We start from the raw sequence: 67,193 nt of genomic DNA on the forward strand, positions 1-67,193 counted from the left end.
CTCTCTCTCTCTCTCTCTCTCTCTCTCTCTCTCTCTCTCTCTCTCTCTCTCTCTCCTCTCAGCAAAACGTAACCAAGTAGCCACCTCCCGGCCTTCAAAGACTTCCAGCCAGTACTCAGGCCCCCAACAATACCAGGGGCGCCTGGACAGTTCCTGCCTCTAAGATGGGGTGGGTGAGCTGGGTGAAGTATGCCCCTGTGGTTCAGGGAAAGAGAAAGGCCGCTCCCCCCACTTTTGCACCGCTCCGCGGGTTCCGCCCGGGTCTTCCCGGGCAGCGTTCCCTCTCCACGTCCCGATTCTCCAGACGCATCACCCCTCGGAGTCCGCCGCTTCGGGTCCAGCTCAGCCCTCCCCGGGGTGATACTGCTCAACAATGGAGAAGCGGACAGGGGTCGCCGGGCGCACCCCGCTCTCCCGCCGCACCCACGCCCCGGTGCTCACCCTGTTCCAGGTCCTGCTGGTCGTACCAGGGCTCCTCTTCCTCTGTGGAGAAGTCCTCCATCCCGGCGGCTCTCCGCATGGCCCCGCGGGCGGCGGGCGGCAGGCGGGCGCTGCGGCGGCGCGGCTCAGGGCCGGGGCGCGGGGCCCGGGACAATGCGGCGGAGGCGGGCCGGGCCTCCCGCGTCGCGGACTCCGGCTGCAGCGCCCTGGCCCGCGCCGCGCCCCCTCGCCATCGGCCGCCGACCCGTCGCCCACGCGGGCCTGGCGCACCGCGGCGATCCGGCCGGGCCGGGGTCCTGCGGAGCCGGGGACACCGGACGGCGGAGGCACAAAGGGTGGAGGGGCGGAGACGGCGGGCGGGACGGCGGCAAGGACGGTCGGAGTCCGCCGGCACGTCTGGGGCGCTAGGAGTGCGCGGGGGCCGCGGCGGGCGCCCCCTGCCCGGCTCCGGCCCGCGCTGCCCCCTGCCCGCCCGGCGACACCCGGAGCCGCCGCTGCATCTTGGCGGGGTCCGCCCCACGCTTCCCTAGCCGCCAGCTCTGAGAGGTGGGGCCGGCCGCCGCTGGCCAATCAGGAGACTATGCAGATATAGAGGCGGGGCCGAGGGCGGGATCTCCCCGGTGCCCTGGTGGGGCCGTTGCTGGTTCAACCTCCCCCTCTCCCCAACGCCCGACCCCTTCGGTTTACCGCTCACTGAAATGATTTTATTTTGCTTACCTGCTGTTATCTCTCTCTCCCTTTAGATCTCCTGAAAGCACAGATCGTGCCTCTCTTGTTAGTTCACAGCTGGCTTCTCAGTGCCTAGAACAGGCTGGCCCGTTAGGACCTTCCATGGACACTCTTTGAATGAATATTTATTTACATTACCCTTGAGAAGTTGTGTGTTTAAATATCTGTGGCTGGACACCTCAGTCCAGGAGTGGCGAAGTTTGAGGGTGTGTTACCTGCATTCTGGACCTTTCCCTTTAAGGTCTTGTTTCCCTCCCCTTCCCTCTCTTTCCATATGCTATATTCAGTTACAACAGCTAAAACCATACACAATTTCACCTTCTAAGCATTCTTTCCTTAAAGAAGTTATCAGACTCAAACATTCATGAGCATTCATGTAACTGATTGTTATTAGGACTGTTGAGGCATCCTGAGTATATCCAACTCTGAATATATGTGGCAAATATATCCAACAAAGGACTTCTATCCAGAATATAGAAAGAATACCTGCAAATCCACAGGAAAGACAGCCCAGTAGAAAAGTAGGTAAAAGACTTGACCAGGCACTTTACAAATGACCAAATGACCCAACAAACATGTGACAAAGTGTTCAACTTCTTAGAAACATCAACCCTTGTAGGGAAAGAGAAGGAAACAGGGTTTGCATAGGGAGGAATTGGGTTGAGATGTGACCGTAACAAAAGCCTCCCCTGACTCTGGACAGCTCTGAATCCGGAGAGACCTTCCAAAGCTATTCCAAGCGGAAATGGGGAGAGGGACCCATGTCCACAAGGATCTCAAGGTCCTTAACTCAATCACATCTGCAAAGTTCCCTTTGCTATGCAAGGTAACATTTATAAGTTCTGGGGATTAGGATGCGAACATCATTAGGGATCATTCCATTTATATAAAGTTCAAAACTGGCAAAAACGAATCTGACCAGGATAGTATTTAGCTTTCAAGAGTCATGTGGGGAACTCTGAGGGGCTGGGAATGTTTTATTTCCTGATCTGGGTGCTGGTTACACAGGTGTGTTCATTTGTGACAATCTTTGACTTGTACACTTAGTTTTTTTTTTTAAGTGGGCTCCATGCCCAATGTGGGCCTTGAACTCATGACCCTGAGATCAAGAGTCACATGCTCTACTAACTGAGCCAAACAGGCACTCCAGCCTGTATACTTAGGGTGTATACATTTCTTTGAATATAGGTTATACTTCAATAACAGTTTACTTAAGAAGAAAAAGAAATCTATGGCTGAGACATAGGCAGTCTCTGCCCTTGTGCATCCTTCATTCTAGTGGGGACAAATAAGTTATTACAACCTGCAATGTGTGCTATGAAGGAAATTAACAGGGTTCTGGAAGCAAGTTTGGGGCAAGGTTTAGATTCAGTGTTCAGGAAAGACCTTCCTCAGAAGGTGACCTCTAAGTTCATAGCTAAAGGATGAGATAGTGCCAGCCATGCCAAGCTCTAGGGGGAGAATGTTCCAGGCAGAGGAAACAGCAAGGGCAAAACCCTTAAGGCAAAAAGAACTTGACATATATTAGGAACTGACAGAAGGCTGGTATAACTGAATGGAGTGGATAAAGGAGAGATGAAATCAGAGTTAGGGCCATGGGAAGGAATTGGGATATTTTTTCCCCCCAGCTGGACAAAGAGAATGAATAGAAGGCTTCTCATTTTCAGTTGTAAAATATCACTGGCAATTTTGGAGCATGGATTGGAGGGGAGGGAGCAAGAGTGGAAGCAAGACCAGTTTGGAGGCTTTTGCGATCGTCTGGAAGGGAAGCAATGGTGGGATGCGCAAGGCTGGTGCCAGTGGACTCGGAGCAAGACGAGAAACATTCTGGGTGTAGAATGACAATGTGCAGATGAGCCGACTGAAGAATCAGAGTGATGTTTTAGACTTCTGGCTCCAGTAACCAGGTGATGGTGATGCCATTTATTGAGCTGGGGATAGAAATGAGTCTAAGGGACTAGCAGGTTGCAGGATTGGGGGTGAGGTGGGGAGGAGTAAGTTCCAAAGGGATCTGGTGAGCGCTTCAAACTCACCAAGTCCTCCTCCCATTTGTTCATTTCTTCATTCTGCAGCTCTGTGGGTGAGCTGCCCCGAGGGAGTTTAGGAAGTCCCAAGAAGAGAGCAGGGGCCAAGGGCTGAGGGCCAGGGCCTGGGGAGGGCTGCCTCAATTTCCCTAGCCTGGACAGTGAGGATGCTAGTTAGAGTAATTAAAGGCAGCCCCCATCTGAAGATTCACCTCCAACCCCTGGAGCTAAGGATGCTTTCAGTGATGACTTAGATGACCCCCATGTTTGCAAACATCCAGATCCTGTGTCACCTCCCAGCCTTTGGCCTTTACCTACTGGCCAGGTCCTCAGCATGGCTCTCCTCTCCTGTAGCCACCCTCCTCCCGCCCCAGCCCCAGAAGCATCATCTGGCAGGGACAAATGTCACAAAGGCTGGATTCTCATTGCCATCCCAGCAATAGGCACGCTGATTGAGGCTGGATTCTCCTGGATCTCATGAGGCTGGTATGGCCCAAAGCTGGGAAACCAGCTCTGCCAGGTGGGTGGGGCTTCCTTATCTCCCTCTGCAGGGGACAGAGAGTGGAGGTCCAGGTGACCTGCAGAGCTGTGGCTGGCTGAGGAATGGGAGGTGCATGCTGTGTACCAAGCCTGTGCCAGGCCTTTTGCCTGAGTTGGTGCATAGGAACCCCAGGCTCCTTGCCCACTGGGATCACTCCCTGTGCCTTCAGGCCAGACTTAACAGTTTTTAGACTATTCCAAGAGAAGGAAAATCAGATCTGTTTTTTTTAAGTTTATTTATAAAGTTTATTTATTTTATAAAGTTTATTTATTTAAGTAATCTTTACACCCAAGGTGGGACTCGAACTCAGGGCCTGGAGATCAAGAGTGGCATGCTCCTCCGACTGAGCCAGCCAGGCGCCCCAAATCTACTTTTGAGGAAGGAAACTCCTCAGCCTCTCTGAGCTAGCAGCCAGCAAGCTCTGGGGCTCATTTCAGGCCCTTCCCTCTAAGGAGGTAGAGGGCCTCCGCAGGGGTCAGAAGTGTAAACTATCTGACCTTGGTTCGCCCCCAGCCTGATACCTCATAGTGTGTCAGGCAGACCTACTGGGCGGTGTTCCCTGTTGGGATGGCCAGAGCCCTCGGTGGACCCGATGTCCCCCAAGCCTTGGGCATTATGATTCCCCTGGGGTTGGCTTCACACTCCAGCAACCAGGAGCGCTTCCCCAGCTCCCTGGAAATGCAAGCCCAGCTCCTGAATGTGGGACCAGAGCACAGAGAGGGAATCCCGGGGGGAGCTGGGAACCGGGACCGGCGATGCAACGCCCTCCCGCCAGCGCTGCTTGGGCGCAGGGCGGGGCCGGACACCCGGACACCACGATGGAGTCGCCACTGCCACCCACCCGCCCAGCCCGGCCCACCGGAAATGACGGCGCTTGCGCAGGCAGCGCTGACGTTGGAGGGTCCCGGCCGCTCCCAGTCACCCGAGTCGCCCTGGGGGAGGGGCAGGGTGCCCAGCCCGCGCCTCGGGGCCCTCGGGGTACGTATCGCCCCCGCACGCTGCACATCTTGGGTGGAGGTCAGGGGATCAGGCGATATCAGGACCCCTTCCTCGGGTGCCCCCACCCTTGCAGGCCGCGCTGCCCTCCCTGTCCCCAGACCCGTCGTTCCAGCGCTGGGCGCACATTGCACTGAATGATCTCGCCCCATCTGTCCCCCCTCCACCAGTCTGAAGTCAATGCCAGGCGGGATAAGGCGCGAGTGAGGTCATCGGGTGCCCATCCCCTCTCCCCCCTCCCCCCCCCCACCCCGTCCCCTATATACCATCTGAGTGTGTCCCAGACCACTGTCTGCTCTGAGAGGAGAATTATTTTAGATTCTCACCGTCCTTGTGGTCAAGAAGTGCTTCCGTATGCCTACCTCAAATCCCTGCAGTTTAAAACCTCCAGGCCTGCCATCGGTGGAGTGACCTTTAGGGTGCTAAGGCTGAGTGTCCTCCTGTGGCCTCCCCCTTTACTCCTTTAAGACCTCCCCATGGGGCTACTGAGAGGATTCAGGAAGCGGACACAGGCCAAGTGCTTAGAACAGTGCCTGGGCCATGCGAGTCTTGTTCAGTGTTTGCCTTTCAGATTCTTAAAATTCAGATTTTAAGAGTTATTTATTTGACACACAGAGAGAGAGGGAGAAGCAGGCTCCCCACAAAGCAGGGAGCCTGATGCGGGACTCAATCCCAGGGCACTGAGATCACCACCTGAGCCGAAAGCAGATGCCTAACCGACTGAGCCACCCAGGTACCCCGTCTTTCCCATTATTATTATTTAAGATTTTATTTATTTATTTGACAGAGAGAGACACAGCAAGAGAGGAAACACAAGCAGGGGGAGTGGGAGAAGGAGAAACAGGCTCCCTGCTGAGCAGGTAGCTCTATCCCAGGACCCTGGGATCAGGACCTGAGCTGAAGGTGGACGCTTATCGACTGAACCACCCAGGCGCCCCTCCCATTATTCTTATTACAACTTTTTTACCTGGAGGGTCCATTCCTTGCCTATCACGATCTCTCTTCTGACAGGGCTCCTGAGGTGGGTTGGGGAGACCTGTCCAGGGAACTTACCTCTTCCTGGGGCATCCAGGGGGCAGGTGAGGCCTGCAGTTCAAGGCCGGAGCCAGGGGCCTCGGAGACTATGGAGGAGTTCCAAGCACATTTGCTCACTGCCGGCTGCCTGAACTCCCAGTATCACAGCTTGCAGCCCCACTGTATGGGATCCATCTGCCTCTGGGCAGATTGAGAGCTTGTGGAGGGCAGGAACTCTGGGTGGCCCATAGCAGGTGCCTGAGTAAGGGACAAGTGGGTGCTCGAAACGAGTGGTTTCCTTCTCTCTGTCCACTTGCCCCACCTCAAAGCCTCCTAAAAGAACTACAAAGTGAATCTGAGAAAGAGTTTGTGAAAATGTGTGGCTCCTATTGGCTGAAGTGAACTACCAAAGTGGGTCCACCTTCTGTGACCCAGGAGTTACTTGTATTCATTCACCCAGTAAAGAATTGCTGTGTGTCAGGCCAGTGCTGGGCGCCGGACAGACCCAGTCCCTGCTCGCTTGAAGCTTATATTTCGGTAGGAGAGACGGACATAAACCAAATAAAGAGGCAAAAAGATTTGAAATGATGGTTAAAGTTCTAGTCCACACACCTTCCACTAAAATAACAACAGCTGGGGTTGGGAAATCTCCCAGGGAAAGGGATGTTTGAGATAAGACCCCAAGGATGAGAAAGGGGCAGCCACATGGAGAGTGGGAGGACGGATGTCCCAGGTAGGAGGAACATCTTGCACAGAAAGAGCTCGGAGGGTTGGAGGAAATGAAGGAAGACCTCCGCGTGGTGTGGGTGGAACTGGGGGGCTCAGGGGGGGGGGGGGGGGGGGGATGCCCAGCACCTGCAGGGCCTTGGAGGTCAGGGCAGGGCCCAGCGAAAGTTGTTTCTAACAAAGGGCTCTGAGGTGTTTTCAGTGGGGGATCGTTGTGAGCTGCATTTTATAATGACTTGGGTGTTCCACAGATTAGCGGGGGCAGGATGGAGGCTCCTGTAGGGGGAAGGCGATGGGGGCCCTGGCAAAAGTGGGGGCAGAGGAGATGAGGGAGGTGGAAAATATTTGTGTCTGGGAATGACATCATCAGGTCTTGGTGATGGATTGGATGTGGGGGTGACAAGAGGAGAGGCACCGAAGGGCACATTGGGTTCCGGGCTTGAGCACCTGGGAGGTGCCATTTCCTGAGATGAGAAGACAGGCAAAGGTCAGGAGAGAGAAGGATCGGGTTTGGGGGGATGAAGCGTGGGGGACAGAACCACCCATGGTGGGGCAGTTTTATTGATTTATTATTTTTTTTAAAGATTTTTTTTATTTTTGGGGGCGCCTGGGTGGCTCAGTTGGTTGAGTGACTGCCTTCGGCTCAGGTCATGGTCCTGGAGTCCCGGGATCGAGCCCGGCGTCAGGCTCCCTCCTGTCCGCGGGGAGTCTGCTTCTCCCTCTGACCCTCCCCCGTCTCATGCTCCCTCTCTCTATCTCATTCTCTCTCTCAAATAAATAAATAAAATCTTTAAAAAAAAGATTTTTTTATTTTTAAGTAATCTCCTCACCCAACGTGGGACCCAAACTTACAACCCCAAGATCAAGAGTCACACCTCTACCGACTGAGCCATCCAGGAGCCCCAGTGTCGCAGTTTTAAACATGGCGCCGACTCCTTTGACACTTCTTCCAGTGGGGAGGTGGGTGTAGGTTCCCTCTCCTTGAACCTGGTGGGCTTGTGATTGCTTTGACTAATAGAGTATGGTGGAAGTGACTTTAAATGTTATTCCCAGGCTCAGTACTAAATGGTCATGCAGCTTCCTCCTCTTTCTTCCTGGACACTCTCTTTTTGTATGCACCCTCAGGGACACTCCATCTCAGAGCTGTGAGAGACCCAAGCTGCATGTAGAAGTTGCATGTTGGGGCTACCATCTTCACCCCCAGCTGAGTCCAGCCTTTGAGTCCTCCCAGCCCAGGCATCAGATACATGAGTAAAGAAGCCTCCAGATGATTCCAGGTCCCAGATGTTCTGAGCGAACCCTCCCCTACCCCTTCTAGTCTTCTCAGCTGAGGCTGCAGACATTGTGGAGCAGACGCAAGCCACCTCAGCTGGGTCCTATCTGAATTACTGACCACAGAATTTACAATAAAATGGTTATTGTTGTATATCATGTTTGGTGGGAGGTTGTCCCACCTGGAACACACATCAAATTGACAAGCAAGTTCCACAATTCCACCTGGAGACATCACCTACGTTCTTCCTCTCCATCCCACCTGTGACTGCCTGGCTCAACCCTGGTCATCTCTCACCCCTGCCACCCCCCCACCTCAGCTGGATTCCCAGTGTTGGGTTCACTTTATCTTTCCTGCAGCAGCTGGAGTGACTTTGCCAAGACATAATGACATCCGACGACATTATTCCCCTGCTTCAGATGCTCCTCATTGCTCATAGAGGGAGATAAAAAGCTCTTTAACAGGATGTATGCAGCCCTTTATGGTCCGGTCCTGGCCCGCCTCTCCTGCTTTATCTCTTGTCTCTCTACATTTCAGCCCAAGCTGGTCTTTCTGTTCTCCGGGCAAACCAGGCTCTCTGCGCTCCCGGGCCTTACTTCTGCGTGTTCCTCGTACCTGTCTGTGGTTCCTATGGGATAGGGGTATGGGACATGTTCCGTGTGCCTACATGTTCCGTGTGCCTATTCAGCTCTTTTTCCATCGTCTCTGTCTGCTCCATGCCCGGACGCCGAAGCTTTTGTGCGCAGCAACAATGGGCTCCCTTGCCCTTTTGCTTTCTGAGAGTCTACTGATGGGAAACACCAGTGGGCAATTGGGGTTCAGGAGAACAGTGAAGGTGGGGTATCCATCCCATGGGTCCCTCCCTTCCAGACCCTGTGAGGTCACTGCTCCTTTCGGCCCTCTCTTACAACTGGGCTCTCTTCCTCTGGATTCTGGTAACCATTCCTCCATTCCTTCCCTGCCAGGGCCCTGGACAGACTCCACTCTTGACCCCAAGGCACTCTCTCTTGCCTGTATGTTTGCTCTCTCTTGGCAGTAGGAACTTGCCTTTGTAGCCTAGGCCCTAGCACCTTGCAAGGTATGTGGCCCTTAGCAGGTGCTGAGTTAATGTTTCTTGTATAATTGATGGTTGAACTCAGAAATAAGGGGCTCTAGGAACCACAGACAGGGACTGTTCCTTTACACTGGGCATAAAAGGAGGACATACCATAGTTTCCACATAGGAAATCATAGCTAAGAACCTACTAGGGAATCTCCAAATTAATAAGGATAATTAATTTCTTTAAACGTTCAAAAGCTCTGTTTTACTACTATTTTTCCTATATAAATCAGTCTTTTTCCTCAAAAATTTTAACTATATAAGTTTTCAAGCACACACACAAAAGTAGGAGCACACAGTACAATGAATCTCCACATGCTCAACACAGATTTGACAATGACCAAGATTCTGTCACATCTGCCTCATCTTGCTTGTGTTCTTTGTCTTGTTTTCTTTGTTATAGTATTTTATTTTTTATTTTTTTAAGATTATTTATTTACTTATTTATTTATTTGATAGAGAGAGACACAGCAAGAGAAGGAACACAAGCAGGGGGAGTGGGAGAGGGAGAAGCAGGCTTGCTGAGGAGCAGGGAGCCCGAAGCACCCGATGTAGGGCTCAATCCCAGGACCCTGGGATCATGACCTGAGCTGAAGGCAGACACTTAACCAACTGAGCCACCCAGGCTCCCCTTTGCTGCAGTATTTTAGAGCAAAGTCCAGTCATTAGGCCATCTTCCCTGTATACACTTCAGTAAGCACTAAACAATAACCAGCAGCATTTAAAAAACAATCGTTGGGATTAGGGAGGATGTTAAGTTTCACTTGGAGACAATAAACAGGTGGTGGGGATAAACGGGTATTTTTCCATTTCCTAGATGTATTAGCAGTCACATTCCTTAAGACGATATTAATATTTTTCCCATCCTATGGGGGCAAGAGTGCCCAGGGACCTTGTAAGATTTCCTGGAGATGGACGCTAAGATTTCCTGAGGAGCATAATGCCCAGTGAATGGGAGAAGACCTTCTGAGGTTGGATGAAGATAAATGGACTCATTTAAATCCATCCCATGAAAGCTGATGGGAAGAGCAAGGTCCATGGATGACCAGTAATATCTCGGTGCCACTTGGAGTTCCTGGTTGCAAATCCCTGAAATGGCTCTGAGTGCTGCGCAGGCCAAAGGGCTCACAATTACTCTCTCGAAATGACCAGTTAGCACCTGCTCTTGGTTTTTGTCCTTTTAAAGGCAAAATTATTGAGGTATAGTTTGCATACCATAAAATTCACCCCTCTTAGGTGTATAGTTATATGAATTTCAACAAACATGATATAGTCACGGGGTGCCTGGGTGGCTCAGTCGTTAAGCATCTGCCTTTGGCTCAGGTCATGATCCCAGGGTCCTGGGATCGAGCCCCGCATCGAGCCCTGCATCGAGCCCTGCATCGGGCCCCCTGCTCAGTGGGAGGCCTGCTTCTCCCTCTCCCACTCCCCCTGCTTGTGTTCCCTCTCTCGCTGTGTCTCTCTGTCAAATAGATAAAAATCTTAAAAAAAAACACAAAACAAAACATGATACAGTCATGAAACCACCACCACAATCATAGCAAAGACTGTTTTTATCACCCCAAAAAGTTTCCTCATAACTTTTCATAGTCAGTCTCTCATCCTACCCCCAGCCCAAGGCCATCACTTGTTTTCTGTTCCACTGTTTTGTCTTTTCCAGAATGTCACATAAATGATATAATACAGTACGCTGCCTTCTGTGTCTGGCACTGTGCTTTTGAGATTCATCCACATTGTTGCTGCTTGTATCAGTAGCTTGTTCTTTTTTGTCACTAAATACTAGTCCCATTGTATGGGTGAACCCCAATCTGTTTATTCACTAGATGATGGACATTTGGGTAGTTTCCACACTTTGGTGATTACAAATGAAATTGCCATAAGCATTACATAGGCTTTTTGTATGGTTAGATGCCTTCATTTTTCCTAGATAAATACCATGACTGGGATTATTGAGATATGTGGGAATTGTATATTTAACTTTATAAGAAAATATAAATGCTCCCCATCCTCACCAGTATTTGGTATTGTTGTGTTTTTTTTTTAACCCATTCTAATAGGTATGTAATAATTATCACATTATGGTTTCAATTTGCATTTCCCTGATGACTAAAATTCTGAATTTTTAATGTCTCTCTGGCCTGGACTTAGGTTGGGCGATTTGTAGAGGGGACTGGATTTTATTATTATTTTTTAATGCCAAATAAAGACATTATTCGTTTTCTTGGAGCGATTAGAAAAGCCATGAAGCCTGCCCAGGATTTCATCCAGGGCAGGGAAAACCCACCTCTGGAGTAAGGACAGAACTATCCTGTGTAGTCTACTCCTTCAGTGACAGGGCAACATCCCTGCCCCCCTGTTCCCTGTCTCCATGCCTGTCCTACCCTGCCTTCCTACCACCCTTTCACTGGAGAGATGGTGCATCCCTCACTTTTCACCTGTGGATTTCCTATTTAAGCTAAATGCCACTTTCTTTTGAAGTGTCTAGGATTGCCAGAAGCTTCCAGACATAGTATGCAAGATGATATCGTGAAAGTGCAGCGGCTTTTGGAGCCAGAGTTGGATTTGCCTTTTTGGTTTTGTTCTTTAGTAGTTGTGTGACTCTGGGCAAGTAACGTAACTGCCTTGAACTTCCGTTTCCCCTGCTGTAAAATGGGATAGTACTTACCTCAGAGGTAGATTTTTGTTGGGCTAGAGATATTGTCCTCATATCATCATCATTAACATTAATTTCCTTCTATAAAGACTTACTCAGCTGAAACACGGTTAATTCTTTCCTTGTTTCTTTCCCAAACTAATGGCTCATCAAGGGCAGGCCTTGTGACTTAAGACCCCTAGGTCCCTGTCCTTGACACAGTGTTAGTAAATACCAGTCCTGCAACACATTTGTTGAAATAGTTGGACTTAAACGGATTTTCAGGGAAGGTAGTTGGCCAGAAAGGAGTTGTGGGACCCAGAGGGACCTCCCACTCTCATCGGACCACAGGGAGCTGCTTTCCTGGAGCCTGGGGCTTGTGGCTGGAAAAAAACAGCGGGGCTGTCTGGTGATGTGGGTTTGACAGGTCAATAAAAGGCAACCAAGAAAGCAGATGCTCAGGGGGAAAAAAAAAGGAACCGGGAGGACAGGGATTGACAAGGAAGAAACTCTGAGGGAGAGGGCTGGCTGAGAAAGTGTGGGCCCAGAGTGGCGTGGGGACCAATGGTGGGGATGGGGGCGGGGAACGGGAGGCTGGGAGGGTTGCGGGCCCTGGGGGCTGAGTGGAAATGGGAGAGATGTAACGGGGACAGCACTCCGACGCAGAAGAGAGGGCGCGGAGGCACGGGGTTGGGCTGAGAAGGACGCCTGGCTTGCTGCCGTAGCGGATCCCAGGGGCAGACTCCCAGCGCCTGGAGTGGGCGGTGCCGGGCGCGGCAGGTGCGGGGGCGGAGCCACGTGAGGGCGGAGCCCAGCGGGGGCGGGGCCGACGCCTGGCCGGCAGGCGGGGTCCGCGGCTCCTCTTCTGCGAGAGCAGCGGGGGCCGCGGAGCTGGAGCTGGATCCCGAGCCGGGGCCGGGGCGGGAGTCGGGGCCGGAGCCCGGCCAGAGCGGGCTCAAGCGCTATGGGGTCGGCCGACTCTAAGCTGAATTTCCGAAAGGCGGTGATCCAGCTCACCACCAAGACGCAGGTGCGACTGGGGCCCCGGCCTCCCCACCCACCTGCCGGGCTGGGGGCTGGGCAGAGCCGGCGGCGGGGCGGGGGGGCTGCGCGAACTTGGCTCGTGAGGAGATGGGGGACCGACTGGCCTGCAAGGTGACGCTGAAGCCAGGGCCGGAGCGGGACCCGTTGTCCTGTATCCCAGGGCTTCATCCCCTAACCCTAGCCCCTCACCCCCAGCCTCCCCTCCCGGGAATATCCCTCTACCCGCAGCCGCTGCTGCCACCTTAGGCTGACGTGTGCCTACTCCCTGAGCCAGCATCGCCGCTGTCCGCCACCTGTCCCGCCGCCTCCCCCCCCCCCCCCCCCCCCGCTCCAGCCCCTCCAGCCCCGCATCTTCAGCTTCACCCCCACTCCCGCCCCCACCCACCCATCCGCCTCCTTGCTCCCCTCCCTGCCCCTCGGTGCCCGCGATTCCTGGACGCACAGACCCGGCTGATTCAATGCAAACAAAGCCGGGCCGGCGCCTACCGGGTCGGGGAAACAGCTGGTGCGCGGTGGCAGCGGCCTCGCTGGGCCCAGGTCGATGCCCACAGCCAGGGAAGGCCCAGGTCTTCCTGAGAACATGCAAAGAGTGGCGAGCAGCGCTGCAGCCTAGCAAAGGGACCTGTTCCCAGGCCCGTGGAGTCGTTTCCCAGCTGGGGACCACCACTCTATGGGGCTCCTCCTCTGAGGCCCGGCAGTGGGGATGGCTGTGTTTTCAGGTACCCTCTGTTCCCTGAGTCAGGGCTGAGAACCCTCCAGGTTGTCTTTGAATGGCTGATGTGGGGCCTGGGGGTGTCTTTCAACCAGTACACTCCCCCTGAGTTTACAAGTGGCACAGAGGCCACCTTCTTGCCCCCAACACACAGGACCCAGCTCCTTCCCTGCCTACCCCTTCTGTCCTTACCCCAGAACCAGGCTGCTCTGGCCATAGAGATGCCCAGCCCTGACTCCCCAGGTCCCCCACTTTCAAGGGAGTCAGGACCTGCTGCCATCTGGGACTTTCCTCTTACCCTTACCCCCAGGGCTCTCTCTTGCTCTTGGCAGTTAGAGTGGGATTGAGGGATCCGTCCTCCCACAGCCAGGTGATCACAGCTCCAGAGGCCAGACCTCTGGTCCTACACTCTCTCGTTCCCACAAGAGAAAGGTCAGGTGCCTGGCAAATGCCCAGGGCCTCTGGAGAGTCTAGTCCCAGCTAAGAGGCATTTGATAGAAACCAGACTTTGCTTCTTGCCACCTCCCTAATGGCTCCTGGTTAGTTCTAGTACTTGGCTTTTTTGGGATGGGGCTTCTAGGTCTGTGGGCAGCAGGTGGGCCAGCCCCTCAATGTGGGGCCACAGGGAGAGGCAGGAGGGAGGCTCCCATGTTTACCTACCTGGGGAAGGAAACACGTTGTTGGAGGAATGAACTATGGGCTGTTGGCTCAGCTGGCAGGGTCCTTTGCCAGGCCAGCAGGACGAGCTCAGTTGGGTCCCAAAGGATCTGGGTGGACTAGATTCCTACCTGCGCTGGCCCTCTCCCCAAAATACGGTGTGTCTCCAGCTTTCCCTGGCTGCAGCCCTGTTATGGAGCTGACTGAGATGGTGCTGTTCCGTTTCCCAGCTGAGGACAGGGAGTTGGCTTGGGTCAACACTGGAACCAGATACCAGGCTGGATCTCCCTCCAGAGACCACAGGGGCCCTATAGTGGGAAGGGACCTGGGCTGGCTGGAGGGAAAGACCCCAAAGCCTCCTGTCCTGTGTAGTGACCTGGCTTGGGCAGCAGAGGAGTGAAGACCAGATCCCAGATGGTCGTTCCAGACCTTGCCACTCAGTGTCTCCAAGGAGATTCAGGCGAACTGTCCACAGGGTGTCCTCCAGTCTCAGACCCTTAGAGGCTCTGCCACGAACACAGATGTTTGTTCTGGGCAGTACACAAGCCGACCCAGAACCTTTTCCTATGGCCTGGGTGTGAGCTGCCGCTGCTGGGCCTTCGCCACTGCGCCTTCCCTGCCTTCCTGCCCTGCATCCTGTTTTCTTCCTGCCCTGGGCTAGGCCTGACCCTGTCCTGAGGCTTAGTAGTTTTGGCTGTGTTACCCGGACCTTTCCTGGGGTGGGTGGGACCCTCTCTTAGATCTGCCTTTTTGGAGACTCTCTGCCATAGGCAGGGGGAGACCTGGTGGGTCCATGTGTACATGTGTGCACATGTATGTGCGTGTGAATGCTGTGGAGACACCGTCCTCCCGAACAGGTCACCCTTAGCAGGCTAGAGCACTTATGGTCCTTTGCTCCCCCTCAACCCCCAGAAAGTTCAGATGTTGCAGCTGGGCTCCCAAGCTGGTGGGGGGTCTGGCCTGAGCAGGTGCTAGCAAAGGTGGGGTAAGAATATCTGTTTTCCCACCAGGGTGGCTCAGTCCCTATGCCCTGGCAGCATGGGCCTTCCCGTCTGCGGCAAAAATACTCTTTTCAAACAAACTGGCTTGGATTTTAGAAGCTTCCTTGGGTTGTGTGGGGCCCAGCTTGGGGAACTGGGACAGGAGTTGAGGCATGTTTCTCCCCTCAGAAGCCCGAGGGGCTCCAGTGACCCCAGCCAACACCTTGGAGCATCAGGCCAGCCTGGTATAGCCAGGTGATGGGCACCAAGCTGAAGCGTCCAGGCCACAGTGGGAGCTGGAGGGCTGGGACTCAGCCTGCTTCTCGGCTGGGCTAGCTGGGGGCCTCCTAATTCTCCTTTTAAGTCTCTCCCCTCGTTTGGAATTCAGTCCCCAGGTGACACTTGCCTGATGAACTAAGCCAGAGGCCGAGTCCACTGGTGCTCAGATGAGTTTCTGCCCCTTTAAGGGGGTAATGGCTACCGGGAAAGGGGGGGAAAGTGTCAGAGACGGGGAACTTTCCGGAGGCGCTCATAGGTTTTCTAGGATGTCCTTCCCCACACCAGCCCTGGCCCCCCACACTGGCGGGTGGTGCCCCTTGACCCCAGGGACTGTCAGAGGGCTGCCTTGGTTGAGGCTAGAAAACCCTAGCCCTAGGCCCCTCCTTTGGCCTTTGTTCTTCTCCCCTAGCAACTTGCTCTACCAGTTCTGGGGCCCGAGCAGGCCCTGGTACCAGGCCTGTCCTGGGGGCCACGGCCACTTGCTGCCCTGTAGCTTGAAGGGGGGGCATTGCTTGCGGAGTGGGCGAGGTTACACCCGGACTTCGGTGACACTTTCAAACCCAGCCCTGAGTTTGTACAGCCCCACTGGTGCTCAGGCATGCCCTGTGACTGGGTTGAAGGGATCTCTAGGACGAATGACAACCTTTCCCTGAACAAATATTGGCTGAGCATCTGCCATCTGCCCCGACTGCAGGGTCAGGGAAGAAGGGCCGGTGGGCTCATGGGACCTCGAGGCAAGTGCATTGAGACCCCTGGAGTCAGGGCCAATGATGAGTGACTGAGGGTGAGGGACAGGGTTCCAAGGTGGGCGCAAACCTGTCGGTCCAGAGCTCTGGGAGAATTCTGGGAAGAAGGGGCTTCAGTGAGCAGAGTTATTATTATTTTTTAAAAGATTTTATTTATTTATTTGACAGAGAGAGAGTGAGAGAGCACAAGCTGGGGGAACGGCAGGCAGAGGGAGAGGGAGAAGTAGGCTTCCCGCTGAGCAAGGAGCCCGATGCGGGGCTCGATGCGGGGCTCGATGCCGGGACCCTGGGATCATGACCTGAGCCGAAGGCAGACGCTTAACCGACTGAGCCACCCAGGCGCCCCAGAACAGAGTTATTTTTAAACGAGATGTATATTTTTTTTTCTGATGGTCAGAGTCAAGCACACTGTATGTGGATTTGTGTGGTAGCGGGGCCTGTATCGACCCTTTCAGGGAAGGGAGGAGGCCAGGATGGTGGAGCAACTGGGGTCTCTTGCAGGAGCTGCTGTTTGGAAGAGTGCCTTGGGCACCCTGGCCTCTCAGCAGGCAACTATTCAAAAGGAAAAAATAGTAAATATGCATGCTTGCAGAAAAACATAAGTAAAAAAGTAACCATCCAGAGAGAGAATCGCTATGAGCGTTCTGTCATTTTCGTCTAGGTTTTTATATAATTTAGCAAAGAGTGTGACAATCCTGTAGTTAGTGTTATATCTTATCTTTTTCACACAGGGTTGTACCATGAGCGTTTTTCATTCATTAATAGTCTTTGGCAACATGGCCCTGGTGGTTGGTTCTATTCTACGAAAGGGCCTTAACTTTTTTTTTTTTTAAAGATTTTATTTATTTATTTGAGAGAGAAAGAGAGAATGAGAGAGAGAAAGCACACGAGAGGGGGGAGGGTCAGAGGGAGAAGCAGACTCCCTGCCGGGCAGGGAGCCCGATGCGGGTCTCGATCCCAGGACTCCAGGATCATGACCTGAGCCGAAGGCAGTCGCTTAACCAGCTGAGCCACCCAGGCACCCAAAAGGGCCTTACCTTTTTGAGTGTTTCCTGTTTGTTGGTTATTTAGGTTCATTCCAACTTCTCGCTATTATCAACGATAACACATCAGCAAACCTCCTTATATGTGCACATCTCTGATCATTTCCTTGGGAAGGATTTCTAGAAGTGGAGCTTACGATTCAGATTGGTTCCCTATGCAACTGCCCACAGGATTCAAAAGGCACAAGTGTGCTTACAGTGTGTGGCCTCCATAGGACTGGTGGGACTTTGGGATCAGAAGGGTGGGCACGCGGGGAAGAGGGCATGCCGAACACTGCATGTGACAGTGTTGTGTTGTAGGGATAGCAAATACAGGTGTGTGCGCGCCCACGGGCAGTGTGTATGTGTGCATACGTGTGCGCACACGTGTGCATGCATGTAGGTATGTTAGGTAAGATCTTGGCTGATGGTCTGGCCCAATCCTGCAGGCAGCAGGGACCCCCAAAGGTCTTTGTAGAGGGAACAGTGGCTTTGGTGCTGTGCCTTGAACATGGGCTGGAGGCGGTGTGCAGGCAGGGTTGAGGACGTAAACTTCGAGGTGGGGCCCTGGCAAGAGTGGCCTGAACAGCGACACTAGCAGTGGGTACTGGGAGGAGCGGGTGCAGACAGAGAGCCGTGGGGGTTGGCTTCTTTTCTTTAGACTTGGCATCTGTTGGGTGTGCAGGAAGAGGGTAGAAGCTGGGGTGAGGTGGGGACAGTGAGGCTGGGCTTAGGTGAAATGAGCACATATCCCCTGTCTTCTTCCTTTGGGGAGGGGCACAGTCTGGGTCTGGCCCCCAGCACTTGACCTAGCAGCATGGTCTGGGGAGGTCCCCAGGTAGGGAGGCCCAACCAGAGGAGGACGGTGAGTTACCCTGTCCCTCGGGGACTGAGTTAGGCTTTGGTTGCCGAACTCAGTGGTTGGCTGACCTCTGACATCTGTGCCAAGTGTCTCCAGCCTGCCTGTACCAGCAGGGGCTCACAATGGCTGAAGGATGTTCTCCCTCTCCCCTCCTCCCATGGGAGGGCCCCTGGGCACCAGCAGAGATGGAATAGGGGGCCATGGCTTCCCTTTTGGGGCTCCTTTGTCTATAGACTGGGCAAACTGTAGGCCTGTTGGCAAGAGATTATATAACAACTCTGGACACACCAAACCGCACCCCCCCCCCCCAGCCTGTGGAAGCCACCGATGATGCCTTTTGGGACCAGTTCTGGGCAGACACGGCCACCTCAGTGCAGGATGTCTTCGCGTTGGTACCAGCAGCAGAGATCCGGGCCGTGCGGGAGGAGTCACCCTCCAATCTGGCCACTCTGTGCTACAAGGTGAGCTTAAGGTGCTCTGCCCCTCGCTGCCACTCCCTGCCGAGCCGTTCCCCACCCTCCCGGGGAGGCTGAAGCTGGCCCAGCCCTGTGGACCCAGAGAGCAGGCCCCCACGACGTCCCCCCTGTCCAGGTCTGGGCAGTCTCGAGGTTGTACCCACGTCTCCCCACTGGCTGGGCTCTGCGGGGAGGGGATCCTGGCAGCCACTTTCTGTGAAGGCGTCCGCACATCAGCTCGTTCAGCTCACCCTGTGTGGTGGGTCCTGTTAATGTCACCGTTTAACAGATGAGGAAACAGGCTCTGACAGGTGGTCACTTAGTGAGGTCTCAGCCAGTGAGCTGTGGGCTGGGCTCTCCGGTGATGCTCTAGGCTGCTCTCTGACCCACTTCCCGTCCCCCCTGGGCTGGATGGCCCTGTCTGCCTCTCCCCCTCTGAAGCCTGGGGTGCCCATCCTGACCCTAAGCGCAAGGCCCCCATGCCCCACCCGTCTAGCGTGCCCCTCTGCCCGTCCCCACAGGCTGTGGAGAAGCTGGTGCAGGGAGCCGAGAGCGGCTGCCATTCGGAGAAGGAGAAGCAGATTGTCCTGAACTGCAGCCGGCTTCTCACCCGCGTGCTGCCCTACATCTTTGAGGACCCTGACTGGAGGGGCTTCTTCTGGTCCACAGTGCCCGGGGCAGGGCGAGCAGGGGTCTGTGGGCCTGGCTGTGGGGCCGGGTGGGAGGTGGGAGGTGATGTGGTGACAGGGAGACAACCCATTCAGGGCCCATCACGTTCCTCCAAATCTCTTGTGGGGTTTGGGAAGTGCAGGGGAAGGGGAATGGGGGTTGCTGCCGAGGCAGGGGGTCATCTCCCACACGGATGTCTGCCCCTTCTGCCGGGCAGACATGGGGGCAGGGCTGCTGGGCACTCTCCCTGCCTGCCCTTTCCCTCCCTGGTTTATCTCTAGGCAACTGGCCGAGGGCAGGACCCCAGGGAGTCCCAGCAGGGCCGAGGCTCTAGAGTTTTCGGGTCCTGGCCTGGCTCCTTCCAGTCGGGGGAGGTTTCTTCCTGGGTCCCAGCCCCACACCTCTTCCTGCCCCCTTCCGCCTTAGGAGGTTCGGGGTGGTTGGGAATCCTCCTTCCTTTTCCTTCGGTCTCTTCCTTCATCCCTCTGCCCATGGGTGCCTGCCTGGGCCCAGATCCAAACCCCTTCCAACCCCCAAGTCCTGGGGCCCCCTCTCCTCGGCCAGCGACCACTGAGGCGGCCTGTGTGCTGTATCCTGAGCAGGGAGAGGGTGATGATGAGAATGCCCGGCCCCTCGCTGAGTCCCTGCTGCTGGCCGTTGCCGACCTCCTCTTCTGTCCAGATTTCACTGTCCAGAGCCACCGAAGGAGCACTGTGGTGAGAGCCCCCCAGTCTCCCACCCCTAGGCAGGGGAGCGCTCTGGTCCTGGGCTGGGGCTGGTTGAAGTTCCCTTGGGCAGGACCCCGCCAGGGGAGGGGCTGCTCTGTAGCTGGGCAGGTCTGGGGAGGGGCCCGTGACCGACCGGCACAGCTGGAGAGGAGCCAGCTGGTGCCTGGCCCTGCCCCCTGTATCCGGGCGTCTGGGCACAAGCACCCATTGTCCTCGCCTGGGCAGTGGATGGGCGTGTGGGGCTTGGACACAGGAAGTCTGGCCTGCTCACTTCCTGTGGGCCCATGGACTCGACCTTTAGTGTTCTCTGCCCCCCCATCCCCAAGCACCACCAGGTGCACCCAATTCCATTCCCCTCCCTCCCTATCTCTCTCTCCTTGCCTCAAGCTGGACTGAGCAAGTAAAAAAAACCAGAGAAGAAAAATTAGCTTTCAAGAGGTTGAGAACATTAATTTCTTCCCTTGTGCATTATCACCTGGGGCATTTTGAGGGTCTGTCTTTAGGAGAATATGAGGGTTTCTGCTCCCAGGGACAACAGTGGGGGGCTTGGGTTGGCCACCCCAAGCCTGACCACTCCCAAACCATGTCCCCAGGACTCGGCGGAGGACGTCCACTCCCTGGACAGCTGTGAATACATCTGGGAGGCTGGCGTGGGCTTTGCTCACTCCCCCCAGCCCAACTACATCCATGACGTGAACCGGTGAGTTTTGCTTAGACCCAGAGCCCACAGTGTAGCTGGACTCCAGGCCTGCCCCCCACTCCCCAGCTCAGAGAGGGAACCGTGCGTGGGGTCTTTCAAGGAGACCCTGTCCACTTGTGACCCCACAGCAGCCTGAGAGGGATAAAATGGGGTCATTTCTTTTCATGGGCTTGAGCTGGGGCGGGGCGGGGCAGGGTGGACATGCCCTCCTAGAGAAGAATGGAGATCTTCAGGTACTGAACCCCCTGCCATAACCCGCCCCCCCAAGGATGGAGCTGTTGAAGCTGCTGCTGACGTGCTTCTCTGAGGCCATGTACCTGCCCCCAGCTCCGGACGGTGGTGGCACCAACCCGTGGGTGCAGTTCTTCTGTTCCACAGAGAACAGGTGAGGGGCCCTTGGCCGGCCTTTCCATTCTCCTCCTTTCCCCGGGCAGCCCCGAGCAGAGGCGGCGACCCAGCCTGGAGTCTTAGTTGAGGGTAGGTGCTTCCCCCTGGTGGCGATGACTTGTAACTTAACAGCCGCACATTTCGCCCGCTCGATCCAATGTCCCACTGGGGGGCCTTGGTGCCTGGGTCCTGGGTCCTCCATCCAGAGCTGTGCTGTCCAGTAGAAATATAATGCCAACCACAATGCTGATGTCAACATAAGTTGAACATTTCTAGTGGTGACGTGAAAAAAGTAAAAAAAAAAACAAAAACGGGTGAAATCAATTTTAATATTTCGTTTAACCCAATATACACCTAATAGTAGTATTTAACATGTATTTGAGATGCAACATTACTGAGATGTTTTACATTCCCTTTTCAGGCAAAGTGTTCAAAATCTGGTTGTGTAGTTTACAGTCACAACACCTCTCAATTCAGACCAGCCACGTTTTAAGCCCTCAGCCACTACAAGTGGCTTGTATGGGGTAGTGCAGTATAGAGAGTGACTGGGGAGAGGGCATAATGAACACCCTGAAGGGTGGGGAAGCCTGGCCCACACGGGGGTGCTCCTGGGCCGTGGGGGTGTCCCATGGGGGGACTGAGGGCGTAAAGCAGCTACGGGAGCTCCAGCTGCGCCCAAGGCTGTGCAAGAAGCACCGGAGAGCGCCCCTGAGGGTCATGGCTCACCTTCTTCCTTCCAGACTCTCATTCCCACATGGCATGCCTTATCCTTCAGGGTTTGCTGGCCTTCTGCCCAACTTTTTTCTTCCTCCCCCAGAAGAGAAGGCAAGCCAGGTGACCCCCTCCGCCCGCCACAGTCCAAAGCTGGCCAGAGACTTTTGTTTTGTTCTCGCCAGCATTATCGGGCAAGTGGCCATGCTTTGCCACTCACGTAACCTCCCTGGGTCTCAGTTTCCTTGCCTGTCAGATGAGGAGCTTGAACCCTGACGTCTTACAGATCTCTGAATGGTGTCAGTCTGTGGCCTGGGAACTGGGTGACCGAGCACGTGCTCTGCTCCCTGAGGGGAAGCCCACTTCCCTGGGGTACTCCAACTCCTGCTTTGAAGCCCCGAGGGAGGGCACCTGCCCCTCAGATCTGAGGGACATGTCGTTAGATTGTGCAGCACCACGAATGGACCCTAATGTAAATTATGGGCTTTGAGGTGGGTCCGTGTAGGTCTGTTGATGATAACACATGAGCCACTCCGCTGTGGGATGTCAGTAGCGGGGGAGGCTGTGCATGGGTGGGGGCGGAGGGGCACGGGGGAATCTCTCTGTTCCTTCCTCGTGGTTTTGCTATGAACCTAAAACTGCACTAAACATAGTCTTAATTTTTTTAATAGGCTTTAGCTGTTGGGGGAAAATCTAAGGGGTGTGGACATGATTTCCCACATAACTGGCCGCCCCACTCTTGGCATAAATTCCTCTGCCCTTGGCCCGGGCCCCGGATGCAGGTCAGGACAAGGAGAGGTCTCTTTCCCTCAGGAAGGGCTGAGCCTGGTTCCGCTCTCTGGCTCCCAGCCTGGGGCTAGCGCTGAAACACTTGTCGAGTGAAGGGGTGGCTCGATGGACCCTGCCATGTGGCCACCTGGGGGGTGGACGGAGGCTGGCCGGGTGGTCTCCACAGCCTTGTTCTTCTTCTACCGCAGACACGCCCTCCCCCTGTTTACCTCCCTCCTCAACACCGTGTGTGCCTATGACCCTGTGGGCTACGGGATCCCCTACAACCACCTGCTCTTCTCCGACTATCGGGAGCCCCTGGTGGAGGAGGCTGCCCAGGTGCTCATTGTCACCTTGGACCATGACAGTGCCACCAGCACCAGCCCCACAGTGGACGGCACCACCACAGGCACTGCCATGGACGACACGGACGTAAGGATGGGAGTGGCGGGGAGGGCAGCTGGCCCTGCCAGGCTCTGGGCACTCTCTTTAGCAGAGCTGGGCAAGGGATACCCAGTGGGCACCTCATGGTGAGCCTGGGGATGTCTGAGGGGGCTCTGCTGCCACGACCTAGGCCCAAGGTAGGGGCAAGGGGTGGAGCCACCTGCTTATCCCAGGCTCCACTCTCGGCAGCCTCCAGGACCCGAGAACCTGTTTGTGAACTACCTGTCCCGCATCCATCGTGAGGAGGTGAGTGGAACACTGTTTTTGCTCCAGTGGATTTTCAATGCCCACCCACCACAATGGTTATGGCCTTGCAGGGGGGTGAGGGGATCGAGATGAGATGGGGTAAAGGGGAGTCCTGACCCCTCCAGGAAGGAACCATGGTCCCCGTGGACTTGGCCACCCCAAGTGAAATAATGATGGCAGGACTTCGAGGGTTTTGAGATGCAGAAAAGGGCTGATGGCCTCACCTGGGTAGGGATAACTGGGCAGTCTTCCAGGAGGAGGTGGCTCTGATATCAGGTTTTGGAGGGGGGAAGGACAGTGGACTTAAAGGCCAGGCAGACCTGAGGTTGTGTGTCTTGTGACCTTGGGGGAGGTTCTTGGGCTCCCAGAGCTCTGACTTCTGCTGCTGTAACGTGGGGACAGTAAGTGCTTCCTCGCCTTCTTGGGAGGATTACTTGTAGCAGGTACTTAGTAAGTGACAGCTCTTTGAGAATAGTAGAGTGCATCTCTGGTGTGACAGGGTGATGGGGAGGGGCAGGGGGATGCCAACCGTCCACACGGAGTCCAGATGGGCAGGGGCCGGTTCAGGGTGTGGGTGTGGGGGGTCGCTAGGAGCAGCCTTGCTCAGGGAGCGGGGAACCTGTGGCTGGGGAAGGGGCAGGGGTTCTCTCCAGACCTGCCCTGGACTCAGCTTCCTGAGGGGCCTGCCTCAGGACAGCTGTTGATGACAGAATCTGGGCCTTTCAGGCTCTAGAGGTGGGACCAGGCTCTGGGGGAGAGAGGAGGCATTTGTGAGGGAGCTGGACTGGACAGATCCCTGCTGTCTCCCACTCAGGACTTCCAGTTCATCCTCAAGGGCATAGCCCGGCTGCTCTCCAACCCCCTGCTCCAGACCTACCTGCCCAACTCCACCAAGAAGATCCAGTTCCACCAGGAGCTGCTGGTCCTCTTCTGGAAGCTCTGTGACTTCAATAAGGTGGGCTGGCCTCAGGCCCAGCCTGGCAGGCAGTGGCGTGCCCTGAGGTGGGGAGCGGCTACTCTGGATAGCCTAGGGATGGGGACAGCATCTGGGGAGACTCCGGGATGGGGAGAGGGTGGGGCAGAGGTGTCTCCGCTCTGACCCTGCCCACCTGTTCATTCCCTCCCTCCAGAAATTCCTCTTCTTCGTGCTCAAGAGCAGTGATGTGCTGGACATCCTGGTCCCCATCCTCTACTTCCTCAATGATGCCCGAGCGGATCATTGTAAGGCTGGGGTGGGCGTAAGATCCTGGGGGCTTCCTTGTAGAGGGGCGGGTCCCCAGGGGCTCAGGCTCAGGTCTCTGACCTCCCAGGAAGGGCTTCTTCCAGTGCTTCTGAGATGGGTCCCTGCCCTGCACTCCTTCCTCCCGTGCCTACCCCGTGTGGTGACTTCTCCCGTACCCCATGCTGCAGCTCGGGTGGGCCTGATGCACATTGGAGTCTTCATCCTGTTGCTTCTGAGCGGGGAGCGGAACTTTGGGGTGCGGCTGAACAAGCCCTACTCGGTGCGCGTGCCCATGGACATCCCGGTCTTCACCGGTACCCACGCAGACCTGCTCATTGTGGTGAGGGGGCTCCCTCATCCAGGACATGGGGGCATGGTGGACGTCCTTTTGGCTGAGTCTGGAGGTGGAGGGGACCCCATGGCCACCCCTCTGCCTCCCGGCACAGGTATTCCACAAGATCATCACCAGCGGTCACCAGCGGCTGCAGCCCCTCTTCGATTGCCTGCTCACCATCGTGGTCAACGGTAGGGGTGCTGGGAGCCCGCCTTCCCCGTGCTCACCACCAGGTGGCGCCAGGCCACAGGCTGATAGGCCGCGCCTCCCTGGTTCAAACCTGCCCAGTCCAATAGCAACATGATGGCAGCCACATATGTACTGGTCAATTTTTGAGGCATATTAAGGAAGGAAGGAAGGAAGAAGGGTAGGAGGGAAGGAAGGAAGGAAGAGAAAGGGAAAGAGGTGACAGTAATTTTATGATACATTTTCTGTAATCCACACTATCCAAAATACCATCATATCAACATATAACCCCCCTTTAAAAATTATTTGGGTATTTTACATTCTTTTTCACACCCAGACTTCAAAATCTTGTGTTTCACACATGCAGCACATCTCAGTTAGAACTAGCTATGTTTCAAGCGTTGGATGGCCACAGGTGGCTCGTGGCTACTGCATTGGACAGCGTGGGTTTGGATGGCATGGTCTCAGGGTGCCAGGAGGTGCCCTACCCTCCAGCGAGGACTGGGGACAGCTGCCTCCGAGGGGAGGGGCTCATGCTGGCTGGCGTGCTGGGCCCAGCAAAGCGGGTGGCCGTGGGCTGAGGCAGGATGACTTCAGCATGGCCATCTTTTGGAGAGGACAGCCCTGGGTGGGAGTGGTTCGGACTCCAGAGTTGGTGGGACAGAGCTCTAGCTGCGCTGTGAGCTCTGGGGCCAGAACCCTGCCTTCCCTTCCTGGTTTCCTTGCTGGGTCCGACTCACACATTTTAACTGAGCACTGGTTAAGTGTAGCTGGCTCTGAGAATGCATTTTTGAGCAGGAAAGCTGCTGTCTCTGCCCCAGCCTGGGCAGGGAGGGAGACGTGAGACAAGGAAGCGCACGGATCCCTTTGAGACTTCAGGCCGTCCACACATGTCTCATCTCGGGTTCCCTCTCTCAGGCTCTGCCAAAAAATAAGTTTCTGACTATGTGTGGAGTATTGTGATCCCAGTTTGATATTCCAGAAAGACTTAAAGATCCGGAGTTTGTCTCCCTGCCCAGTCATTTTTTTTTAAAGATTTATTTATTTATTTGAGAGAGTGAGAATGAGAGAGAGAGAGAGAGAGTACCTGAGAGGGGGGAGGGTTAGGGGGAGAAGCAGACTCCCCGCTGAGCGGGGAGCCCGATGCGGGACTCGATCCCGGGACTCCAGGATCATGACCTGAGCCAAACCTGCCCAGTCATTTTATAACTGGGAACTCTGGGCAAGTTTATAAACCTGTCTGAGTCTCAGTTTCCTAGTCTTTGAAATGGGGCTGGTTCCCTCTGCACCCGGCCCCCCCTTTCAGAAGTGTGGGGAGGAGTGGGCAAGATGCTGTGTGTGAGTAGCTCAGTAAACGGTTCGGCTGTCCACATGGTAGAGGGACAAGGGTGGGGCCCACATGGCCTCGTTGAGCTCTGCAGAGCATGGCCCGTGTGGCCTCAGCCTCTGAGGGTTTGGTGTTCTGGGCTTTGTGGGGGATGTTACAAGCACGGGGCAGGGAGGGTTTGGCAGCGGGAGCATGGTGTCCTGCACAAGTCGAGGGTGTGCAGGGATGGCTGGGTGGGTGGGGGGGGGGTGCCCAGGAGTGAGCTGGCTCCTCCCCTGCAGTGTCCCCCTACCTCAAGAGCTTATCCATGGTGGCTGCCAATAAGCTGCTGCACCTGCTGGAGGCCTTCTCCACCACCTGGTTCCTCTTCTCTGCTGCCCAGAACCACCACCTGGTCTTCTTCCTCCTGGAGGCCTTCAACAACATCATCCAGTACCAGTTCGATGGTGAGGTGGCAGCCCGAGCCCTGGTCTGGCCTCAGGGGCGGGAATCAGGACGGGTCGTGTGCAAGGACACCTTCCCGTCCGTCTAAGGAGGGCAGAACCCTCTGCATTGCCCCCCACAACCCCGTTTGTTCAACATGTATTTATTGAGCATCTGCTACATAGCCAAGCCAGTGCTGGGTGCAGGGGATGCAGGGGAGAACAAAGCGGAATGCTCCTTGCCCCGTGCAGCTCGCACCTGGGGATTAAGACACAGAGAGAGGCTTTAAACGGATGGTCACCCAGACAGACAAGTCACCTTAAATCTGATGAAAGGGAAGCTCAGAGAGGTAGGACCCTGATGGGTGTTGTCAATGCCACCCTGCCCGGTGTAGTGAGGGTCTTGCCACTTGGTAACTCCGTGACTATGGGCACATAACCTCTCTGAGCGTTAGTGTTTTCGGCTGGAAGATAGTTATACCAACAGTGGTGGAGTCCTTACGTCTGAGGGTGTTGGGAGGATTAAGTAATCGCCCCCAAAAAGCATTTAGCACAGTGTCTGGTGACTTAGATATTAGCAGTTACTATTATTTCCAAAATAAATAATATTTCCACTGATCTGTGAGGGATGAATGGAGGTGGGGTGGGGCAGAGAAAGCATTGTATGGTGGCGGGGGTGCAACATATGCAAAGGCCCTGGGGGGAGATGTTGAACTGGGAGCAGGACAGTGTGGCGAGAGGCAGGACCAGATTGCTGGATGGGGCCTTGAGGGCCCAGAGCCGAGGGAAGTCAGCGCGGGGCACGGGCCATGTCGTCTGTCCTCCCTGGTGGCCTGGCTCAGGGACACAGTCAAAGTAAAGAAAAGCTGGCTTGGTGTGGACTCTGACATGCTGGGCCTGCCCCACTTTGCCAGTGTTGCCCCTTAGTGGGCTGGGTTGCGAGGGGGTCTGGAAGGTACTGGGGAGCGGCACCGGGGGCGCTCGGCCCAGAGGCTTCTCTCCAGCAATGTAACGCCCTGGTGTAACCATAGCTGCACATGCCGCCAGGTGCCGCCCTTCTCTAGCCTTCTCTCTTGGGTGCCCTGTACCATCTCCTACCCCTGGGGTTAGACACCCTCCTGTCCTCTAAACTCCCCCTCCCAGAAACCTGCCCAGGTGGAGAAAGAGGCAAGGGGGCCTCCCTGACGTGTGGCATGCTCCCTCCCTACAGGCAACTCCAACCTGGTCTACGCCATCATCCGAAAACGCAGCGTCTTCCACCAGCTGGCCAACCTGCCCACCGACCCCCCTGCTATCCACAAGGCCTTGCAAAGGCGTCGGCGGGCACCTGAGCCCTTGTCCCGAACTGGCTCACAGGAGGGCGCCTCTATGGAGGGCTCCCACCCTGCTGCCCCCGCTGAGCCTGGCACTCTCAAGACCAGCCTGGTGGCCACCCCAGGTCTGGCCTGGCAAGTGGCAGGGGCGGGTGTGGGTGCCAGCATGGTTCGGGGATGGGCAGGGTCTCTGGGATGTTATCCCATCTCTGGCAGAGAGCATGGGCTGAGTTGGGAAGCTGAGGGGATGGGGAGGGGGTATTGGGAGGCCCAGAAAGGTTAGCTTGGTGCTGGGTAGGGGCAGGATTGGGGGGATCAGGCATAGCATGCTGAAGTGGGTGGAGGGAAGAGGGGGCCCTCGTGGGGTCCAGTGCAGATGCTTTCTCAGAGGGGCCCTTTGGCAGGTGTCCTCACACCCACCCACCCCCACTCCCAGGCATTGACAAGCTGACAGAGAAGTCCCAGGTGTCAGAGGATGGCACCTTGCGATCCCTGGAGCCCACGTCCCAGCAGAGCTCAGCAGATAGCAGCCCGGCCACGGAGGTGGGCGATGGGGACTCCTGCAGTGGGGTGATGTTGGGACTTCCCTTTCTCCCTGGCCTCTGTGGTTGGGCTGGGCCAGCACAGCTAGGGTCACCTGCAGCAGAGGGCAGGAACCCTGTGCCCAGGACATCCAGGGGGCTGCTTTCACAGACCTCTCCCTTGTTTACTAGTTCCAGGCTTAAGCCCTTGGCCTTCAGACTCCTCATCCATCAGCCTTATCTCAGCTGAGCTGGCCTTTACCCGACCAGCCCAGTCAGCCCCTGGCCCTAAACCTGTCATCGGGCTGGGCTGTGTTGGGCAGGGCCTGGGGCCCAGGGCAAAGGGTGCTGGGCCGGGCTGTCCCCTCTGTTGGGAGTGAGCCCCCCACCAACATGAGCCAGGAGAGAGGCCTCATTGCCTCCTGGATTCCAGACTATGGGAGGGACTGGGAAGAAGGGCTGCTCCTCTGCCCTCCACCCCCACTCTGTGCCCACTCCTTCCACCCCTCACTCCCATCCCTTCTCTGGGACCAGGAGCCCGACCAGGCGTGGCGGGAGCAGCGGCGACTGTCCAGCGTGTCAGCCAGTGGGCAGTGGAACCCAACGTCGGAATGGGTGAGGGTTTGGGCAGATGGCTCTGAGTGGGTGCAGACAGGGGCGCCTGGCGTAGGAACAGCTCAGTTAAGGCTTGGATGGGAATGTGTCCAAATCCAAAAACCAGCCTGGGAACCAGGCTCTGGGTCACTCCTTCCGGCTGGGTGACCTTGGCCGCTCTGGGCCGGTGGCTTCCCCTGTCTACACTGTCCCAGAGTTCTGCTGCAGGGTTGAGCTTCAGCCACCCCACAGTGCTAGCTTTCTTACTAAGCTTTTCTTTCCAGCTTCTTTCCCCAAGTCGCTTGTCCACTCCCTTCTGTGTGTCTTGTGATCACTACTGATTGCACTTCCCTTGGGATAAACATCCTACTTGATCAAGCCATTGTGAGGCTCCAAGGGAATAGTTTTTGGCGCGTAGTGTATGCTCAGCGAGAGGCTTTTACCATGAATAACAGTTACTGTTCGTGGGCACTGCCCTGTGCCAGGCCCTTGCTGTGGTGAGCGGGGACACTTCCTGCCTTGGGAAGCCTGTGGTTCTGGGTCAGGGGTCAGGCCTATCCTATTGCCCGTGGGGGCTGCTTTCCCAGCCCCAGGAACCCCGGTCTCTCCCTCAGGTTCTCTCTTGGAAGTCAAAGCTGCCGCTGCAGACCATCATGAGGCTGCTCCAAGTGCTGGTTCCCCAGGTGGAAAAGATCTGCATTGACAAGTGAGCCCGGGGGTGGGGGGATGGAGGTGGCGGGCAGGAGTGGCAGGTGGGCTCTGAGGCGGGGCAAGCCCTGGCTTGGGTGGGATGTGGCTGGGAGCATGGGGCCCATGCTCCCCTTGACTTTCAGAGTGGATTTTCCCATGTGAGCACATGGGAAACCACCCCCTCTTCCTGGCAGGGGCCTGACAGATGAGTCAGAGATCCTGAGGTTCCTGCAGCATGGCACCCTGGTGGGGCTGCTCCCTGTGCCCCACCCCATCCTGATCCGCAAGTACCAGGCCAACTCGGGCACGGCGATGTGGTTCCGCACCTACATGTGGGGGGTCATCTATCTGAGGTGGGTGTGGCGTTCCCCTGAGGGTTTGCCCAGGGGGGCCTCAGCTCTGGGTCCCACCGTGGTAGTGGGGTTCATGTCAACATCGTCAGCCAGGATGGTCTTGTCTAGAGGGTAGACACCCACTGCTTGGGGTGGGACATCAGGGTGGAAGGGGTTTGGGTTGGATAACCTTCTAGCTCCTCCCCAGTCTTTTCTGCAAGGTCTCCCAGCACTCCCATGACAGCCCACTCCCTCCACAGGAATGTGGACCCACCTGTCTGGTACGACACGGATGTGAAGCTGTTTGAGATCCAGCGGGTGTGAGGATGGAAGCCTACTGGGGGATGGGACCGGGAAGGGTGGGGGTCCTGGTCCCCTGATGCTCCCCTGACCCACTGCTCTAGGCTTTAAATTACCACAACCAACCGGGGCTGGCAGAGGGGCTGAGTCCTGGGTGGCAGGCCCTAAAGGCCCCTGGTGGCTGGGATGATGGGGCCAGGTACTGATCACCCCCCCTGAGGGCTGGACTCACAGGAGCCTCCCGTCTCCAGCACTGCAGGCCCTGGCCAGAGCCCCCACCTCACTCTGGCTCTCCCTCAAGACCCGTTTCTCTGCTGCCTATCATCCCCAGAGGACACCAGGTCACTGAGCCCTCATGCCTTGCCCAACAAGGGAGCTGTGGGCTGTCCCTTGAGGCACCTGGGCAGGGGCGGGGCGGGGGGGGGCCTTCCATGCCTCCTAGCCTGAAACCACCTCGTCCAGGCCCAGCTTGCTGCCAGGGCCCGAAGGAGGAAGGGGGGTGGCCAGGCTGCTTGAGAAGGAGACTGGGGGGCTGGTAGACTGCAGAAGCCAGACTGGGAGACCTCATGCATTTTAGGGGTTTGGGGCCGGGTGTTGAGGGTCTCCTGCTGTGTTCTTCCTGGTCAATGGATATAGCCTGACTCCCTGTTATCCAGTATTGGGGAGGGGTAAGAAGAGTGGGGAGGGAGCTGTCCAATCCTCGCTGCCTGGATGACTGGGGGCCAGAGGGGGCAGGGGGCCCCCCTCCATCCTCCAGCTCTGGCCTCTGGGTCTCCCTCACCCTACCTGTGTCCTTACAATCTTTGCTCTGTACAATCAGCCTCTTTACACAATAAACCACCCTCTCCACGTCCTGGCTCTTTTGTGCTTGGAGGGGAGGGGCTGGGGTCATGGCTCTTGTCTTCAGGGGAGCTGGGGCCTCTGCTTCCCAGAATCAGTCCTCAGAGGGCCCTCAGCATTGGCCCAGGAACCAGCACTTGTCATTTTCTTGGGTGGGAAAATGGAGGATTGTACTCTCTCACCCAGGGTGTGGCCCCCTGGGCTATGGCCATCCAGAGAAAGAGCCCATGCAGGAGAGGAGAGAGGCTGGCCTCCCAGCCTTCTAGAAGGCCCCTGAGGGGGCTCTGCTGGCCCCAGGAAGCCACCGAAACAGTACTGGGGGTCCCTGGGGCTTGCCAGTGCCCAGCTTCATGGGGAGGGGCCCAGAGGCATGCGAAGACTGGGCTGCCCCGCCTGAGCCGCACCCGGGTCCTCACCCGGGGCACAGCCCACTGTTTGCACTGGGCTCAGGGAGATGGATGGGCTGTCAGTCCCTGCCCTCTCTACCCGATAGCTCCAAGGGTACAGCAGGCATGGAGACTAGACAGCCAGAGGCTGCAGTCCCTGTGCTAAGCCAGCTGCAGAAAGTCACCTGGGGCTCTGTTCCAGAGAGAATCGTGCTAGTGAGGGGTGGGGGCGTGTGAGAGCCCCAGCCCCTCTCCTCACCTCCTCCCATGAATCAGACAAGGGAAGAACTGTTTTAGACCCCTCCTGGCTCAGAAACAGACTGTCCCAGCCCTCACCAGGAGGACTGTCCCTTCCCACCATACTTGGAGTGACAGCTCTGTCCCTGGGAACAAATGTCACGAAGCCTGAATGTAATCGATCAAACAAACAGGGTTTATGGCAGCAGGAGAGAGCTGTTGAACCCTGCCTGGTAGCTAATTAATGAGCTCATTAGGAGACAGAGTACGTGGGGAGGGAGGGCCAGGGCTGCCTTCGGGGCTGCAAGCTTCTGGGATGTCCTGGGCTGAGCTCTGACCAAGTGCCCTCCCACAGAAGGAGGCAGACCCCTGAGGCCGGCCGGGCTGGTGGCAGCACCCCTCCTCGACTCAGGCTTCCCGGGGTGTACCCTGGGCTGTACTGATTGTGGTGGTGAGCAGGGGCAGGCACGTCCCAGGCATGGGCATCAGAAGCTCAGTGTCCAGGCCCTGCCCTTGGTCTTGGGTTGCAGACGCTGCCCCCCACCTCAGTGAGGATCTGGGGAGGGGGAGGCTACGGGAAACCCAGTCTGGTCTAGGCGCCCCTGCTCAGAGGCTCTGGGCTACCTTCTCCCCAGCCTTGGCATTTTGGAGTTCTGCTGGGGGTTGGTCTTTGGGCAGCCTCAGGCTTCCAAGTAGACCTCCACCAGCCCCCCCACGGAGTGCATGCGGTAGAAAACCCCCAGAGGCAGGCCGAAGTTGACGATGGTGAACCACGTCCGGTAGCCATAGAAGTCCTGTTCCAGCCCGTTCTCAAACTCCGGGTGTATGCCAAATGCGGGCATCATCCACAGCTGGGGAGGAGAGGAGGGGAATGAGTGGGGGAGAGGGCTCTCCGTACCCCGGGGGACTCCTCTCGGAGGGGGGGGGCAGACCCTCACCCTAATCTCCCCTCAGCCCTGGGCTTTCAAAGCCAGCTGCCCCCACCACCCCCCAGCTACATTCCCCCCCACCCCATATCACAGCCACCTCACCAGCTTGCCAGCCTGAACTCCAGGTGGACCATGAGGCTCTACTGCCACCACCCATGGCCCAGCCCGCTCTATCAAGCTGGGTTCCCCTCTGCCCTGACCTCAACCACCTTCTTGACTCTCTCTGCTCCCTCCGCCGGGCCCTGTCTTCTGTCCAAATTCTGCCGCTTTCTCAAGACCCAGACTCAACCTTCATGAGACCTTCCTTGGCCCCTTGGGCCCGCACTGCCTTTTCTGAGCTCCTACTGCACTTTCGGGCCAGGTTATGGCATGTGGTCCGCCTGTGGCGGGGGCTTCACCACTTGAGGTGTTTCCAGTGCGACGCACCTGGGTTGTGGTGTTCAAACACGCCCTCAGACCGCCCTAGTTGTCCTGGCACTGCCGCTGACGGGCTGTGGGACCACCTAAGCCTCAGTTTCCCCATCTGCCAAACAGAGGCAGTGATGGCACCTAACGGGCACTGCTGCACGGGGTTAGCGTGCCGAATCAGTGAGCTGCTGAGGGACAGCATGGAGAGGCGGACGTGTGACCTCAGCTGCCACACACCCAGCAGTCATCGTCAACTCCTCCCGCTAGAGAGTTTTTAGAAAACCAGGCACTTAATGATCTCTTCCTTCGGCCAAATTCAGTGGATGATCAATTATTTGGTGTCCCCGGTGTCTCTCCAACTAGAGAGTGAACTTGCTGAGGGTGGAAGTCTTACATGTTTGGCACATGCACTCACGCCAGGCACCTTGCAGGATGCTGGGGGGACACTGCTCTCAAGCAGCATGGGGCTAGTTGGAAAGAGGCAGTTGTCCTTGACAATACAAGGGACAGGTCATTTGCCCTTGGGATGGTCAACGCTCCATGAATGCGCCTGGCCAGCCCCGCCCCCACGCCCCGCCCCCAGCTCCTCTCCACTCACCGTGATGTTGCAGAGGATGAGGAAGAGCGAGATCTCCTTGAGTGCCCGCCTCTTCCAGTTGAGGTGGCTGTAGGAGTGGATGTAGGCCAGCGAGGCCCGCCGCAGGTCCTGGCCCAGCTCCAGCAGGGAGCCCCGGCGGGGTGGCTCAGCCTCCGGCTTCCCGGCCAGGCCCTCGGGCGCCGTCTCCCAGAGCGGACGCCGGTGCAGGCCCTCGATGATGAAGAGGTTCTGAACGATGTGCTGCAGGATAAGCAGCAGCGAGTAGGCCAGGATGAGGCGGTCGAGCAGCTCATGGGGGCGAGTGGCCACTATGGCCACGATGGAAAAGTAGGCGATGCCCATCTGGCCCAGCGCGGCGCCCATCAGCAGCACCACGTCCAGGCTGCGGGTGGGGTTCTTGAGCGTGTCCAGCTCTCGTTCCTCCAGCCCGTGGATGGCCGTGCCCGCCAGGCCTGCCAGGCTCATGGTGGGCAGCACGGCTATGTAGAAGGCATAGTAGAGGGTGAAGTACTGGCGTGCGATGGTGGGGCCACTGGCTTCGATCTGGAAGAGCACGAAGACACACACGCCTGCCACCAGTACCAGCAGGCCCAGCAGTGGCCCAAAGATGGCCCCGTGCAGGTGGAAGGGAGGGGTGTCAGGGTGGGCGCCTGTGTGGGGTGCCAGGCGGCGGCCCACGTTCTTCCACATGACAAAGAGCACAGCGCAGCAGATGAGGCAGTACTCGGTGCTGAAGGGGTAGAGCATCAGGTAGCCCTTCTGGAAGACCTCGCACACCGTGGCATTGAGACAGAGGCAGGTGTTGGTGTCATTGCCTGGCAGGGGCAGGGCGGGAAGGGATCGTCACTCAGGTGGGCCTTGCTCGGGGGAAACCAGCTGCACAAATCAGTCCCATACCCCTGGAGTATGCCAGAGGTGGAAAGGACCCAGCCGCCCATTTTTCCAGACATGGAAACTGAGGCCCAGAGACAGAAAATCAGAAATCACAGGATGGTCATTTCTTTGCAAAAGGATTCCAGGCTTCAGGCATCAAGCTTTCCTAAAGCATTCAACACATGGTGTCTCTTCGAGGCCGAATGTCACCTCTACGGATCACTGGTCAGGCACAAGGGAGAATCTACAACTTTATAACCTGAATGCACAGCAGCATGCACTGTGGGGTAATCAGACACCTAGCCTCGCCATCAGGTGCCTTGCAAAGCACGCAGCATCACCTGTGGAACGCTGGTGCCCAGAGTGTTTAACCTGAATCAAGACTTTGGTCCGTACTTGCAGTTTGCAGGCAAAGCAGGGAAGAGGAGCACAAGTCAAATGCCACCACTAGGCAGCCATCTGACAAACCTCAATGCCATTAGGAAAACAGAGACTTAAGGGATAGAACAACCGAACGTATTGCGTGTTTGAACACACCATCGTAGAAGACATTTCATACGCTGGTTGGAGAAAGTTGAATATAGATCGTTGGAGAAGATGGGGATGATGTTGAGGAATTCTGTTAGAAATTATAAGAGCATTGTGGTAGTGTAAGGAAATATACTTATTTTAAAGGGATATGCACTAAAATGTTTTGAGATGAAATGCTGTGATCTCCGTAATGTAATTCAGCAAAAAATTGAAATAAATATGGCAAAATGTTAATAATTATTACATCTAGGTGATAGGTATATCCCATTCTTTTACTCATCTGTATGTTCAAATTTTTTTAATAATAAAAGAATCATGACGTCACTTGCCAAAAAAATTCTCTTTGCACGGCTCTTCTGAAAAATGTGTCTGAGTGTAAAGAATGTCCACAGTACACAGGCGGGTCGTGACTTTGGCATGTGGGTGTGTAAATGCATGAATGTGCTGGGAAAGCTTGGCTGTACACAGGTCAGGATGGTGATGCCACCTGGGGGGGTGCTTTATACGTGCAGGTATGGCTGTGTCCCACATGTAGGTTTATGAGATACAGCCTCTAAGGGCAGAATGGACAGGTAGGGGATTGGGCACATGGAACTCTCTGAGTTCTTTCTGCCCCGAAATCTTCTGTCCCTCCTGATATGTCCAGGTATCTGCAATTGTGTTCAGAAGACAATCCTTTCAGTCCTGAAGCCTTTTTAGTTTCTTGCAAGTAAAATGCAAATACTAGGGGTGGGGTGCACAGCTGGACTTACCTGTGAATAGCTCAGCCAGGATTAGTGGCTATTTTGCTGTCAGCGAGGCGGATGCCTGGAGCAGGGCTGTAGGGTGCTAGCACCCGATGGGACAGGCACAGAATGAGGGCAGGATGTCTACCAGTGTTTAGTTGTCATCTGGCCTCCAGAGTTTGCTCCCGCTTTGGGAGGGAGTGTAGCGTGTGTGTGCGCGTGTACGTGTGTGTGTGTGTGTGTGTGTGTGTGTGCATTTGGGGCTGGGGGATCATGTCTCCTCCGTACCTGAGAAGTTTTCCATGAGGGCGTTGAGCTCAGCCTCGATCTCGCGGTGCATGGAGTCATTGGTGACAGCCAGAACCCACAGCAGCAGGTCTGTGGCCAGGGTCAGCATTAGGCCACACCTGGAGGAGGTGCCACACTCTCTGCCCACACAGCCTGGCCGGGTCCCCAGGTGCCCCGCCCTCATCACCACTGCCTTTGGGGTGAGCACTCTTTCCCAAAGCCAGATCCCATCTGGCATGAGGACTACAGGGGAGGCAGCCCTAGGAACCACCTGGGACCCCTTCCCAGACTAACCCGTGACCCCAGGGACATCATGTCCAAAGAAGTTGTGGGAACAGGCACTAGTGGGGGACAGGGAGCTCCAGGAGTTGGAGGGAGAGAAGGTGCCCCATCTTACCTAGTGAAATTGGTCTGGACCTGAACACAGTCCTTACAGTGTTTCCAGAGCACCCAGGTCTGAAAGAGATGGGGCCTTGAGCCCAGGGGCTGGGGGTAGTGGTGGTGGAACTGTGGGGTGTGTGCCCCAATTGCGTGTGTGTGTTTACAACAGAAGTGACAGTGAGGAAGTCTGGATTGGAATCCTGGCTCTGCTATTTCCTTGCCGGGTCATCTTGGGCCAGTGGCAGAATACTTCAGAGCCTCAGTCTCCTTGGCTCTAAAATGAAGCTAAAATGCCTACCCCTCAGGGGAATGCCCACTTACTGGGGGGATGGAAATGATGATGCAAAGAAATGCCTAGCACAACGCTCAGGAGTGCGAGTAGTAGTAGTAAGTACCCCTTACTGAGAGTAGCTCTGTGTAACTGGGTGGGGGTTGGAGGGTGTAGATTTAGTTATATGCAGGTATGCGCGGGCAGATGTATTTATAGGTGTCTGCATTTCAGTGACACATTGGGTGTGCTGATGCAGGTACATGTAGGTGTGCGTGGATGTGGGCACATGGAGGCAGACATTAGTGGGGAGCTGTGGTATGTGTGTACCCCCCCAGGCCCTGTATGCAAAGGTAGGGTGTGTGTGCATGAGGCATGGGGATGGGAGCCATCTGTCACCTGGACGCCGATGAAGATCATCTCGATGACAGGGAAGATGAGTTCCAGCTGTGACTTGCAATGGATGTGGCTCACGTCATAGCCCACCCGGAAGATGTTGAGGCAGATGGTGCAGCTGCCGAAGAGCACCAGGGAGCCTGGCCGGGCCAGGTAGCCGTTGGCACCTCCCCTAGACCTGGCTCTCCCTCCCCACCCCTCTCCATCCACCCAGTGGCCCAACACTCACCCCGCACCCAGATGGGTCCCGCGTGAGGGTCATGGTAGAGCACAGCGTGTGGGTGGCGGGTGGTGCGGGCAGCAAAGTAGAGGAGCCAGAGGAGGGACAGGGCCTTCAGGGCGGCCAGCAAGATCCACACATCGCCCAGCGTGACGGCCACGTTGTTGAAGATCATGCTGCAGATGAATGCTCCACCCAGGAACACCACATTGAGGGCCAGGAGCCCCGAGAAGAGCTGCCCTGCCTTCTGGGCCTGCCTGTCCCTCCGCAGCAGCAGGGAGAAGTGCCGCACCAGCCAGGACTTCTGGCGGGGTGAGGCGGGAGCTCCTATTTTCTCGGCCCCCATGTCCACTTGGCTCCCCTCAGCCGGGGCTGCTCCAGTCTCCTGTGCTTCTGGGGAGGCCATGGATGGAGCCTGAGAAGGGGCTGGGGAGAGAGGGTCCTGGTGGGCTGCCAGGCTGCCCTGGCTTCAGTTAGGGAACTGCTGTGTGACCTAGGGCAAGCTATGCAACCTCCCCGGTCGGACATTGGAAATATCAGCAACTGCCCTATCTACTTTACAGGACCTGAGGAGGTTCAAACAGACCAGGGGATATGGAAATTCTCTGTGCTCCAAATAAACATCAGGATTATTTTGATTGGCTGGAGGAATACCTCCCTCCCAATCCCCTGCAGGGCTATCCCACTTTCTGCCTCAGTGCCTGATCTTGAGATGGAAAATAACATCTGTCAAGGGAGCCAAGGGCATTTGCATCATGTCTGGATGCTGGACATTTTCCAGGGTTGTGACTTTTCACCACGAGAAGGCAGCTCGTGTCCTGCTGACGTCTGGGAGGAATTTCCCTCCTGAAGGCAGGGAGAGCAAGTAGATGTCCTCCCTTGTTCTGACTACGGTTAGTTGGGTAATGGTTGCCTAGCACGCTGTGTTGAGCAGGATCCTGAGGCTGAATGTGGGCTTGGTGGGAAAGAATGTTGTCATTGAAATAATACCCCATTATGGGTATATATGGGCATATATAAAATTACCTATATAAAAGGTCTAAAAGACACCCACCAGGTTCACAACAGGAGTTTCTTCTGGGAAAGGGAGGAGGGTACTAGGGTTGGGAGTGGTTTAATGCTCTAGTTTTTAAAAGCACATTGTTCATGTGATTCAAATTAATTTTAAAGCACATTACAGTTTAGGAGGGAAAGTTCTGGGATTGACTTGCAATGTTTGCTGTGAACAAGGAACAGGTTGGGATTAGCATGCATGCTATGCCCCAGACTTAGACAGAACTGACTTCTATATGCACTATCTCCCAAACCCTGAATCCCGGATGACCTGTGAATGCCAAGCACAACATGGGGAACACCATCCTTGCCTTTTTCTCTTTCCCTCAATGTCTCCTGCTACTTCCTCACCTTCCTCAAGCTTTCACTCAGGCCAACTCTCTGTCATGTCTCTCCTGGGCCCAGATATTTGGTCACCCCATACCTGCAGCTCAGGGCCCCAGCCTGGAGTCCAACATGCTCCCCTGTGGGCCCTTCGGGTACCCATTCCTTGTGGGACTGAAGCCACACTAGAGAGTGGGGATGCCCTGGGCTTCTCCTCAGCTGACCTGGGAGACTCTCTCACCATCCCCAGCCACCTCTGGTGCTTTCCCTTGGGGCTGCCACTGCCCTTACATGCTTGGTGCTCTGGGCCCAGGGTTCCAAGTGTTCTCTGTCCCCATCCTCCAGGCTGTAGGAGGCCTGCACTATCTCAGCGAGTGGCGTCTTCATCCCGACCTCTCCCAGCAGGTAGCTGGGCACACTCCTTGTCTCTCCCCTCAACCCTCCATCTCTCGGGTCCACACCTGTCCATTCTAGTCCACAAGTCTCCCTCAGATTTTTCTTGACCTCAACCTCTACCCTAGTCCAGGGCCCCTTCCTCTCTCTCTTGGACTGTCTCCTTATCCACTGTGACTCTCCCCATCCACTATGACTCTCTCCTACTTCGAGCCCAACAAAGGCAACCAATTGCTGGGACTTATTTCAATAAGTCAGTCAGAGAAAGACAAATACCACAATTTCACTCATATATGGAATTTAAGGAACAAATGAACAAAGAAAAAAGGAGACACGAGAAATCAGACTCTTAAACATAGAGAACAAACTGGTGGTTACAGAGGGGAGGTGGGTGGGAGGTGGGTGAAGTACATGTTGGGGATTAAGAGCACACTTATCGTGATGAGTACTGACGAATGTATAGAATTGTTGAATCACTATAGGGTACACCTGAAACTAATATAACAATGTATGTTAATTATACTTGGGTTAAAATAATAAATGAAAAAAAGGCAAACAATTGCCCTCAGTATAAAGTCCAAACTACCTCGCATGGCCTGCACAACCTTTCAAAACGAAACCAGGCAGTGCATGTTTAACCCGGGCTTGGAGGCTAGCTTCTCTTGCTTCCTAGTCTGCCCTTGGCTTACCTCTCTAGCATGGTCCTCAGACCCCACTCCCTGCTGTGGGCTGTGTCATCTTGCTGCAGCTCCCAGGGTGTGCTGGCTTTTTCTCACCTCCCTATCCACCCACATGCCATCCTTTGCCCGTAATGCCCACCCCATTGCCCTTTGGCTGATTGCATCTTAAAGCAGAACTCCACCTCCTCTAAGCAGCCTTTCCTGAACTCCATGCCAAGGCTGCACGAGGTATCCCCGCTGCACCCCATGCTTGTTGCTGGAGCATCACCTATCATGCTCGATCCGTTTTAACTCACTGTGCTTTGTTCTGTCTTTGCCTGTGGACTTGGAGCTTCAGAAGCTTTAGCCTTTTCCTCTCTGTAACTTCCAAAAGATCCTTACCACATTTGGCTTTAAAATACAGCCTCTCCAGCCCCCACACTCCCATGTGAACTTGCTCAGTATTTATACCTTCTTTGGTTCTCTTATGGCAAATAGAATAAGAAAACTCAGTCCTCTCTTTAAGATTCTACAAGTGATTTTGTCCCCCTTTCCCAGTCCTCTCTGTCATCTTTGCTCCAGTTTCCCCCCCTCCCTGTCCGACCCTTCTGTCAAACTCGGGCACCTGCCCCCATGTTGATCCAGGCCTAGCCAGAGGGCTCCAGGGCTCCGCATTTCTTGTGTGGCTTCCTGCCTCCCCACTTCACTCCCGGAGCCTGCTCTTCCCTGTCTTGCCTGCTACCCTCCACCAATGTGGAGATGTGCCCATCCTCACAATCTACCTTAAGCACCTCGCCTGGGAAGCATTCTCTCCCTGCCCAAGCATCTATTGAAAGTGGGTGTGCTGTGGGCATGGCTGGCTCCCCTCAAAGCCAGGAACTCCTCCAGGGTGGAGACCAGGTCCTGCTTAACTCGAACTCTCCAAACCTAGCACAGGCAAGACACTCTCGCTGACTGATTCTGCCATTTTCTGGGGGAGATTTCAGCACCCGAGGCGTGGACAGAGACCCTTCCCTTTATGTGCTTTCCATCCTGGCCCAGCCCAGGGGACTTTAGAGATGATCTTTGGTTTTCCTCCCAGGCTCCCCCACCTAAACTGAGCAAGCATAAGCCTCATAGGGACACCTCCCTGCTCCTTTTTTCCCAACTCTAACTGCTCCTTTTCGGCCTTCCCCAGAATCTCCCTCGTCTTCCCAGGGCAGTATAACCTAATAATTAAGAGCCCAGATTCTGGGGGCTCTTGGGTGGCTCAGCCTGTTAAGTGTCTGCTTTTGGTTCAGGTCACGATCCCAGAATCCTGGGATTGAGCTCCAGGTCGGGCTGCCTGCTCTGCAGGGAGTCTTCTTCTCCCTTTCCCTCTGCCCCTCCACCCCCCACCACAGCTCGTGTGCTCTCTTTCTGCTTTCTCTCTCTATCAAATAAATAAATAAATAAAATAATCTTTAAAAAAAAAAAAGAGCCCAGATTCTGGCACTTACTACCTCTGTGATCTTGGATAAGCTACTTAGACTCTCTGTGCCTCAGTTTCCCATGATGTAAAATGGATATACAACCATGGAATAGTACCTGGTACATAGAAGATGCTCAGTAAAGATTTCTTGAGTGAACACACGAAGGACTTAATGCATAATACCTACCTCATAGGGGTTTCGTAAAAATTAAATGATTTAAAGCATGTAAATGCACATAGAGCCTGTTAGCTACTTGTGCATTTCCTTCCAGTTCGGCCGAGGTCCTGGAGAGGCTGGAAGGGTCAGGATTACTGGTGAATCTCAGGGCGGTTTTTGCTTGGGCTGCAAGCCTAGAGGGGACACTGGAGGACAAAATTCCGGGTCCTCTCTCTCCAGGGTCCTCGCCCTATCTTCCCTATCCTCCCCACCCCCAATCCAACCCTCCAACGGTCGCTAGAGGGAGCCCTGAAAGTGGCGAATTCGGCCGCGGGGAGGGTTACAGGGTGGGGCACGTAGGGGGTCTTGGGGAAGAGGGGCAGGGCACCTAGGACTGACAAGGAAGAATCCGCAGCCCTCTGGCCCTTCCATCGGCGCGACGCCAGTCCAAGGGAGGGCAGGAACACCAAACTAGTTTGTGGGTCGCGATGAGAGACAGGTGATGAAAGCGGCGCAGCCGTCGGGGCGCGGCGCCTGGCTAGGAGCGCAGGGCCAGCTCCGGAGGAGGCTGCTGAGCGGGGGCTGGGAGATTGCGGATTTCTCTAGGAGCCACTCGAGGGGCCGCGGGGCCTGGGGCAGCCGCTACACATATGCCTCAGACTGGAAGTCCAAGCAGTCCCAATTCCACACCCCTTTACCCAGCCGTCCGTGTTTTTACTTCTTTCTGGCCTCGGCACCCACCTTTGCCTGTATGAGCCCAGACCGGCTGGGATGGGGCATGCCCTGCTGACTTTTGTGAGCTCCATCCGCGGAAAGGAGGTGCCCCGTGGGGCTAGAGTTGGGGTAGGGGGCAGAGAGGGGCCGGTTCTCCGGTCTCCAGGTGTTGGTCTCCGCCAAGTCATCCCGCCCTCCCTCCCCTCTCCCTGCAGCCCCTTGTCTTTGAACCCAGTTTTGGGGGCGAAGTGGGTGTGAATGTCAAGGGTGTGCCCGCCGGGAATATCCCGCCAGCAGTCCAGGGCTGCTCCTTGTGCCCAGCCGGGCCACCAGGAGCCTTCCTTACCTGAGGCCTGGGCGGGTATCGCGGCCGGCTGACCACCGACTGCTAGCGCAGCGCCGATCGTCAGTCCAGGTGAGGCCCCTGCACCCGCCCGGATACCCCCGACGCCCTTTCCTCGCGGGACTGCGCAGCCGCTGCTCGGGCTCCTCGGCCTATCGATTTTTCTGTTGACTCTGGGGATCTCATTAATCCTTCGTTAATTGCCAGGGGCTCCAGCCCGGACCGTGCAGCCAATAGCGAGGCGGCTAGGCGGAAGGCGGTGCAGGCTTGCAGCCTCAGGGTCAGAGGGCCCGCGACCGCCCGCCTCCCTGGTGGGGAGGGGTGCAACGTCCTTAAGCCGCAGCGAAGGGGTTCAGGCCACACTCTCTTTGGTGGCCAAGCAGGGAACAGACTGGACCCCCTCCCCGCCCAGCTCTGGTGTCTTCTTTTCTCGTACCCCACCCAGCACCCGGGAGGGGTGCGGTCTTGCAGCAACCTCGCCACTCCACTCTCTCTCCCTAAATCGAACGTGAACTTGGGGCTGAAGAGACCTCGTTCTGACGGGACAGGAGGCGGGTAGGGAGGGAAGTCGCCCCCTCTGGCCCTCTTCACTCTTCGCACAGCCTCTGAGACCTGCCCCCCCCCATTCTGCTGGCAGGGTCCAGGTGCATCTTCCTCTCAAGTCCCCAGTGCTCCAGGTGCTGCTCCTCCCACCTCTCCCACCCCAGCCCCCACCCCGACCCCCACTCTAGCCTGTCCCCCCTTCACCTGACTGTGGCTGGCCACGGATACTTCCTCCTCTTCTAGTTGGCAGGGCCTCCTCTTGAATCTCTGCTTGGCTTTCTCAGGTTCTCTCCCTGCTAAATCCTTCTCATGCCTTTCCTGGATTAGAAGCCCCAGGGCTTTGCCTCGGGGACCCCCAGGGAGTGGGGGTGGTGGGTAAGAGGAGGCCCCCTGAAGTAAGGTTCGGTGCCCCCCAATACCTCTTAAACTAGAACAGTCCTGTTTCCATTATAAACTTGGGTTCCTGAAATATTTTATTTAAAGAAAAAGAAGTTCTGCTGTTTGAAAATTATTATTCTTAGTAGAAGGGCTCTGGCTCTCTTTAGCTCTGTGACCTTGGGCAAGTCACTTTACCTCTCCCGGCTTCAGTTTCCTTTGTAAAATGGTAGTTGGGCTAGGGCAGTCTTTCCTAACCTTTCATGCTTCATGGAACACATAAACAAATGTATCTGTCATTTGAGGGTAAGGAGAAAAGGAAGATGGCAGCCTGCGTACTCTGTCCAGCCCCACCCAGCCACCTAGGTACTAACCGGTCTGTAACCATCTGTAACTCAGCTTTGGCTCACCCACTGAAAAACTTGAGACCTGACAATCTCAGGTTACTTCCATCTCTGACCCCCAAGATCCTCTCCTGCAATCGTCTCAGATGGGGCAGCTGAGATAAGAAGTGGGGGTGGGGGGGTGAACTGCAGGTGGTTCCAGCTCCAGGCAGCAGTCCTGGCCAGGTTTCAGGGCTGGGATCAGGGGTGGTGCCAGAGCCGTGGACACTTCCAGATCTTGCCTTGTCCTGGATACTGTAGGGATAGGTCTCCCCCTCCCTGGTCACTCCATACTCCAGGATCATGCTGGGGTGGGTGGGTATGTTCTGATTGTGATGTAAAAATTCATCCTGGAAAAATAAATTTGGTGCAAATTCTACCCTGGGTCCCCCCCCCCCGGGGTGGGGGTGGGGGGTGGAGAATGGTGGGTAATGTGGCACAGGGACTGCCAGCCTGGGGTTCTTTCCTGGGGGTCTCTGAGTGGGTACATGAGGTGAGCCGCACCCCTACATGTCTGTGGGGGGCTTCAGGACAACACGTAGACCTCCAGCAGGCTGGAGACAGCATGCATACGGTAGAAGATGCCGAAGGGCAGGCAGATATTGACGATGGCTGCCCAGAGCGAGTAGCCATAGAAGTCCACCTCCACAGTGTTGCTGAAGTGAGGGCGGGCTCCGAAGGCAGGCATGATCCACAGCTGTGGGGAGACAGGGGCGTGTCAGGACCGGGCCGGGACTGGCCACTTGCAGGTCATTGCTGTGGGCTTTGCTGGGGGGGTGAGAAGATGGGGGCGTCCCAGCCCTCTGGGGTGGTGAGTGGGGAACCTCAGAATCTAGGGCAGGGTTTGGCATTCACTAAGGAGCTCAGAAAATGTGCCAAACTGAACTCGCCCACCCCCAGGCTAAGGTTCCCCCTGCAATCACCTCTTCTGCCCTGTTATTATGGCTCATTTGTCAGATGGGGAGGAGGGGAAGATAGATGATGTGAGAATTTGGTACAAACGGCTAAATCAGCAGCTCTCCAGGAGAGAGGTGTGCAGGGTGGTGGTAGAATCAGACAGGCCCAGGGCAGGGGTGTCGGGATCCAGCCACAAGTGTACCCCACCACCACCCTCTATAAGCTCTGTTCTCCAGCTCCGCTCCTTTCCCAGGTCTCGGAGGATGTTAATGATGGAATCCTGCTTCATCTCTGGCTGGAGCTCAGACGGTTCAGGTGTGGGGTATGAGGCAAAGAACAATGGCTTCTAGGCCAGCCCCACCCTCCCCAACCCCAGTTAACTGTGTCCTTGGGCACACACGGCTCCTTTCTGAGCCTGTTTCTGTCCTATGAAATGGAGTTGGAGATGATGCTCCTAGAGGTGACCCAGGAACAGATACCTGGAGCAAAAACATCCTCCCACAAGGTGGCTCCCAGCCTGCAGGAGGGGCTCTGGGTGGGGGTTGGGGTGGGGGAGGTGAGGGTGGGGCCAGGCTGGGGACAGGCTCCCAAGCTGGCCCAAGATATAAGGAGGTCAGAGATTGATGATCACTTTTTTTTTTTTTAAAGATTACCTGCAGGTTGGGCAATATTCACAGTGGGAACACACTAAGAATGCACCCAAGTAAGGGCTGTTGGTGTATTTTACGTAGCGTGCACTGGGCTGGAATCACTCTGGAGACGTGCTCTACATTGGGATAGACCCACATTAAGGGTGTTTGTTTGTATATTAGGGATATTTTTCTGTTGGAGGTTATAGCTGAAAGGGGCCATTTTTATATTGAGTGAAACTTCAGTAGAGCTGTGTTCTTTATTTGGGATGTACTCACATGGGTCCATGATTACATATTAGACATTTCTCCCCTGAGGATTTTATCTACAGTTGAGCGTTTCTCTATTGGGTTGTAGCCACATGAGGGGTATTCCTTTACTGGGGTGTGTGTCTTCATGGGGAGTGTGTCTGTCCTGGGGTGAAGTCTGTTGCTAACATACTGAATTTCTCTTAGTAAGCGGTTCTGCTGAATTAGAAGGGAGGGGGCGCTGTTGTGAACGCCCCCTTCCAGGCCAGCCCACTGCAGCACTCTGCTAAGAGTGCTCACACTTATGCTGGTCTCTGCTACTTCCTGATGCTGCTCCAATTATTCTGAGAAGCAGGCTGGTCACAAGTTCCCAGGAGCAGTCACACCTTCCACCTAGGGGCAAGGGCACCCTCCTTCTACCTCACTTCACAGCTCCCTCTCACTTCCGCCCAGCCCCCATGTCAGCATTCCCTGGGACCCCTCCGGTTCCATCTGCAGCCTAGATGCCAGAAGGCTGGGATTTCATTCTTTCTCTGTGCCCTGAGATGCTGTTTGCCCAGGGGCTGCATTTGACCCTCTCTGAACCTGCTTCTCTCCTGGAGAGCTGTAGGCTTCTCAAGTGGCCTGGGGGCAAGACAGAGAAGGCCAAGTGAATAAACCTGAAAGAGCATCCTGGCTTGGCCTTCTCTTCCCCTCAGCCCATTCCCATCTCCGCCCCCCGCCCCCCGCAACCCCCAGTTACTTACAATGACATTGCAGAGCAGGAGAAACAGAGAAATGTCCTTCAGGCACCGGCGTCTCCAGTGGCCCCTGGGGGCCAAGATGATAGCCATTGTTTCCTGAGGGTCCACTGGGTTGGTGCCAACCAGCCTGGGAGTGGGTGGGCAGGCAGGCAAGGTGTGGAGGGCATCCAGGTTGGCAAAGGTAAGGCCATGGCAGGACTCTTTGGGGGTGGTATCATGAGGTTCAGCCCCGGGTGGTCCCCGGTGGAGGCTCTCGATGATGAACACATTCTGGAAGGTGTGCTGGGCGATCATGAGCAGAGCATGGGCTAGGTTGAGCCCCCCCAGTAGGTCCCTGGGTGTGCCCACCACCACGGCTACGAGAGAGTAGTAGGAGATAGCATACTGGCCCAGGGCAGCACCCACCAGCAGTGCCACATCCAGGGTTCGAGTGGGGTTCTTATGGTGATCCATGGCCCGGCGATCAAAACGGTAGATGATTGAGCCGCTCAGGCTGACCAAGGTCATAAGCCCCAGACAGATGATGTTGAAGCTGTAGTAGATGACCAGGGCCTGCTGGGTGCGGCCCCTCTCCCCACTCACTTGGACCTCATAGATGATGAAGACGGCCAGCCCCACCACAAAGAGCATCAGGCCCAGGATCGGGCCAGCGAAAAGGGTCTCCCGGAAGAGGCTGACCCGGGACGGCGTGTGGCCGTGGCCGTGGCCGTGGCCATGTGTGGAGGAGGCCAGCAGCCTGCCCACATTCTTCCACATGACATACAGCATGGTGGAAGCAAACAGGCTATACTCAATGTTGAAGGGATACAGGTAGAAGTAGCCCTGCTGGAAGATCTGGCAGATGGCTGTGTTGCAGGAACAGTCTCCTCCCACCGAGCTGCCCGCTCGCTCTGCTGTGGGGAGAGAGGCAGAGAGCTGGACCTCCCTCCCACCTTCCTGGAGAAGAACCTCACCTCTCGACTGTGACTTTTGTTAGGATGGAATCACTGTCTGCCATATTCACCACCATGTCCCGAAATGCCTACGCAGGGCCCGGCGCGTGTTCATTCCACAAGTATTTACTGAGCACCTGCTATGTGCCAGAGGCTGGGACACATCAGGAAACAGCCAGTGCTCAGTAAACAAAAATCGGAACTGCAGATTCTGACCACTTCATCCCATTCTGTTCCTGCAGGCAGACATTTCCAATCCTTCCCAACCAGTAACCACCCCTGGCTTCCCGAGACAGACAAAGTTCCTGATAGATGGTGCCCCTCTTGGGAACCCCGAGAGTTCACGCTTCCTCACAGCTCTCCCCGGCATCTGACTCAGTCCAGAATGTGAACTGCTTTGGCCAGGTGTCTCCTGTGACCCCGCCCCCATCATTTTGGATTGTAACACACCTATAGGAATTTTGTCCTGTGTCCAGAGTGCGCTTTATAGAATGCCTTGGATCTTGGCAAACATCTCTTTGGATCCCCAGAACTATTCCCACTGGTTTTGCAGATGCAGAAACTGAGGCTCACTGAGGTAAAGTGGCTTGCAATGGCAGATCTATTGACCTGGCTCGCAACCCCAGGGCAGGTACCTTCTTAGTACGCCTCTCGGCACCCCAGGGCCCCAGCATGTTAAGTTGGCCACCTCTCCAGGTTGTTTTTTTTGGTTTTGTTTTGTTTTAGAGAGAGAGAGAGAGAGAGAGCATGCGTGTGCGCAGGGGGAGGGGCAGAGGGAGAGGAAGAGAGAATCTTAAGCAGGCTCCACGTCCACCCAGCTCAGAGCCCAATGCACGGCTCAATCTCATGACCCTGAGATCATGACCTGAGCCAAAATCAAGAGTCCAACACTTAACCGACTGAACCACCCGGGCACCCCCTCCGGGTTGGTTTTAACCATCCTCAGGAACCCTCTGTATGTGCAACGTGGCCCTTTATCAGTCCTGCTGGGCTGGGGTCTCCTGCTCCATGCTTTCTGTTCCTGGACCCTTCCATACTGGGAGTGTGTGTGTCTTCAGGCAAAATTCAGATGGACTTAGTCATCTAATCTGGTCCTGGTTAGTTGGGGGGGCCCTACAGAAGTCCAGAGAACTAGGACCAGGGGGCCTGTGGATCCTATTCTTCTTCAGTATAGGAGAGTGGTTCAGAGCAAAGACGGATCTCAACAGTAGTTGTCCCAATTTCAAGCTCTATTTAACCTTTTATGCCTTAGTTTCTCATCTCGGGGCTCAATTGATTAAGCCTCTGACTCTTGATTTCGGATCAGATCATGATCTCAGGGTTGTGAGATCAAGCCCTGCGTCAGGCTCTGGGCTCAGTGAGGACTCTGCTTAAGATTCTCTTCCTCCCTCTGCGCCCCCTCCCCTCTCCTGCTCTCTCTCTCTTTCTCTAAAAAAAAAAAAAAAATAGTACCCATCTCATTGGGAAGTTGTGAGGGTTAAGTAAGGTAGAGTGTTTAGGACACTTAGCATAGCACCCGACACATGGAGCTCAGTAAAGTGTCAATATTGTCGTTGTGATGATTATTTCTACCTTCTCCTTGACAGACTCTGTCCCATGCTTCCCCCATTGAGCTATTCTGCCTCCCTTTTCTGCCCTTCACTTTGATCACCCTCACTCTTTCATTCTGGAGCGCAAATCCCTTCTTTGGTGGGTTGGAGACCTGAACAGTGAGGCCAAGGCTGCATCCTCCAGAAAGAGAAGATGCCCCTGACACCCTCCTTCTGGTGTCACCTACATCTATACTTCTTCAGAGGCAGAGCCTGGGGCAGGAGGAGGCTCTCCTCTCTCGTGAGGGGAAGGGAGACAAGCACCCCACCCAGGCTAAGGCCTGGAAGTCCCTGGCCCAGGTTTAATCTGGAGTGGACACTCACGGTCAGGAGTGAGGTGAAGGTGGCTAGCGTTGCCGTGGGAACTATCATAGGAGTGGGTCTGGTGCACGGACTCGTCCACTACGGCTGCCATCCAGATGGCCAGGTTGGTGGTGAGGGTGAACATGAGACCACACCTGTTGGGGGAGGGGGAGCAAAGAGGCCAGTGAGATGCTGGCCCATCGTGGGTCCCTGGGGAGATGGAAAGCTGGGGAGCTATGCTGGGAGATGATGTTGGGAAGCAAGAAAACAGTCAGGCCCCTGTGTGAATAGAGAGGCTGAGTTTGGAAAGAACACTTAGTCTGGCCAGGATGCCACCCAAGAGAGGGCCAGGGGGTGTCCAGGGGCTCAGACCACTGCTGCTCCCTCTCCTAGAGGAAAGCACATTTAGTGCACTATATAACCCATGCACCAAAACACACAGGTATGAGTTGTAGGCACACACATACACACAACCCAGCACAGAGTGGTGGATCAGGCTAACAGAGCAAAGGGGCCTTGGCTGAAACCCCACACAGGGTGCAGAAAGAGGACCCAGGCCCCAGGTTGGAAAGCTCATCCCCAGCGGGGCATGGATGTTGAGCTGTGGAGCCAGCACTCACCGGGTCAGATCCAGATGGACGTGAATGCAGTCTTTAGAGGAGACCCAGAGAAAGTAAGTCTGTGTTGGGAGAGAGTGGGGGAGGTCATTCACTCTGCAGACAGACTAAACTCTGGAGTGCCTATGTCCAAACCCAGCAGTATGTTCCCTCCACCTCAAGAGCCCCCATACTAACCTACCAAGTTTATTTTAGCTTTACAAAATGAGTCAGGAGCTTTCTCTCTTTCTCTGGAACAATTTGTATAAAAGAGTTCTCTGTTCTTTCAGAGTTTGCAAAATGTTACCTGTAAACTCTTGGTGTTTTGTTTTGTCTTCAGGTAGAGTTTTTACTGTCTAGTTACTTTTTCCTGGGAGCGAGGCCAGCCTGAGGCTGGGTCTTGTCCAAAGTAGAGAGAATCTCTGGTGCCTTCTCGCCTTCCTTTGGCAACATCCCCTGCCCCAACCCCATCCTTTCTTGTCCTGCAATCCTCCCTGGTTGCCAACAAATCCTTGTCGGGGTATTTGTTGATGTTGGTGTCTGTATTTTCATTTTACCTGAGTATTCTTCAAATCCACAAACTGAAAAAGGGTAAAACTATTATAGGTACTGAAGTCATAAATGTGTTGAATTGTGGAAATCTGCACAGCAGGGGTGATGTTTCAGGAGAGGGAACCCTACATGTAGTCATTCTGGTCATGGTGCAGGGATGAGATCTGTTGTGGTCCCATGTAAGACAAGTCCTGCCTCAGCTCAATCAGAAGATCTTTCAGCATTTTATGTATGCAACAAATAAAACTATATATACTTGAACTTGTTTGAAAAATCCCAGGTACAGGATACCTATTTCCTGAACAAATATAGAACATATGGGCTGTAGCTGAGGCCAAACCGGCCATGCCCACAGCAGGACCCTGGGCTGAGATTGGTGCCCTCTATAGGCACCTAGGGAGGGCGAGCCAGGTTCTAGGAAACATGGCAGCTGTCACAACTCAGACATCTTAGATGTTAATACTGGCACTGCTTGCGTTGAAATGAAATCACAGGGCACCTAAGTAGGAGCTCACATTTGGATATTACTTCATTATCAAGTGCTTCCAGGTGTATGGACTCATGTGAGCCACGCTACAGTCCTATCCCCACCTTACTTGATTGCTCAGGGTAGAAGAGTAGGGATCTCCTGACCTCATGCCAGGTGTTGGCTTCTTTCCACCACAGTCAAGAACACTCCTCCCACCCACCTGGACGATGACAAACACAGCCTGGGTGAGAGGGTGCAGGATCTTGATGGCTGACTGGCACTCAAAGAAACTGGAGTAGTAGCCAGTCTTGAAGACATCCATGACAAGAGTGCAGATCCCAAACAGCACCAGCCCACCTGGGAATGAGGGGTGGGGGATGGGTCAGAGAGGATGGTTTATAGATCTGAGGATGGTTTATAGATCTGAGGATGGATGGCTAGATGGGTGTTTGGTTGGATGGTTGGGTGGATGGATGAAGAGATGAATAGGGTAGGTGAGAGGATCAATGGACAGATGAATGGGGTGGGTGAGAGGATGGATAAATGGCTGGCTGGCTGGTTGTAAGGATGGATGGATGGATGGATGGACGGACGGATGGACGGATGGATGGATGGACGGATGGATGGACGGACGGATGGACGGATGGATGGATGGATGGACGGATGGACGGACGGATGGATGGATGGATAGATTGATGGATGGATGGATAGGTGGGTGGGTGAATGGATGGATTGAAAGATGAATGGGTGGATGGAGGATGAGTATAGGATTGAGTGGGTGGATGGATGGATGGATATCCTATTGAGCTCCTATCTCTTTGGGGCTGCATGGATTGGGGGAAGAATGGCCCTAGGTGGGCTCTTTCAGTTGCAGCTGTCATCTGTTCTCTGCTCTCCATCAAAGGGCTCTCCCATGACCACTCCTTTTCAATCTTTAGGAAGAGCCAAGAAGTTCCCCTCCATCCCTCACTTCATTCTTCTTCCAAGACTATTTCCCTTCCTCTTCTCTTTCAACCGCAGCCCATCTCATCTTCAGCCACATCTGGCCCCCCAGGAATTTCTCAGCCCCCTACCTTGACACGCACTCCAGAATTCCTCTGAGAGTCCCAGGCTCTGGCTCCTCTCCTGCCCCCTCCCCACCCCCCCACCTCCCCTGGCACCTCGGAGCCAGATGGGGCCGGCGTGCGCGTCCTGATAGGGGACGGCGTCGGGGCAGCGCACGGTCCGGAGGAGGTAGAAGAGGATCCAGAGGGAGGCGAGCAGCATCATGGTAGTGAGCAGCGCGAACACGTCGGTGTCATACACCGCTACCTTGTTGAAGGCGCCGCCACTGATGAGCGTGCAGGCGAGAAGCAGTACGTTCACGGCCAGCAGCACGGACAGCAGACGGCCGCCCTTCTTCCACACCTCGCGGGAGCCTGCCCGCGGCGCCGCTGGCGGGCTCTCTTTGGGGCCCGGGGCCGACTCCTCGGACATGGCAGGGGTGACTGGGGGAGGTTGGACGGGTCACTGTGGAGGAGAAGCGGACAGGACCCTAGGTCAACCCCGAGGGCTCTCCTTCCCCCATCTTATCCCTGGATTTAGGAAATGAGAAGTTCCTCACCCAGAGGGTGGGGGCTGCGGGTGGTGGAGGAAGCGCTGGCGAAAGGGAAAAGAAAAGCCGACACTTCGGGTCCCTCGATCAACGACTGAGGGAAGAAGAAGCGGCGGTAGCCCCGTCGGACCCCGTCTAACGTCCCCACTTCCCAGTCCGTCGACCGTCTGATCCGGGCACCCACCTGGCTGGGCCGGGAGCCCGCGTTGAGCTGGGGGTCAGGGGACGGCGAGCGTCTCCTCTCTCCCACACCGGGCTGGACGGGCACTTTATACCGGGGAGGGCAGGGTGATTTACAGCCGCGGGAGCTCGGCTCCATAAATCTCTCAGTCCCACTCACATGATCCATCTTTTCTCCGAGCTGAATTTAGGGAACAGAGAGCGGGAGCCAGATAAGGTAAGATTTATATTTACCCGTTAAGAGGCGCCCCCTCCCCCGCCGTCCCGTCACCTTGGCGCGGCCAGGCTTGGGCGCAGCCATGCACTGCGGCACCCAGAGGGCACCCCGCCCCCGGCGCCCACCGCGCCCTTGAGCCCCGCGGTCCCCGCCGTCCAGAGCCCCTAGTGCTGATGCTCAATAGACTCCCAAAGGCCCGCAGGCACCCCGACGTCCTTCCAGGCCCGGCGCACCCTATACCTTCCTGCTCCTCTGTTGCTGCCCCAAGATCGGGACCCCAGTGCCCCTTTCCCCGACTCCCTCACAGTGATCGAAGTTCCTTCTTTCTCTATCCCTCCCCGCAGTCTTCGGCTCCGCTGGAAGCTGCGAAGTCGGGCTTGGGTAGGAAGTTCGCCTGCGGCGCGCGGAGTCCGCGTCCAGTCTTCTAGCGCCCCCTGCTGGACCGCGGCTCGCCGACCTCGCGCGGGCGAGGGGCCGCCAGGACTGCCCGATGCGCCTCGCTGTCTGGGCGTCAGTCCTCCTACTCGTCCTAGGCCCACGGTCCTAGGGATCCAGACTGCCCGCAGACACCCCTCCCCAGCCCTTGGCCCCTTCCTTCGACGGGTGGAGACATCGGGAACCGCAGAGCCGGGATCCAGTGAGGACAGACCCCGTACTGTCCCCCAGACTGGGCCTCATGGGACGGGGCGCTGCGGTCACCACTTTTGGAGCGAGGGCAGGGCCTCGCGTGTGTCACCCCTGTGCGCTCGGGAGCAGGGTGTTTAGGACCCAGGGGCAACCCGCGGGCGGCTCCCTGGGCAGCGGGGGATCCTCCCCCCACCCCACCCCCCGCCCTTCCCGGGGTGAGCGGCTCAGATGTCCGAGTAGCTGCGGCTGTGGCGCTCCGCAACCTCCGTCCGCGGCAGCGGGGGCTGGCGGCCCCGGCCCCTGCTCGGCCCCCTCCCCCAACCCCATGCCTCAGCCCTAACTCCGCCGCCCTCCCCCGCGGGGGGCATTTCCCCGCGCGCCCTGCCCACCCGGTTCAAGTCAGGCACCATGAACGACCAGTACCACCGGGCGGCCCGGGACGGCTACCTGGAGCTCCTCAAAGAGGCCACCAGGAAGGAGCTGAACGCCCCGGATGAGGATGGCATGACTCCCACCCTCTGGGCTGCCTACCATGGCAACCTGGAGTCGCTGCGTCTCATCGTGAGCCGAGGGTGAGTACCCACCCTGTCCCTGCCTAAGCCCCCCAGTGGAGGGCAAAGAGAGTGTTCAGGCCGCTCCGGTCCCCTGAGACACACTCCCCAAGACTCCAGGGTATCTTCCCCCTCTCTCCTCTGAGCTGCCCTCTTCGCTGCGGGACTGACCCTAAGGTGGGACCCTGGAGCCTGGCAGTTGTGGGAGGGGGACACAACTCGAGGCATGTGACATCTGTGACCTGGATGTGGGGCTAGGAAGAGAGGGACTGGGTTTGGGGAACCATGATTATAGGAGGGGCTGCAGAGTGAGGGGAAGGTGGGAGAGGTCTCCCGGGCGGGGGGGGGGGGGGGCGGCACGGGGAAGCAAGAGTGGGGAGGGGAGAGAAGGGGCACAGGCCTCTCGAGGAGAGGCTCCTTAGCGCCCACTCCCCAGCCTGCGGTCTGAGGGGTGCTGATCTCCCCGCAGGCTAGGGCTCTCCCAGCTCTCTCCCAGCTCATTCTTGGGATTTATGGGCACTGTCCCCGACACCAAATGTCAGTGGGTGCAGCCACCTCATTAACTCCCTCTGTGCCCCTCCCCCAAAGCAGGCTCACTCTGCCTCCTTTCGGAGTTGTCTCGGGGGAGGAGTGGGCCTAGAGTCCAGGTGTCAGGGCCAGGGAAGGGATTTGAATGTAGCAATGAAGGAATTCAGGGTCCAGGGCTGCTGATGTGGGCTCCCGGGGCTGAATGACACTGTGGACAACTTCGCCAGCCTCCACAGTTTTATACAGAGAGGTCACCTGGTTGAACTGGACACCTGGGCAGCTGGACAGGGAAAAGGAGTGGAAGACATGCCCCAGGAGGGTTCACAGGAACATCGTAGGCCCTGGGAAATCACGGTGGAGGGAAAGGGGCCCAGCTGGCCCTGGTGCCAGATGCTGGTCTGTGGCCTGAACATGTGGTGGGTGGGGAACGCCCTTACCCTCCCTCTGAGGCTGCTCCTCAAGCCAGCAGCAGGTGGGAGCAGCCCCTGAAACCAGGCTGCTGAGCCACATTCTGAGAAGCCCAGGCGGGCCCCTTCCCACACCAAGAGCACGCAGTGACTCTGCCATCCTGCCCCCCAACAGAGAGGGCCATGGGAAGAAGGGAGAAGAGTGCCTTCCTGGTGCACCAAATCCCCCACCTCATACAGAGAGCTACGGTTGGTGATGGCTGGGGTGTGGGCCAGATGCCAAACAGCTCCTTGCCACATTGTCCTGCAAAACTTGGCAACCAGTAGGGGAAGTGAGGAGGGGGTTGTGGGGGGAGCTGTTGAGACAAGGGGGTGATTCTTCCTCCAGCCCTGTGGGGTGGCCTCGTGGCCTCATTAGTGTGAGGCAGAGGTGCTGGGCCAGGCCCCTGTGGGAGGGGAGAGCTTGGAGGAGCCAGCCAGAGCATGCCCAAGGGGGTACAATCTGGTGTGGAGGGTGTTGGAGGGTGCTGGGTGGGTCCCCCGGGGCAGGCACATGCCAACCTCCCTGACAAAGCTCCCAAAGATGGGGCAGCCCTGGGGAAGGGAGCGCCGCTGGGCCCAGGTTGCCAGCTTGCCTCCTCCTCCGCTTTGGTCCTGGCCGCCCCCACGCTCCCCTCCCAGCGCAGGCCAAGACCCAACACCTCCTCTCACACGCAGCCTTGCCAGGCCTGGCCCTGCTCCCTGCAGACGTGGCCTTGCCTGCCGACACGCAGGCACACACCCTCACACACACTCACCCAGGGCTCAGGCTCCGCACCCACCACTCTCTTGTGTCCTCTTTTAGAGTGACCCCTGCACCCACAGCCACACGCTCCACCACGCCTGCCTAGAGACCCAGACTCGGCCCTGGCCCACCACCTCTCTGGGCCAGCTCCCCGCTGGGCTCCATGAATAATTCACTCCTTTCTCTCTGGGCATCAAATATTTATCCCCTGAGATTCCCAGCCATCAGTTCTCTTGGGGAAGGCCCCGCCCTGGCCCCGCCTTTTCTGTCGCCCCACCCCCTGCAGGTCTGGGCCCATTTCCGCCTCCGCCCCCTCGCCCCCTCCCCAGGTCCGTCTGGCATCTTCTGGAGTCGGAGGAGACGTCTCAGGCCCTCGGGTCCCGCCGGTGTGCCCGTGGGGCAGCACCTGCAGCCAGTGCCGTCTGCCCAGCCGAAATTGTATTGGCTCATCACCCCTCCTTGCGTGTCCTCCCTGCAGGGGTGACCCAGACAAGTGCGACATCTGGGGCAACACGCCCCTGCACCTGGCAGCTTCCAATGGCCACCTGCACTGCCTCTCCTTCCTGGTGTCCTTCGGGGCCAACATCTGGTGCCTGGACAACGACTACCACACGCCGCTGGACATGGCCGCCATGAAGGGCCACATGGAGTGCGTGCGCTACCTGGACTCCATCGCGGCCAAGCAGAGCAGCCTCAACCCCAAGCTGGTGGGCAAGCTGAAGGACAAGGCCTTCCGAGAGGCGGAGCGGCGCATCCGCGAGTGCGCCAAGATGCAGCGCAAGCACCACGAGCGCATGGAGCGGCGCTACCGCCGCGAGCTGGCCGAGCGCTCGGACGCGCTCAGCTTCTCCAGCCTCACGTCCAGCACCCTGAGTCGCCGGCTGCAGCACCTGGCGCTGGGCAGCCACCTGCCCTACTCGCAGGCCACGCTGCACGGCACGGCCAGGGGCAAGGCCAAGATCCAGCGGAAGCTGGAGCGGCGCAAGCAGGGCGGCGAGGGCACCTTCAAGATCTCCGAGGACGGCCGCAAGAGCGTGCGCTCGCTCTCGGGCTTGCAGCTGGGCAGCGACGTGATGTTCGTGCGCCAGGGCACCTACGCCAACCCCAAGGAGTGGGGCCGCTCCCCGCTCCGGGACATGTTCCTCTCGGACGAGGACAGCGTCTCCCGTGCCACGCTGGCGGCCGAGCCAGCCCACTCGGAAGTCAGCACCGACTCAGGCCACGACTCCCTGTTTACCCGCCCCGGCCTGGGCACCATGGTGTTCCGCAGGAACTACTTGAGCAGCGGGCTGCTCGGGCTGGGCCGCGAGGACGGGGCGCTGGACAGCGGCGGCGCCCCGCGAGGCCGGCCGCAGAGCTCCCCCAGCCTGGACGACGACAGCCTGGGCAGTGCCAGCAGCCTGCAGGACCGCAGCTGCGGGAAGGAGCTGCCCTGGGACGAGCTGGACTTGGGACTGGATGAGGACCTGGAGCCGGAGACGAGCCCGCTGGAGGCCTTCCTGGCTTCCCTGCACATGGAGGACTTCTCCTCCCTCCTGCGGCAGGAGAAGATTGACCTCGAGGCCCTGATGCTGTGCTCCGACCTTGACCTCCGCAGCATCAGCGTCCCCCTGGGGCCCCGCAAGAAGCTTCTGGGGGCCGTGAGGAGGAGGAGGCGGGCGCTGGAGCGCCCACCCGCCCTGGAGGACACTGAGTTGTGAGTGCCCCGAGCCTTGGGGGGATGGGGAGATAGGGGCCTGGAAAGCTTTCCGGAGCCATGGGGGGAGGATCTGCCTTTTAAGAAGTGTGTGTGTGTGTGTGTGTGTGTGTGTGTGTGTGTGTGTGTGTAGGGGGGAATTCTGTATTTCGTAATATCTAAGCCCCCATCAATAACAAGAGGTCCCGCTTAATTTGTTTACCCCCAATTCTGAAAAAGAAGCTGCCAGTTTAATGAGGACAGGAGGCCTTCTTATCATAGCTAATGTAAAATAAAATGCACCTCAATTTTGGAGATATCAAAATGCCCCCAAATGGGTGTCTCAGTGTGGAGAGTGCCATACAATAGAGTAGTCACAGACAGGACGCCTTGAGCCCTCGCATCTCCTGGGTGCTAGAGATGCCCCTGTTCGTGCCCTCTTACTGAGTCCTCCCCAGCTTCCATAGGCAGGGGCTATATCATCCCCATTTTCCAGGAGAGCAAGTGGAGGCTCAGAGGGTTCCAGCCGCTCACCCCAAGGTCCTGCTGCTGCCTGGTGCAGAGCCTGGGCTTGATCCCTGGTCTGTGAGGCTCCAGAGCCTGCTGACTCCCATGGGAGGACAGTTGTTACATTCAGAAGCGGTCAGGAGGAGCCCAAGTCTGCTACCGCACTGGTGGCCTGGCCCTGCCCCGACCCCTTTCTCGTGGCGTCCCACAAGCCCAGCAAATGCTGCCGCCTCCTTTTGGTGTCTATGACCTTTACCCTGCATGGCTGGGCAGGGGTGGGTGTGGGGAGGCAGTCTGGTTTAGAGTTCAGGGGATGGGGAGGACAACCCCTGGCCAGTGGCCCCATCCCTGACCATTAGCCTGTCAGGGTTAGTTGTTCAAAAAGCTGGTTTTGGTTTAAAATGATGTCTTGAAGGCCCTTACCTGAAGTCTGTTTCTGTGTCTTTCTCTACAGATAACAGAGCGCTCCTCTCTCCAGACCAAAATGAATTGCAAGTTGCCACAACCCACCGTGGGGCCATGAGGTCCTCACAGTCGCCAGCCCTGAAGCCCCCCCCCCGCCCCTCCCCGGGAGCAAAGACCATGTGGGTCATCTTTGAAAGCCTGTCCACACTCCACAGCAGAGGTGTAGCCTGGAGGTACCAGCAAGGGGTCCTGGAGCCCTTGAGCCACATCCATCTGAATGGCCCCCAAGGACTTGTGGATTCGTGGGAAGCCAGCCCCAGAGGAAGGGCAGGGGACCCCTGGGGCCCCAGGGAATAGATGACAGGCTCATTAGAGCTGAATGGGAGCGCGAGGGGCGGGCATGGCCAGTCCCCGGGGCCACTATCTCTCCCCACCCCTCCTCCGAGGGTCCTGCTGTTGTGCTCAGGCTGGAGACTTGCTCACTTCCTACATTTTTGTGAAGGGAAGAGTTTGGGCTGCCTCCCCTCCCCCCATACACCCTAGAGAGGAGGTTTCTGGCTAGACTCTTCAGCCAAATGTCCTGACTTTAATCCCCACCCTGTCCCAAGCACAGCCAGCCCCCTTCTCCTTCACCTACTGGCCATGCTGGGGAGGTGGAGTGCCAGGCTGGGGTGGGGGGCGGTGATGACTGGCACCCTTACCAGCTCACCTTGTGGTGGGGCCCAGCCTGATTCTGCCCTCTTCACAATGCCCTCCTCCACCCTGCCTCCAGCCCGGTCCCTCCAGGTACCCCAGAGGGTCAGGGCAATAGATGCAAGGTGCTAGAGCAATGAGCTGCAGTATTATGGCCCCTTGGCCTGGTGGGCATGCTCTGGGCTGGAGAAAGGCAGCGGCCAACTGCCTCAGCATCTCCCAGGCCAGAGACAGGCAGAGCCTGGGCATGGCCGGGGGGTCTAGCCTCTTTGTGGGCCAGTCGTGCGATATGGACAGTGGAAGAGCCTGAGGACGTGGATAATCTAAGCTGCTGACTGTCCCCGGGTCCCCAGGGCCCTGTGCATGTGTGTCGGTATTGAGGGCTGGTTGGTGGATTTGCCTCCAGGTGTGGAGGCGGCCGGGCAGCTGCACGGTTCTGCGGGGGTAGTGCACCAGCGAGAGCTCAGCACGCGTCCCTGCTCTGTGAGGGTGGTGAGCTCAGGGGAAAGGCCAGCCCCGGGGGGCCCTCAGACATGTGTCCTGAGGCATGTGTCCTCGGTTTTCCAATCAGCCTGAGGTCACGGCTGTGGGAGGGCTACTCAGGGGTGCTCTCACACGTGTGTGCATGTGCACCCCCACACATGTGTGCCCTTCCTGCTCTGTCAGCAGCGGACCCCTGTCCCTGACCCTCAGCTTGGGAAGCGGCTCCCACCGGGAGCACTCCCACAGCCCCCATCTCTTTCCTGGGCCCCCTTGGCTGGGTCAGGGGACTAGAGAGTCCCCAGAAAATGCCACAGGCCTCCCTCTGGGGCGTCTGTGTCTGTGCCCAGAGTGGGGGCCGTGGTGGAGGTGGTTTCTGTTCCCACGTGCGGGCTTGGCCGCCTGCCACTGCCACCCTGAGCCCACCCCAGTCATTTTCCCTGTTCTCTGGGCCTGGGCCTGGGGCCACCCCCAAGTGCCGACTCGACTTTCTCAGAGCCCCAGGTGCTGCCCTTTCTCTTCTGTCCCCTGTCTGTGTCCTGCCTCAGGCTCCTCCCGGTTCTCCCGGTGCGGGGTGGGGCAGCCTCTGGGGTTCCCACTGCCCTACAAAGTACCCCTCCCGCAGGCTCATTATAACTTTTGTAGAGAATGTTCTGTATCATTGTCACACCTGTGTCTCATTCTTTAATCACCTGGGGGTGGGAGAGGGAGAAGGTCTTTTTGTACCTAAGAGGGCTTGGTCCTCATGGACCCCCTGGAGGAGATCGAGGGAGGGATGGTTGGGCATGCCCCCCTCACGCAGCCCTGCAGGGCCTTCCCTCATCCCTGGGCCTTCACCCTGCTCTTTCTCGGCCCAGAATTTGGAGCTGATGGAGAGGGAGCGTTCAGAAGAACCGGGACAGGAGAGCCAGAAGCTGAGTGAGGAGGATCTGGGCTCCAACCCTTTTCCCAGGTCCTGCAGCTGCTGAGGGCAGGAGGACACTTTCTCCCTTCCCACCGGGGCCTGCCTGGCCTTCTCCAGACATGGGCAGAAACTGTACCCAAGGAGGCTGCCACCCACCTCCCAGGCCCCATGAGCCCTCATCTCAAGGCCCCCGCCCATCCTGGGAGGCCACCAGTGTGGTCCCCATTTCCCCTCACCACCCCAGGCAGCTCTTGGGGCAGCCCTATTTAGAACCCTCCTTTCTCCCCGGGAGGTAAGGCTTCCCCTTGAGCTGGAGGACAATGGTCTCTGTTTGCTCAACCAAGGGCCCCCTGAGTCATTTTATTTCATTCCCTAAGGATGCTGGGTCAAGTGCTTCTGCTAAAGGGAGTTCGAGACCCCTCCCTCCCTCCAGCATCAATCAGAAAGGTCCAGGGGATGTCCCAGCAGAAAGGTTGCTTAGCAACCCTCTGGGGTTCTAGGTCATCTCCCTCCACTTTACAGATGGGAAAACTGAGACCTACCGCGGGAAGATCCGGACCCAGAACACAGGCCTCCTGACTGCTGGTACACTTTCCTCACCCCCAGGCTGAGAAGGGGGCAGAATTCTGTCCTCGGACGCTCGACGGGGTTGTCCACCCTGCGACCCCTACTGGCCATTCTGGTCACTGCACCTACCTCAGGAAAGACCCACCAGTCCTGGCGCCGCGGTTCCAGGGGAAGGACATGAGGGTGAGGACCCAATAACAAGACAGCGGATAGGAGGAGCTTCAGCGTAGAGGCAGAGACTAATCGGAAGCACTGGGGGCTGGGTTCTCCAGGGGTCAGTGTGGCCGGAGGGTGGAAGCCTGGGGCACAGGAGCAGGTGCAGCTGCAGGAAGTCTGAGGGGACTTTAAACACAGTGAAGGGAAGAATTTTACATGGTAGGGATTCAGCCTTCTCGACCCATTTCCCTTAAAATTGTGACTGAGCTTAGGGCAATTCTAAAGGTTTAGAGTGATCAATGGCTCTTCACCTTTAGGGATTAGAATCTGTAATAACATGGACACTTCCCCTGGAAAAATGCACATCAGACACACGCGCGCGCGCGCACACACACACACAATTCTGCTCCTCGTTCCAGGCAGCTCCTGGGACTCCGAGGGGTCCAGGGATCCCATGTTAAGAAGCCTTAGTTCGACTGCTCTGAAGTTACGTCATAAATGGGATTACGAATTTGATGGAGACGGGGATGTCAGAATGAATCAGAGGCAAGAAGGGCCTCCGGGTATGTGGTGCAACCTCATCGTACAGACGAGGTAACTGAGGCCCAGAGGACAGGGGCTGGCAGGAGATAGCAGAGCAGCCAAATGGGCAAAGTGGCACTCGGTCTCATGATGCCTTCCATGTTGACCAGTCCCGGGCATCGTGACAGCCCTGTGCTCCCAGGGCATGCCTGTGGGCATGAGCTTCTCTGAGATAAGCCTGGGTTGTACGGGAGGTGGCGGGACTCAGGAGACAGCCAGCCAGATCCGGGCAGCAAAACTGGCTCTGGATCCTTTCCAGCTGTGCAGCCTTGGGTAAGTTACCCAGCCTCTCTGAGTCCGTTTCCTCAAATAAAATGGGTGATTTTAACTCCCTATGATAAGCGTGTTAACCCCGTGGATCATCAGGAGGTGAAATGATCATGGAATGATAATGCATGATAAGGCACTTAGCAAACTGCCTGATACTCAGTATATATCAGTTAGTAATGATCACGGTTGTTGGCAGCCTTAGGCCCGTGAGGTATTCACCGCATTTGCGGCTCCGCCCACCCAGTAGGTGAAACCTAGGTCCTTCCATGGAGCAGTTCTACTTTTCTGACCCCCATATGTCAACCCCACCAATCACACTAGCTCCTGGAGACAGCACTTGAAGGCATCCCCATCTCGCCAGCTGGAGGCATTGATGAGCCAGCCACTGGCTAAGGAATGGTCAGCTAGCCAAGGATGGGCCACGCCACTGTCCAGTGGGGGGGCCTCCAGGGAATCCTGGGGTACCCAAGGAGCTGGGCATCTTTCCTGGAAGGGGGAATCACAGGCCAACTGTCCTGGCCCCATTATGCTACTGTCTGAACAGTAGAGTTTATCAAAAATTCTCCCCTAATCCTGTGAGGTAAGCAGGTGAGGAGTTTTAGCCCCACTCCAAAGATGAAGAGATTGACCATCAGAGAGGTTTTGTGAAATTCCTTCGGTCCCAGTAAATTAAAGAAAGTTAATTCCTTAACTTGGGTCCCTTCGGCCACCCTGTCCCCAGAGGGAAGCTCTCATGTTTTTACTATAAATGTTGAGAGCTTGTAAGGTGCCAACACTTCATACACATCTAATCCTCACACTAAAGCCACAACCCTGTAAAACACGGACTATATTATGATTATTATCTCCATTTCACAGGTGGGAAAACAGGGTCAGAGCAGCGATGCAAATTGCCCAAGGTCACAGAGCTGAGGAGGTGGACAAACCAGGCCTCAAAGACAAATTTCCAGGTTGTCAAAGCCTGCATGCCTTACCATGGCATATTGGCTTCCCAAGTACTTGTACCCTCTGGTGGGGGTTGTCTTTGGTCTTGGGCCCCCTTGATCTGGGCATGCCTGGTCCTGGGCAGATGCCAGACTCAGCGTGGCCTGAGTGGGGGCATGGCTGGCAACTTCAGTGGCCCAAGCACCTGGGCTGACCCACCTGCCTGGAGGGGCTGGGCTGAGAGAGGGCAGGTTGGTTTGTGGGGCCACAGGGCAAGATACTGGGGGGCTGTTTGGGAGGGCAAAAGCCAGCCGAGATGGGAGCAAGCCTGCAGAAGCATTTAATAGTGACCAGAGAGTCTGCCTGTCTCCCTGTGTCTCTGTGTCTCTGCCCCATCTCTCCCTGTAACACTGGGGCTCCTGTTCCGTCTCTCCTCCTCTCTTTCTGTTGCCTCGTCTCTCTAGACCTCAGACTCTTCTGCTGTTGGTCACATAATAAGAAATATATATTTGGTAACTGCTCCCAGTTCCTGACACAGAGCTCCTGAGTCCCTTAGAAGTTCCTGGGTGATAAGAACATCTTTTGTTCAAACAAGGCGACTCTGGGTGGGCTCCCGGACAGCCTCAGTGTGGGGATTGGTCACCTGGGCTAGAAGCTTGGAGCTTTCAGTGCCCCGCATCCTTTGGGAAGGTGGAGGGGCTGGAAATTGGGTTAATGATCGATCATGCCTTCATAATGAAGCCTCCATAAGCACCCCTACGTTGTGGGGTTCAGAGAGCTTCTGAGTTGATGGATGCATCCAGGCGGTGTCCCCTGACTCCACGGGACAGAAGCTCCTGCACTTGGGACCCTTCTGGACCCCGTGTATCTCCTCATCTGGCTGTTAATACGGAACCATCATAATATGCTTTACAATAAACCGGTAAATGTAAGTAAAGTGATTTTCTCAGCTCTGTGAGCTGTTCTAGCAAACTATCAAAGCTGAGGCAGCGGGTTCAGGGAACCCCCAAATTTTTGGTCAAGTTGGGCAGAAGTGCAGGTAGCCTGGGGACCCGAGGTGTCAGAAGGGAGGGTGTGTTTGTGGGACTGAGTCCGGGGACCTGTGGAGTCTGACACTCACCCTGTCGTCAGCTTGAGAACCGAATGAAATTACAGGACGGTTGGTGTGTCCACAGTTGGAGAATTGGTTGTTGCTGTGGGAAGAACCCCCATCTGGTGTCAGAAGTGTTGTGAGGAGAGGAACAGTTTTCCTTTAGCTTCTTTCTCTCAATCTGTCTCCCCATGAGGTCAGGCTCCCTGTCCCTGTCCCCACCTCAGTCTGGTCCCTGTCTTGGGTTGAACCGGAACCCTGTAGCCCTTCCTCTCCTCACCCCACACCTAAGGGTGTTCTTGTGTGAGACCTGGCTGGTACCCAGCAGGCATGCAGCACCTCCCCAGCTCTCATCTCCCATCGATAGTCCCCGTAGCAACACTTGGTGTGGCCCAATCGTTTCCAACGTGTTACTCGCATGGTCTTGGGCACCGTTGCTATTCCTCGTTTTCAAATGAGGAAACCAAGGCACAGAGATGTTTGTAAAACATGCCCAAGCTCACACTGCTGGAGGAGGTAGAGCTAGGGCTCAAACCCAGACAGGCTGGCTCCCAGCTGTGGGCATGTCTCATCATGATGGCGAGCATCTATTGAGCACCTGCTGTATGTCAGCACTTTACGTCTGTGATTTCTGTGTGTTCTCATGACAGCCTCATTTAATAATTACAGGGGGTCAATTAACCCATTTGACAGAGGAGAAAACCGAGACTCGAGAACACTAGGTTGTTGCTTGGGTCACACAGCCTATAAGAGCGCACACAGGGCCTGACTCCTTGTCTGTCTGACTCTGGACCAGCTGCTCCCCGGGTTTCTATAGCTGAATGACTAAGTCTGATGAGGTTTGGAGCCTGAGGTGGGGAAACTTCTGGAAAATCCATTCAGAGCCACCAATCTGGTCTTTAGAGAAAGGCCCTTGGGACATGCCAGTGTGGTGAGCCCTGGGAATCCTTTAAGGTCATAAATCCCAGTTTTACCCTCTCTCGCTCTGGCTTCTTTATTCCATGGGCTCAGGGGAGTCTGTGGGACCCTCTCCCCGCTCTGGATATGCACACTCGTGGGACCCTGAATAGTAGTTGGTGGGGCCCTGGTGGGTGGGGAAGGGGCTTTCTCTGGGGGGAGAGGGGGCGGGGGCAACAGCAGCCACCAGCCGAGTGGGGGCCCTGACCCCCCCATCTCTGCCGCTGGGGGCTTTCTTTCCCACAGAGTCACAGCACACAGCACCCTCACGGCATTGTCTCCTCAAGTCGCAAAGGCTGGAAGGCATTCTTGACTAGCCCCATTTTACAGATGGGGCAACTGAGGTTCGGGAGGACAAATGACCTACTAGGAAGTGCCTAAACCAGGGTGTTGATTCTGGTGCATTTGCACTGCTGCTCGCTGCCATCTGCCTTCTCAGAGCATAAATCTAGCACTTTCACACACCGGGCACTGCAAAGCCTTGAGAACGCTATCACTGTCCTGCCTTGCAGGGAAGGAAACCGGGACTTAGTAGGTGAGGTCGTTTCTCTAAGCGGCTGAGTGCACAAGTGTCAGGGCCGTGGGATTCAAACCCCAAACTCTGGCTCTTTCTACCCCATTCACTGAGCCACCTCCCCAGGTTCTCCCCTGGCACAAGGGTGGCTCAGGGGCTCCCCAGGTCAGAGCAGGGGCTCAGCTGCAGGACTAGGGGAGGGGGATGGGGGACAGGCGGGACATGCTGCCTCCCTCTCTTCCTCCATTCCTCTCTACCCCCATCCTGCTCAGCCTCTAGGTCTACTGCTGACTGCTCTCCGTTTTGTGCGCCTGCGTGTGTGCGGGTGTGCGTGTGTGTAATGTGGGTGATGCCACTGACGTGGATCTCTGCAAGCACAGGGTGAGTGTCATGGACCCAGAGCTCTCCTGGAAGGTTGTGTTTATTTGTGAGTTGAGTGTGCTTGTGTGTCTCTGAGGTCTTGCTCATTTATCTTTGCTTCAGGGCCTCCAAGTTTCCCAGAAGAAGGGCACGTGCACATGCGTGTGTGTGCATGTGTGTGCATACACACTCACAGAGGGCTCCACAATTTTGTCTACAGTCTGTGTTTAGACTCCTTCTCCCATCTATTAATTTTAGGGCCCCAGCTCCTTTAGACTGGAAGGTTGAAGCTCCAGCCACCCACGCCACCTCCCCTCACCTCATCCCTTGCCCTGAATTGGGGGTTCCCACAAAGTGTTCTCCAGACTCTCTCTGGGTGACTGGTTTGTTGGGGGTCAGAACTCTGCGGGGTAGGCAGCAGGGGGAGAAGGATCAATGGCCCAGAAGGAAGGGGATCAGGTAGAAGCAAATCTACTTTTTTGGGCAGCCAGATTACCGAAGGGCCTGGGTGGGCAACTTGCCCTGGGCTGGCGTGTTTAACTGGGGTGCACAGCTCTGCCACCCACTGGGAAGACTAATTTGTCTTTCCAAGGCTCCGAGTTTCCATCTGGGAGTGGAGATAATTAAACCCCACATAGTAGGCCAGTTGGGAAGATAAACTATGTTAAGTGCTTACTTCAGTTCTCTACACCCAGTAGGGGGAGGACCAGCCCAGGGTCCTGAGAGACAGGAATCTGGGGATGGGGAGGGCTCAGTGGGCGTCAGCCAGGCCCTGAGAACCGACATGTTGGATTGTCCCAAACTCCCCTTTCCATGGTCCCCACACTTCCTGCACAGTCTGTTCGGTATTTGCAGAGCAGAAGTTGGAGAAGGCATCATGCCCCTGAACCCCAGCCCCTCTGTGGGTGTGCGCACGCGCACGAGCACACGCACGGAAAGCAAGGCAAAGAGAAGAGTGAAACAGAGGGAGTGAGCATGGTTGGGCCCTTTTCTCGCTGGAAATGGAAACCATTTATTAGTATCGTTATTGATACCAAAATTTGTTAGATTTAAATCATATCTATTCAGCATAACAATAATGTTATAATTACAGTAGCACAAGGAATGGCTTAGTGATGATTTCTACTGTGAGCACTAGGCCTGTGGTGATCCGTTGATATTCATAGTACGGAAATGATCTTATTCCTCTCTCCAGCAACCCAGCAAGCTGGGTAGTATCACCCTCATCCACTCCAAGTCACCTTTTCAGAAACCTGAGGCTCAGAGAGGTCAAGCAACTCACCAAAGGTCACACAGCAAGAATGGGACCATGGGTGTGTCTGAGTCCAGAGCCTCGCTCTATATACTGTTCTCAGCTGCCTCCATACCTTGCAAGAACCGTGGCCCTCACTCCCCTTCCAGCCCTGGCACTGGCCCCACCAGGTCCAACACACACCCTTCAGGCTAATCTACACCCCAGAGTCACTTACACACACCAGACTGTGGTGCTGGACTGATGCAGGAGGAGGGACCAAGCGACCCTTAGAAAACCTCACTGGTCGGGAGTCTGGGTTGCTAACAGCTCCAGCCTTGGCTTTTCAAGGACCTAGTTTGCTCTACAACTTGGAAAGGTGGCCTGGGCCTCAGTGTCCTTTCCTGCCAGGTGGGCACGGGCTGACAGCC

General features: G+C 56.2%; 5 protein-coding genes and 1 long non-coding RNA gene across 12 annotated transcripts in view; 3 read left to right on the forward strand and 3 right to left on the reverse strand.

The window, feature by feature from the left end:
* Window positions 1–782, reverse strand: part of CDR2L (cerebellar degeneration related protein 2 like) — a 13,514-nt gene extending 12,732 nt beyond the window's left edge. Inside the window, exon 1 of the mRNA XM_025860010.2 lies at window positions 442–782. Within this exon, the coding sequence (XP_025715795.1) occupies window positions 442–520 (79 nt within the window). The 5' untranslated portion in view covers window positions 521–782. The remainder of the gene's footprint in view (window positions 1–441) is intronic.
* Window positions 783–4,604: 3,822 nt separating this feature from the next.
* On the forward strand, window positions 4,605–8,088 carry LOC141371315 (uncharacterized). Its single transcript, XR_012376182.1, has 4 exons — window positions 4,605–4,713; window positions 5,347–5,464; window positions 7,290–7,431; window positions 7,597–8,088. It is a non-coding gene; the product is annotated as an uncharacterized lncRNA (long non-coding RNA).
* A 4,205-nt stretch (window positions 8,089–12,293) lies between these two features.
* Window positions 12,294–30,971, forward strand: HID1 (HID1 domain containing). 3 transcript variants are annotated; one of them, XM_025859836.2, is made up of 19 exons: window positions 12,294–12,505; window positions 18,089–18,238; window positions 18,754–18,924; window positions 19,504–19,617; window positions 20,223–20,329; window positions 20,598–20,714; window positions 22,405–22,627; window positions 22,829–22,885; window positions 23,700–23,840; window positions 24,016–24,106; window positions 24,296–24,447; window positions 24,554–24,632; window positions 26,236–26,400; window positions 27,587–27,814; window positions 28,126–28,232; window positions 28,745–28,825; window positions 29,419–29,510; window positions 29,689–29,847; window positions 30,087–30,971. In XM_025859836.2, the coding sequence occupies exons 1-19, from the start codon at window positions 12,440–12,442 to the stop codon at window positions 30,148–30,150; spliced, it is 2,364 nt and encodes a 787-aa protein (XP_025715621.1). In that variant the 5' UTR covers window positions 12,294–12,439; the 3' UTR covers window positions 30,151–30,971. The 3 variants fall into 3 exon arrangements, with proteins under 3 accessions (XP_025715621.1, XP_073742109.1, XP_073742110.1); XM_073886008.1 differs by having other exon boundaries at window positions 19,504–19,614; XM_073886009.1 differs by lacking the exon at window positions 28,745–28,825.
* Window positions 30,972–31,778: 807 nt separating this feature from the next.
* On the reverse strand, window positions 31,779–42,886 carry OTOP3 (otopetrin 3). 2 transcript variants are annotated; one of them, XM_073886003.1, is made up of 7 exons: window positions 42,303–42,886; window positions 37,216–37,632; window positions 36,990–37,126; window positions 36,339–36,397; window positions 35,942–36,060; window positions 33,525–34,339; window positions 31,779–32,440 (listed from the first exon to the last, which is right to left on the reverse strand). In XM_073886003.1, the coding sequence occupies exons 2-7, from the start codon at window positions 37,610–37,612 to the stop codon at window positions 32,270–32,272; spliced, it is 1,698 nt and encodes a 565-aa protein (XP_073742104.1). In that variant the 5' UTR covers window positions 37,613–37,632; window positions 42,303–42,886; the 3' UTR covers window positions 31,779–32,269. The 2 variants fall into 2 exon arrangements, with proteins under 2 accessions (XP_073742104.1, XP_025715813.1); XM_025860028.2 differs by lacking the exon at window positions 42,303–42,886 and having other exon boundaries at window positions 37,216–37,886.
* A 411-nt stretch (window positions 42,887–43,297) lies between these two features.
* On the reverse strand, window positions 43,298–52,464 carry OTOP2 (otopetrin 2). Of its 4 annotated transcripts, none has more exons than XM_073886005.1 (7): window positions 52,338–52,464; window positions 51,720–52,068; window positions 50,780–50,916; window positions 49,563–49,621; window positions 48,964–49,097; window positions 46,122–47,011; window positions 43,298–44,297 (listed from the first exon to the last, which is right to left on the reverse strand). In XM_073886005.1, exons 2-7 carry the CDS (start codon window positions 52,033–52,035, stop codon window positions 44,127–44,129), a joined length of 1,707 nt encoding a protein of 568 aa, XP_073742106.1. In that variant the 5' UTR covers window positions 52,036–52,068; window positions 52,338–52,464; the 3' UTR covers window positions 43,298–44,126. The 4 variants fall into 4 exon arrangements, with proteins under 4 accessions (XP_073742106.1, XP_025715356.1, XP_073742105.1 ...); XM_025859571.2 differs by lacking the exon at window positions 52,338–52,464 and adding an exon at window positions 52,163–52,245 and having other exon boundaries at window positions 46,122–47,008; XM_073886004.1 differs by lacking the exon at window positions 52,338–52,464 and adding an exon at window positions 52,163–52,245.
* A 975-nt stretch (window positions 52,465–53,439) lies between these two features.
* On the forward strand, window positions 53,440–57,147 carry USH1G (USH1 protein network component sans). Its single transcript, XM_025859611.2, has 2 exons — window positions 53,440–53,749; window positions 55,926–57,147. The coding sequence occupies exons 1-2, from the start codon at window positions 53,586–53,588 to the stop codon at window positions 57,145–57,147; spliced, it is 1,386 nt and encodes a 461-aa protein (XP_025715396.1). The 5' UTR covers window positions 53,440–53,585.
* Window positions 57,148–67,193: the final 10,046 nt, after the last annotated feature.

Source organism: Callorhinus ursinus, unplaced genomic scaffold (genome assembly GCF_003265705.2).
Source record: "Callorhinus ursinus isolate GAN/ISIS: 27379988/994484 unplaced genomic scaffold, GSC_fseal_2.0 scaffold68, whole genome shotgun sequence".
NCBI classification, from domain to species: domain Eukaryota; kingdom Metazoa; phylum Chordata; class Mammalia; order Carnivora; family Otariidae; genus Callorhinus; species Callorhinus ursinus.

Bases quoted from the DNA above. Each gene is read 5' to 3' on its own strand.
- HID1 (XM_025859836.2), top strand. From the start codon at position 12,440: ATGGGGTCGGCCGACTCTAAGCTGAATTTCCGAAAGGCGGTGATCCAG. The intron at 20,715-22,404 runs GTGAGGGGCCCT...CTTCTACCGCAG, and splicing joins TTCTGTTCCACAGAGAACAG to ACACGCCCTCCCCCTGTTTA. The intron at 29,511-29,688 runs GTGAGCCCGGGG...TCTTCCTGGCAG, and splicing joins GAAAAGATCTGCATTGACAA to GGGCCTGACAGATGAGTCAG.
- OTOP3 (XM_073886003.1), bottom strand. From the start codon at position 37,612: ATGGCCTCCCCAGAAGCACAGGAGACTGGAGCAGCCCCGGCTGAGGGG. The intron at 34,340-35,941 runs GTACGGAGGAGA...TGCCCCTGCCAG, and splicing joins CCTCATGGAAAACTTCTCAG to GCAATGACACCAACACCTGC. The intron at 32,441-33,524 runs GTGAGTGGAGAG...TCTCCTCCCCAG, and splicing joins TCATCCTCTGCAACATCACG to CTGTGGATGATGCCCGCATT.
- OTOP2 (XM_073886005.1), bottom strand. From the start codon at position 52,035: ATGTCCGAGGAGTCGGCCCCGGGCCCCAAAGAGAGCCCGCCAGCGGCG. The intron at 50,917-51,719 runs GTGCCAGGGGAG...CCTCATTCCCAG, and splicing joins CGGCCCCATCTGGCTCCGAG to GTGGGCTGGTGCTGTTTGGG. The intron at 49,622-50,779 runs GTGGGTGGGAGG...CTCCCAACACAG, and splicing joins CTGTGTTTGTCATCGTCCAG to ACTTACTTTCTCTGGGTCTC.
- USH1G (XM_025859611.2), top strand. From the start codon at position 53,586: ATGAACGACCAGTACCACCGGGCGGCCCGGGACGGCTACCTGGAGCTC. The intron at 53,750-55,925 runs GTGAGTACCCAC...TCCTCCCTGCAG, and splicing joins CGTCTCATCGTGAGCCGAGG to GGGTGACCCAGACAAGTGCG.